Source organism: Pterocles gutturalis, unplaced genomic scaffold (genome assembly GCF_000699245.1).
Source record: "Pterocles gutturalis isolate BGI_N339 unplaced genomic scaffold, ASM69924v1 scaffold42646, whole genome shotgun sequence".
NCBI lineage: Eukaryota > Metazoa > Chordata > Aves > Pterocliformes > Pteroclidae > Pterocles > Pterocles gutturalis.
The window spans coordinates 1-57,814 of NW_010104482.1; the positions used below are offsets into that span (position 1 = coordinate 1).

General features: G+C 41.5%; 2 protein-coding genes across 4 annotated transcripts; both read left to right on the top strand.

Moving 5' to 3' along the window:
- Window positions 1–1,356: 1,356 nt before the first annotated feature.
- Window positions 1,357–44,905, top strand: SPATA13 (spermatogenesis associated 13). 3 transcript variants are annotated; one of them, XM_010087077.1, is made up of 12 exons: window positions 1,357–2,847; window positions 16,111–16,473; window positions 19,309–19,453; window positions 30,428–30,564; window positions 30,977–31,156; window positions 32,170–32,355; window positions 35,122–35,301; window positions 35,913–36,145; window positions 38,458–38,587; window positions 39,126–39,498; window positions 43,427–43,505; window positions 44,731–44,905. In XM_010087077.1, exons 1-12 carry the CDS (start codon window positions 1,381–1,383, stop codon window positions 44,903–44,905), a joined length of 3,648 nt encoding a protein of 1,215 aa, XP_010085379.1. In that variant the 5' UTR covers window positions 1,357–1,380. The 3 variants fall into 3 exon arrangements, with proteins under 3 accessions (XP_010085379.1, XP_010085380.1, XP_010085381.1); XM_010087078.1 differs by lacking the exons at window positions 1,357–2,847; window positions 16,111–16,473; window positions 19,309–19,453 and adding an exon at window positions 28,058–28,112; XM_010087079.1 differs by lacking the exons at window positions 1,357–2,847; window positions 16,111–16,473; window positions 19,309–19,453; window positions 32,170–32,355 and adding an exon at window positions 28,058–28,112.
- Window positions 44,906–55,046: 10,141 nt separating this feature from the next.
- On the top strand, window positions 55,047–57,737 carry LOC104471667 (complement C1q and tumor necrosis factor-related protein 9A-like). The gene is given in 4 exon segments (XM_010087080.1): window positions 55,047–55,212; window positions 55,549–55,611; window positions 56,931–57,340; window positions 57,342–57,737. Coding segments are annotated over 4 exon segments (1,035 nt in total).
- Window positions 57,738–57,814: the final 77 nt, after the last annotated feature.

The window sequence follows — 57,814 nt, forward strand, 5'->3', positions numbered from 1 at the left end:
CACGCCCGGCCCCCTCCGCTTGCCGGGGCCACCCCCTGTCCCTCTGTCCCTCTGCCTCTGTCCTTAAGGGACAGCTATTTTCTCTTCTCGTTTAGGGGGGTGAGGGTGGGGACGGGGGTAGATCCCCTCCCGCCCCCCGGCAGTGGCAGGGGGGGGGAGAACGTGCCGTGACCTTCGTTTAAAGATGGTGCCAGGTTTGAACTGGACATCCCAGGGGTTTCTGGGCGTTGTGAAGCATGGTGGTGCAAGCACCTGCCTGCCTGGCAAAGACCCCCGGCCGGGGCAGGGGAGGCACGGCCGGGTCCCCACTGAGCTTTCCCCAGCACCGGAGCGTGGGTTGGGCTGCTGGATCTCCCAGCTCAGCTCAGGGATTCTCTTACACAGCACATCCCAATGACAGAGACTCTGGTCACTTCCAAATTAAAGTTTTAATTGGACCATCACGACAGCATAGGCTGGCTTCTGGCTCTGTGTACTGGCTAGGGAAAAATACTTTGCTGTGCACTTAGGTTTACCTGTTAGGGGACAGACAAGACAGTCAAGTGTCTTGTGAGAGTGTCGTGCAGCCTTCTGACAGCAGCAAGTGTAGGAAGAATGTGTATGTTTTCCTCTTAATTGCCTACTGATTGAGGATTAGGTGGCACTTGATGGACGTGCTCAGTTTTTTGGATGAAAACAACTCGTGTGTCTTGCAGTTCAGTGCTGAGCACTGTGAGGAGGAAGACTGGATGGATAATGTTGGGGGTTCCTCTAAATGTGTGTGGGGAATATGTTTAGCATTGTAAGGTAGGTGTGGTAGTCATACTGAATGTATTAGGTTATTAAACATTAGAAAAACAAGTACATATTGAAATTATTCTGGTCTCTTGAATTGCTAATGAATGCAATTATACTTTGAAAGAGTTATGAATGTTTTCTCCTCACCACTGCCATGCACCTTTGTTTGGCGAAAAAGAACTACTTCGTTTTGTGCATGCCTTTATTTCCTACACTGGGGCTCAAACTGCTTTTAGTTGGGGACTTTATAAAGAAATTTCTGTAATGGTTGCTTTTGTTTTCCTGATGCAGGCAGTGCAGCCTGAGGAGCTCAGCTCACCCAGTCAATGTGAAAGCAAGACAGACCAAGGTGTAGCAGATGAAGGAGAGGCAGCAAGGTCAGCTGGTGGAGACAGCAGCGTCACTCTGAGCTACCCCAGCCTCCGACTCCATGCATACAGCGTGGAGAGCATGACAACGTTTCCAAATGGCTGTGGAAATGGCACCACCGTTACTTGTATAGTTATGGATAATAAAGATCCCCAAAGCCATAATGGGGGATACAGCACCAGCAACAGTCATGAGGAAGAAATTCAAGAGGACAAACTCAGCCCTTCCAAAATCATGCGCTTTTTCACCACCCCTCGTAAACGGGCTAATTCCAGCTCCGACAGGCCTCGCTCTCTGGTTTTGATGGGCAACTCATCCACGTGGAATGCTTTGTCTTCCATCAGAAAAATGGGATCTTTTAAGAAGTTGAAATCTTCAGTTCTTCAAGGAATTCAGACAAGGGAATGTTCAGACATCTTAAATGAGAACGATATAGGCAAACATGGTTCAAATGGTGCAGTGGTGAGAGTTCACACTAACAGGTATTCCTACTCGGGGCCTTTACATGATTTTCAGAATGCAGTGGATGGTTTAGCTTCTGACTGCTCTGATGCGGAGGAGAGCGATGAGTCTTTCCTGAGGAATACTCACCGCTCACGCAGCATCAGGCGGGCTTATGGTGCTGGCCGCATAAACTTGCTGGACACAGATAAAGGTCAGAGTCATCACAACTGTATGAGGCCAACATCACCTGTCACTGCAGAGACAAAGATCTGTGAAATTTTGGTGAAAGACTCTGAAAACAACAGGATCATTTATCGGAGAAGCAAAAGTTCGGATAATTTGAACTTTCTGAAAAAAAGCTCATTCAAGCGGAAGTCCACTTCAAACCTCACTGACCTCAAGGTTGCAAATGAAAAGCAGATACCACCAAGGACTGTGAGTGTAACTTCTGCTGACTTGGACAAAACCAGTGGGAACCCTGAGAGGAGATCTAAGCGATGGAAGAGCCCTATCAGGGCAAAGGATTTTGACCGAGTTTTGAAACTTGTCAGTAATGTTACAGATGTTGCGTGGAAGAAGGATGTTCCTAAGAGCATGGCTCCTTCTCCCAGCGAGCAGTCCCAGAGAACACGGTCAAACAGCAGACTGCATGATGACTATTCCCGCAGAGTTTCCAGCAGCACAGATCATGACAGAAAGAGATGCACCTCCCCAGTACCTAGTCCAGACTCTTCCTTGCCAGGAACACCTTGCTTGCAAAGCCCTGCAGTTGCTCAGGATAAAGAAGCTGAAGTAAATGTAGCTGTTGCTGAAGACAAAAGCCTCAAGACGTCATCAGATATCCCAGACTCTGATAGTTTATCACCCACACTGAATGACATTAGTCCATTTCCCAATGAAGTGTTTTATTTGGACAGGGATGAACCAAAAGCTACCCAGCAGTTTACGTATGAAGCTGAAAACCCTCATGTTCCAGTCAGGCCAACTACTCCAAAGCCTCAGAGTCCCACTGCAGAGAAGGTCAAGTGCAGTATGAATTTCCAGTGCCCAAACCATCACAGCACCATGTCACTGAGCTCATCGGAGAGCGAGGAGAGAGTTGAGGTACCGGGGCTGAAGCTGGGCAGGAATCCTGTTTGCTTCCAGGACTCAGTGCAAACTGTGTACTATGATGATGGAAATGAAGACAGTGGCATAAGCAGCCACTCTCAGCTGAGCCTCAATTTAGCCGCTGGTGCTGAAGAGAAAAAGGAAGAGGTAAGAAAGAAAGAAAAATCCTTTAGAAGCTGCATATATATCTGTCAGGTTTTGTTTTTATTAATGCAAAGCAATGCAAACAATGCAAAATAACCTGAATACTACTGGCTTGTTATTGCTAAAATATGCTGACAGCAATTATTTCCTTTAATATATTATCTTTGGATGCTAACATCAAATTATGTTTTCTTTGTACATTAGTGTCAAAGAAAGTTTTGGCAACAAAGCTATTTGTGTACGTTTTCAAGGGCAGCTTATTGCACCCTGCAGATACACCACCTTGTCATGTGGTCTTGTCAGATTTTACCAGCCCAAGCAGGGTCTGTCTGTGTTTCCTTCCAAGCTGAAAGGTCTCTGAAAAGTCTGTATGTCTTAAAGTTGTCTTGATTCAGTGTAAAACATTTTGCCTCTGGAAGCCTTGCAGTACGTTGGTAGTACTTGTAGAGCAGTGTGGCGTGAAAGATACAGTATAGAGGTGTAAGCATTCAGTTGTATCTGATGTTTTCACTGTGTAATGATGGCCATGCTGAGGGTAAACTATCTGGGTATTTATTTGCCTGCAAATTTCAAACAGCAGTACTTTACATGCTGGGCTGAGTGTGTTGCTGCTCATGTTTTCGTGAAGACATCAGCATTTCACTGCACCTAATGCATGACTGGGTACTCTTCAGTAGATGGGTAGGTGTGCTGCAGCACCTCTCAGGTAAGGTCACGTAATAACCCTGTGCCCTTACCTAAAGCACTGTGTGAGTGGGCACTGGAGCAGCTGTGATGATTTGGCAGTGTTGGTGAAGAGCTGTCATATGTGTCCTGCACCGGTGTGAGATGGTGTGGCTCACCTCAGCCCCGGCAATGTGCAGTAATGTGGTTTTGAGCTACTCAGGGTGAGACAGCAGAGGAAGGTTTGATATTCATTGGGAAAAATGCACCAGGGCAAAAATCCCTCTGAATCTGTATGGATATGGAAACCATTTACAAAATAAAGCTGACATATCTTTTAAGTCACCTCAGTTTGACTAAAAGTATTTTATACCTCAGGTATGAGACAGACAAAGGCGACTGTTGCAGCTGCACAGACTTCAGCCTTTCATGCAGTAAAGTCTTACAAAGTCTGTGAAGCCGGCTTACTTTTAAAAGCTTGGCATGCTTTTTGCAAAGTAACTGTAAATGGTTGCAGAGCTTATCAATATTGCCCTTCTGCTGGAGAAAAGTGAGTTTGTTTACTGTAGTTCTTGCAGCTACGGTAAGATTGGAAAAATAAACCCAATGTGTGTAACTGTTGGGGCTCTGAGGTTATTCCTCTTCTGGAGTGCCAGAGTTGCCACAGCCATCCATGTTTTCCAAAACTCTCACTTAAAAGGGTATGTGAGGAGCCGCCTTCCCACTGCCAGAAGAGGCAAGAGGATGTCAGTCCGGGAATAATATGGGAGCAGAATTAACGCTACGCACGTACCATCTAGTGGTGATCTGCGATCATGACCCAAGAGAAACTTGGTGTGTCCCTCCCCTTAGTTCCCGACAAACCACTACAGTTTTTAAATGAATGTGTACTTTGGGTGGATAAAAGTTACTGCAGTTTTAATTTTAACACCACATTCTATTATTATCTAGCGTGCAATTTCAGCTTTCTCTTTGTATTATACCATGTTTTAGGTTAATGCTGAGTGCATTCTAGTGCTCCCTTCAGTTGTCCAAAGCATGGAGTGTGCATTGGTGGCAGCTCTGGGTTTGTGTAGAGGGCAGGCGGCCGGTGCAGGATGGAGCCCTGTGGGAAGTGAAGGAAATGGTGGCCAGGGGATGGACTTCTTGGCTGCTGGGGCAGCAGCAAGGGACTGTAGCACCCTCTTTCTGCTCTAAGCACTGCCTGGAGCCCTCTGTCTATGACATACTAACTGTGTCAACCCAAATGATGCAGCTGCATCCAGACCTCTCTTGTGACCCAAAAAAGCAAAGCTTTTGGAGGTGGTAGCTGTGGATTGGAAGCAGGAGCTGTGCAGCACAGGGTTTACTTCTGTCTTACTATGCATGGGGTGTAAACTCTGTGCTCTCTTTTTTCCACGCCTGCTCCTCATCCCATACACAGCCTTAAAGCTGCGGCACTCAAGAGTGATTATGAAACAGGGAGAGTGGTATGGTTTCTCCCGGCCATTTCTTTGGAGGGTTTCATTGCTCATTTCCTCCTTCTTTACAGCATGTTTCCCTCAGTGCGGAGGTAGCTTGGTACCAAAGATACTTATGCCAGATTATTTTTTAATTGGCGTTTATTCAGCCCGCAGGCACTTCTATGAATGCCACATACTCACACAATGAGGTCATTGGGGATTGAACTTTTGACTACAATTCAATTTTAATTCTACCTTACACCTCCGCGTTGCAGAGCTGTACCCACCCAGCAAGTTGTTCCTGTGACAGTCAAGCACTTGGTTCATTCTCAACAATCAGTTGAAATGTAATGCTGAGCCATGCAAATCCCGAATTCTTAAGACTTTGCGTGAACCTTAAATACACTGTGTTGGCAGACAGATCTGCAATGTTTCCATGTTTCATGCATCTTCTTTTCTGTATGGATTTATTTTATCTAAAAGCCAGTATGCATTCCAGTACAGCCACTAAAATATCTGTGGCTTCGAGACGTATTTCAGTACAAAGCTTACGAGGTGCTAAGCAGTCAGGCTCAAATGTTTCAGGCAGGACTGGCTGCCGTAACTAGAAGCAAATCTAGTTTATTCCCTTACCCACTCATCTAGTAGGTTAGTTGGCACATGAAATCTGTGGAACTTTGTCCATCTCTGTATTTTCCCAAATGTGGAAACTAAACATTTCTGCTTTGTGTTTCCCCAGTGCTGCAAAGCTGATTTTCCAGTGTTTGCACAAGGGCATCTACCCATTTACCTGACTGTATGTTTTTGGGGATTTTTTTCCCTATGTCATTCAGTCTTGAGATCCTGTCACTTCTGTCACTTCATTGGTTTTGCCGAAATGCAAGATTTGGACTGGAGCAGGGGGGGTGTTTGGCCTTCTCTGTTGTTGGTCCTGCCAGAGGTTGCTTCCCAGGGAAGAGCTAATTAAGTGCAGCCTGGATCCACACCTCAGCACTTAAGCTAGAGGCGTGAGTCACCAAAGCTCGTCTGTGACAGCCCATGTTTTCCCGGTCTCTGCTTCATGCCACTATCACTTACATTCAATATATTGCTTTTAAATAGCATGGGGAGATGATTAAGTACAGGTTTGTATTTGGGCTGTTTCACATAGTCTTTACTTTCCCAAAGAAAAGCCCCATGTCACTAAATAAAGAAAATTTAAACTCTGCTTTGGACTGGCATATGTCAGCCACTAAGGCTGCCTGAACAAAACACTGTTCTAAATTGTCTGCAAAAAAGACAAATCAAGTTATTTGACATTTCACCTAGTCTTTCACAAGCTCTTAGAGCACATGCTGTTTAAGTTGCCTTGCTGGCATCTGGCTTCACAGTAAACTAGACTTTTTATTATTGAAAAACCTTATCTGCATGACTATAAAGGAAGGTTAAATTACAGTGAAGAGGTAACTCTGCTGTAATTAGGGTTGAGTCACATTATGTTTGCAGACTGTATTTTAAGAGTTCTAAGACCTGTCTGTTGACTCATGTGAAAGTCAGTGATCCAGCTAATCCACATCATGCAGTCCCCAGTGCTCAGCTGTTGACAGGGTTGAGCTGGTCTGTCCCGTACAGGTCTCTGGGCTCTGAATACTGAGCACAGATGGCTTAACTTGGGGAACAGCTTGTGGAGGAGAAGAGGAAGAAGAGCTGTACAGGTGGGAATATGGAGAGGATTTGGCTCTGTCCGCACTGTTCGTCCTTCCTATTTCTTGCTTCAGAAAATGTCCTCACAGTGAAGGACCAAAGGGTGGTGGCTGGACATGGACATGGCCAATACCCACAAGGAGCCTGCAGCAGCCGAAGCTGAGGATGGGCATCCTTGGTACCCACCAGGAGCTCCCAAGTGCTGTGGGGCTGGGCATGAGCATGGCTTCTGGGAGCTAGCTGGTTTCAGCTCTCTGAACTCTTCTTTGTGAACTTATTCACCTCTGGTTCATCTGCATGCAATTTAGAGTGTAGCTTAATCTGTATAACTGAAAATGTGCTAAACTGTGAAGGATGCTTAGGTAAAGTAAATAAGGGGGGGGGGATTTCTTAAACTGAGTTTACTCCTATGGGGCTTGTAATTTGGAGCAAGGGCTGCCACTCCAGTGGCACTCTGGTCCTGCTGTCTACAGGGCCTGGGGACAGAGCAGTGGAGCACTGTAACAGGCTCTCAATGGCATCTCTGACAGCAAGCTGAGGTTTCAATTAGACCGAGTGACATTGGATTTACACTAAACTTTCTGAGCTTCTCTGCCAGGTCAGGATACATTCACACAATGTCTCCACAGTTGTTCAAAGAGCAACTTCCAGGAGCGCTTGCCCAGAGTTAAACCAGAAGCCACTGTGCGTTGCTAGAAACTGCAGAACCAATCACTGCAATGGTGCAGAAGGAACCCTCAAAGGACATTAATATCTTCCTGTCACAGAAAAAACTCTTCCAGCTCTCTGCAGGAGAACTGTCTGCCATTCAGTACAGCCTGTAATAATTTGTTGCTGTATACTCTTCTATGAAGAAGAAAAACAAAGCAGTGGTGACAGTAATCTAAATTACTGATCAGGTTTAATTTTAGACCAAGTAACTCTGCACTGCTGAATAAAATTGGCCATTCCTGAAAACTGTAGGGTAATAACAGGAGTTACTGTCATCCCTGCAAAAGGGTCTGTGGATGCTGAAAGGAGGAGCTCAGATGGGCTCCACTGCAGTTAGCCCCGGGGCAAGCTGCTCCCTTTCCTTACTGCATTTGTGCTCCTCTGCCTTTCCAGAGTGTCTGATGTTTGATTCTACGGTAGCTTTCCTCTGACACCTCAGTAATATCCGGGTGCTGCTCACCCTGGTATCAGGAGTAACAGTACCCCAGAGAGTGGAACAGTACTTCTGGCCATGTAATTTGTTTTTTTATGTTGAGCACAGTGTTGAGTTGTTAGCACTGAAAATCCTTCGTGTCTCGGGGAGGTTGCAATGTCCAAACTGAGCAGAGGCAGCTGCAGAGTTTCGTCTGAGCCATCTGCGTTTCCCCTTTCTGGCACCCGGAGACTGCTGTGCTGCTTGTGGTGCCAGGATGCGGAGTGGGATGCTGTGGCAAGCTGGCAGACCCTCTGGGTGCTGGAGGAGACCATGCACAGCAGCCTCAACTCTTCTACTCCAAGCTCAACCACAGCAGCCTCACCCTTACTCCATGCTCTAGGAAGTGATAGTTTGCAGGCATAGAGTTGCCCAAGGCAGCTCCACCCGGCGCAAGCTGGAGGTTCTGACTGCTGCTGGGTCTGGCCCATGGCTGGGCTTGGGCAGGAACGATGAGGCTTTGCTCTGGAAGGGTTGAGAGGGGGGAGAGCCAGAGGACCTCTGCCTGGAGGAACGCTGAAGAGACACAAAGCCTATGGCTTTTTATGGTTTGCTGTGTTAGCATAAAATTCTACTTTCAACCTGTGGTTATCATCGGGCTTTTGAGGTTCACCAGCAGATATTACAAAAACAGCCTGGAAAAAGTTGTTTGTTTTGCCAAAGAAAAGGAAAATGGATTTTTTTTTTTTTTTTTTTAGATCTGTTACTTGATCTGGGGTGTTCTGAGTCAATTTAGAAATTAGGGATTTATTTAGGGTTACTAATTAATGCCTATACATCTTCTAAAAAGAGGCGGAGGATATGAATACTCCTTTACTACACACTACATGCTTGCTGTTCCAGTTCAGATACTGCAGTAAAGAAGAGACAGCATTAGAGCATCACCCAGCCGTCCCCGAATATCAATCACCGGAAAACTAGTGGAAACAGTTTTCTGGTTTTAGCACGCTTGCATTTTTATATGACTGATAAGATTATTTCTGCAAAGCAAATACATTTCCCTGCAAACTCCCCTATGCCAGTCGGAAATGCGTTAGCTGATTTGGTTTTGGAAATGAGTTAAGAGGAGAGGATGAAGGAAATCCTTGAGGCTGAAGAACAGATTTGAGAGTCGTGAGATCTGCTTGTCATTTCCAGTTCAGCCCTATGCTTCCTCTGTGACTTAAGTGACTTAACTGCTTTGTGTCTGCTCCTTATCTGTGAAATGTGGATATTATAAAGGTGAATTTGCTAATCTTGGTAAGGCATGTTGCTGAGAGGGAAAGCATTATGCTTGTTGGTTATGATAAGCAGCCTTTCAGGGTTCAGGTTAAGTGAAGCAAACCTGCATTAAAAATGCCTTAGAATTATATGGCTAAATTTTGTCTAGGCTTGTCTCTATATAGCCTGATCTTTTAAGGTTTTATAGGTATTTATTAGTTAAAACACCACAATTGCTTTGGTGTCGACAAATCCCAAGAGTAGAATGATATATTTTTTTCCAGTTTCTAAAACTTCCAAAATGAGTGTTTTATCACAGTAGTTTGTGTTGCTAATGAGGATTTATTTTACCATATTACAAGGCACCATAATGTAATTTTCCTTTATTACAGTGCATAGTATTTCCTGCATGCATTCTAGGAGCTCATACTAGTACAGTGCAGTGGTATTCTTTTAGGGGGTCCCCCTTTGAAGCAGTGGTCTGCAAATTTTTAAGCTGTGGTTCCACCCAATTTTTGGAGAGGAGGGAAGAAAAGGCAGATTATCTTGCTATAATGTTTATAACTTCCAAGCAGCTAAAACTTAATGTTAAATTTTAAATATGGATGTATTTATTTGATTTCTTCTGCTTTGCTTTTTTGCATAGGTGTAAATGCATATGTTCTTAAACAGGTTTTTTGCAGTTGTTTCACAGATCTTATTCTCCTGTCTTGCAGACCACTGGCTGAATAGCACTGGTTATTCTATGCTTTTATTTGGGGTCTTCTCAAAGGCTAATGAAAAGAAAAGATGCTAGCGGCAGAGGAGGCAGCGGGATGTAAAGAAAAATAATATAGTGCAAATATTAATTAGAAAGGAACAGATGGAAATTTTCTTCCTGTAAGTGAATTAGACTGGTTTAATAATTCTGGCTAGTTTGTGATAAAAGATACAAACACTGGCTGAATGGATGCTTTTTTCTATGGTAAAAGCAATCCTTTCCATGGTAACTATTGCTGTGATGGTATCACTATTGGAAACTCAGCCTGTTGGATCTACAGGGCATCACTGGGCTCTCTTAACACTTCAGGGTCTTTTTATAAAATCCAGAAAGAAAGCAATAAGTATGTTTTCTCTGAGAGGCTATATTGTATCCACAGTTTTATAATCTCTGTGTCTGTCACAACAGTTTGCAAATAGAAATATTGATCATGTCCATGAAACATAAAACAAGCTTTTGACCTCAGTTAGTAGTGATGATAAATGAACTTAACTTAATGCTCCCCCACTGCTATTTAGCAACAAGAAAAAGTGCAAAGGTTGCTTTTTATCATGTACCTGGATGGAGACACGTTGTCCGGACTTTTACTCTGTTAAGTGAAGGTGATAAAATAATTTATGGCCACTAGGTCATGATCACTTGGTCCTTTCTATTTTTGGTGGCTGATATGAACTGAAAAATAAATTCTAATATTACTACTGAGTTCCTAGCATTTGGCAGTTACGGTGTTATACAGAAATATCAGCTATTTTTAATAGTCACCAATTATGATACTGACATATAGGTGTCATTCCTAGCATAAGAAGTTTGTACGTTTTTATATAGATACCTAAATGGACACAGAAATGTGTACTCGTGATCAAATACAGAGATACCTACATGACATAGCGCAAATAATGTGAGGCTTTTAAGCCTCGTCATTTACAGAAGAACATGACTGATTTTCCATCACAAGTTTGCACAGAGAATATGTAGTAATTCTGTTATGAAACTTCTCAGCCTGCTCAGGTTTTCCTTGTAACTTTTTCTCAGCCAGAATTATCATCTGTTTAATTTATCACACCTTTTAATAAATTACATTTGGAAATTAATATGTATTTCTTGTAAAGACATTATTAGATTTTTATTATGTCCTTTTTCTGGTTTAGAAAAAGGCAGCTGTAGTCAGCAGGGCTGCGTTTCAGCCAGGCAGCTCAAGAATACAGAGCTACTAAAACAAGAAGCATAGCAACTTATTGTGGAGCTAAGGCAGAAGGGGGCCAGGATGCTCTTTCCCATGGAGACCCGCAAGGCTCGGGGTCCTTGTCCAAGAGGCACCTATCTGTGACTTCCCAGCAGATTGCCAGGTAGAGAAGAAACTTTCAGGAGATTCAAGTGTCCCCTTATACTGCCATGCTTGTCTATATGTATAAATTCTGAAGCATTAATTGTACATTTAGAACATAAAAATCAAATTTAAAAAATCCAAACAGGTAATGGTAGGGGTTGAAATGCAGAGTAGTGAGCAGGGAGCCTCAGCAATGTACACAGGCATCAGCACCTTTATAGAGTGGTGATTTTATTTTCATTAGGGAGTTTACTGGCATAAACACATTAACAAAAACTCACCCAGGGATTGTTTTTCCTTTGCCATCATGGTGGCAGGAATATGTCAGTGCTCACAAGCACACCAACAGCAGCAAGCTGACCACCAGCGGGCTGTGTTGTGTCAGACTTATCATTTGGGCTTTGAGAGTGCAGTCAGGTAGAGGATGGTTCATGGTTGGTGTAGCTGTGCCAGCAAAAGTCCTGCCGTGCAATTTCAGGTAATGACAATTTTCTGCCATTTCACTGATGAAAGTTGCATCCATATAAGGAACACTTTATTGGCACTGTACAGAACAGATCTCATGCTCCTTGGGCAGCGGTCCCTCTGAAGACCATTTTGGGTGCTGAGTTTATCAAATATATGCTGTGGTCTGGGTAATAGTCGCAGAACCTGGCTCTCATCTGGCTCTGAGGGCTAAGCTAGCATTTCAGTGGTTAAACACCTATGCTGATGTTGCTTACATTGGTATTAATGAGTAACAGGGAATGCCAGCAGCGGTCATGTGCCATTGAATGCAGCAGGGTTGTACCAGTGCCAGGTCAAGTTGAGTGAGATCATGATCAAGTCCTTGAAGCTGCTGTACCTGGCTTGGGAAATCAGCCTGGGCCCAGGCAGAGGAGAGATTCGGTCTGGCTGGGCTCAGACTCTGTGATGTAGTTGTCTGCCTGGGAGCAGCCTGGGAAAGCTGCTGCCATGGCCTGGTCAGCGTGGGCAGGGGGCCCTGGAGAGGACAACACACCTCAACAGCACACCTGAAAGTGGCACCTGGAGCTCCACCGAGATACCTAAAGATAGCTGACAAGTGCAGTGAGGGGCAGGTATCCAAAACAGCTGTGCACAGCTGGACAGCACCTTGTGGGCCAGCTGCATCTTGCTGGAGCAGGAGACGGGGACCAAACAATGGGTTCCCCACAGCATTGGGGAACATGGCTGTAGTGCCGCCTACATCTACCTGCAATCAGGTTGGGCACCTGATTCCTGCCCGTAGTGCTCTGTAGGCTTGTCTGACAGTCTTGTGTGGGGGCTCAACTCGATTGCCTGAACATAAGCAGCCAGCGCTGCTGGAGGTGCCCGGATTTGTTCCTCCTCATTTCCAGGGCCTACTTCTGGATGGCCCACGCCTCCTGTGTCATACTTGCATGATGTGTGGTATGTGGAGATATTTTAGACCCCTTAGGACATTTGAAATGGCCATGGGTGCCTATGTTGGCAACAAAATTCCACCCCAGATTTCTAAAGGCTACAGTGACAGCTTTAACATCTACCTAACATACAGACACCTCCCTTGCAGACATAAAAAATTAGATGTGGGAATCTGGAGCTGATTCCCACCCTGAAAGTGGCATATTATATAGGAACAACAGCAAATTAAAGTGTAGCCTGGATTGAAGTAAATGTTCATTTTAAATGGTTGTATTTGTAGATATGCTGCTGTTAGAAAAAAGGAAAACGACTGAAATACAACAACTGAACTAATATGCTGTCGTAGGAATTCAGCTGTCCAGATAAAATTAATACATTTGCATTAGCATAAATAAGTAGAGCTATTTGTGTTTGCAGTCTTAGAAGAAACCTAACTGAGGATGCAGCCTAAAAGACAAGATGAATACTCTAATGGTGATCCTGTGCTGTTGCTAGACTAGCAGGTATGAATTGCAGAAAATCCAGGATGGATTCAGCTTAGACCTTAACTTCTCAGAAATCTTGAAATTTTTTACCAGCACTTATAGTGCATGAGTCAGTGCATGACATTTTTATTTTCATTCTGTATGATGTGCCATGTATATCTCTACTCATGTCTGTAGATGTTACCAATAATAATTGTATAACATAAACCTGATTTCACTTATAAAGGTTTAAGAGAAGGTCATCTGAAATCAGTGGTACTGCACCAGTATAAAGCCAGTGAGAGGTGGAACAAAATTGTTTCCTCAGAATTTTTTCATTGATGTCAATGATCACACTTATGCTTAAGTGACTGCAATAGTGGAGCCCATGAGTTGTGTGCTGGACATTTTATTCCTGCTAGCAAGCAGTCACTTGATCAGGTCTTGCCTGAGTAGGTCACTTAGAGAAATGTGAGGTTATCAGTCTGGATTCCTTTGATTTTCGCTATGGGAGGATTATGTTTTCTGTTTTATTAGTATTTATTCTTCAATGCAGTTTATAGATCTAAGCCTAAACGTACACGTCCTTCAGCATTGTTTTTATGGCACAGCAGAGATTACTCTGGCTGTCATTTGGATCACTACTGTAGGTGGAGTGCTGCAGAAGGAGAGCAGTCCTCTCTTTGCAAATATTATTGCTTAAGATAAGGGTGTAAAATGCAGATTAGGAGATGACATGTGACGTGTCATTCCCTCAGTCCAAAAGTACAGGATCATGGGATGAACTTCGCCTGACTGGTTACACAGAGAGTGTGCTCACATTTGTAGCTCTTACGGCCAAGCCTTTGCAAAACAAAACCATCAAATGACTCTCATGAGCTCCTTTCTCAGTCACTGCATATGTGGAGACCCTTTACCTGTGTCTGATTCTGAGGTAAGAACCTTATTTAACCTGTGATTTTGCTGCTCTAACCTTGGAGGGGCTCTGTTTTAGGGACAGCTTCTCTGAAGCTGTGCTGGTGCTCCAGCCAGGGAGTCACTCTCTGCTGAATTGCTTATACTATTAAAACTGGTCCTGAGTTAAAATCTGCAGAGAAGCTGAAGCATGCTTGAGTGACAGGTGTGACACCATAGAAATCAGAATTTATACAATTGCTCTATTTAGAATAAATTTAATACTGTAAGTGAAATTATTGAATATAAAGCAATGTATGACAGGAATCATTTTTCATACTTTAATTGCAGTAATCATGTTAAAATGCCGACTGTTTAATAACTCTGCCTAGTAGCTAGAGTGCTTTCATCCAGTGAAATTTGTCTTAAATTGTCTTTCAAACAGAAAGCAAAATCTGCCCACTGTACTAGGTGACCTTCTAAAAAAGGCTCATCAGAGTTGTACTGGGCTGACTGAAAATGGTAGGTCGAGACAAAGGTGACAGAAGATAAATCCTCTTTCACAGGCATCATTGTGAAAGACTGATTCTGGGCTGCATGTTTGTTTTGAGTATGCAACACCTGAAATGCCTTCATGTGGTCTGAAACAGATGAGCAAAATGTAGCCAGACAAAATGATGCCTCTTCTTTTTAGAATACTTACTAGCTTTGAACATCATCAGAAATGCATTTGGGTAGTCTAAAGATGTCCTAATAAAGAAGTAAGCTGATTTTTTTTACAAAAAAAAGGTCAGAATTAGTTCATAATTTGTATGAGAACTTGGGGCAGGGTTCACTTGTCATTCACTTCATCAGGCATTCATGCAAGCTGCCTCCCAGCCTGGAAACACCCATATTCCTTTTTCTATTTCTTTTCAGTTTTTATAGAGAAGCCAGGAAAAGCCAATGAAATGCTGAGAATTTGGAAATTTGAGGGAAATCGGAATATAAATTTTTACATGCAGTATTTTTTCTTAAAAACTGCAGGGTTTTGCTAGAAAAGTTTACAGCAGTATTACTCCAAATGTATTGAAATCCTTAAAAATGTTCCCTCTAACAAGTATTCAAGTTGAGGTTATTTTCTTTCCAAACTTGTAGTACCAGTGCAATTATGATACCTGTAGGCGTTAACCTCTGTGAGCCAGATGTGCTGTTAAATAGGAGCAACACGCTAATTTTCCAAGCTTCCTCTTTAAAAACATAAATTTTTTCTGTATTTGTGTTATAATGTATCTCTGGTGCTAGTCTGTATGACTGTAACCTCCCTGAGCACATACAAAATGAGCTTTTCCCTTCCAAACTGGATGAGCTCGCTCACCCAACTTGCACATGGGTGCACAATCTCTACATCTGACCCAAGTGAGAGTGTGGGAGTGAGCGGTAGGAGGGAATGCAACTGCTCGTTTTGGTATCGGCTTACAGTTACATGGGATCAGCAAGCAGTCAAACAGCAGCCTTACTGTTTATTTTTGTCACTGAATAGAGGTAAAGCAGAGGAATATCATAGATCATAGAATGGTTTGGGTTGGAAAGGACCTTAAAGATCATCAAGTTCCAACCCCCTGCCATGGGCAGGGACGCCCTCCAATAGACCAGGTTGCTCAAAGCCTCATCCAGCCTGGCCTTGAACACCTCCAGGGATGGGGCATCCACAGCTTCCCTGGGCAACCTGTTCCAGTGCCTCACCACCCTCACAGTGAAAAATTTCTTCCTTATATCTAATCTAAACCTACCCTCTTTCAGTTTCAAATTGTTGCCCCTTGTCCTGTTGCTTCAGGCCTTGGGTAAAAAGTCCAGAAACACAGCGTGCTGGTTGAATCATTTTAGCCAGTGTTAAATATAACATCCTACTTGTGCACAGGAACAGGTCCTGTGAGTGCTAGAGCTGTCTTTCCAAGACATCACTCAGTGAATACGGTGTTTATGATACGACCTGTCTGTACTGCTGAGGTAATAGATGAGTTTTAGTGTAATTAGTTATGTTTGCCTAAGAGGTGCTAATGGTTGGGTGGTGTTAACCTTACTCAGCACAAGTATCACCATGTCTTTCCTTTGCAAAGCTTCTCTCTTCCTGAGTTGTCAGTGGCATTTGTTGTATTTATGGTTAACTCTTTATAGCAATGTTAAGTTGATCTGCCATATGAAAAACTCACAAATGATTGTCAGAAAAATTCTGTGGCTTATTTGACTTGTTCACATTTAAAAAGGTTGTTTCTGAGGAGCACTGGAAGAGGTCTCCATCCCAGGATGAAGAAAAGACAGACACACAAAAGGTCACACCCAGGAGATGGGGCTCTGGAAAAAGATCTCGGCCCAGACCTCTCTCAGACTATGGCCAAATGTCCATCAGAAGTTTCTCTATACCAGAAGATGCGGTTGCAGTGGAGTCTCAGAAGACAGACTGCAGGGATGGAGAAAATCAGCCAGGACTGGCTTTTGTCGGGTCTGTGATCCAAAGCAATACAGTAGGCTACCACAGAGGCCGAAAAAGAAGACCCATCTCTGTAATAGGTGGGGTCAGTTTCTATGGAAGCGGTCCAGCAGAAGAGATAGAAGGTCTGCTGACACAAGTAAGATGTGCTGTCTGCAAACTGCAACAGACCCTTTCACTTCCTTGTATCTATCTTCAGTCTAGAAAATAGAATGGATGCTTCCTTCTCTTCCTTCCCTTTTGTCAGGCTGACATCGTGTACTTACAATTCTGCTTTCCTGGTCACTAATTACTTTGTCTTGTTGTTAAAAGCCAAAACAGCATGGAATAAAACTGATACTGACTTTGGGATAATCTTTTCTGTGTTGTAAATTAACCTTATGTCTTTCTTGGAATGGCTGTTGCATCTTGTATTGGTGTATAAGACCTGATTTTTGTGTAATACAGCTGTGTGTTTAGTCACCTTACAGGGTGTAGGGCCTGAGGAACAGAGGAGGACGAACAATATGATAGTAACACATTCTTTATTGATAATTTTAAATTCTCCAAAAGCAGGCCTGTTCAAAACATGTGGCATTAGCTGTGGTGTTCAAAATCTTAGTACTGGCATAGCAACGATACTTAAAACTAGTAAGGAGGTTGCTTTAGAAACTTGGTAATAAATTAAGGAATTAATGAAATAGAGAAAGGATCTAAGAAAAGTGTGAATATGAAAAAAAACCCACCATGTTTATGTACTGCTAAATTGACCTGATGGAATGTAGGAAGCCTGTAAGAAAACAGCGAGTGGTTCAGTTAGCACTTGTGCAGTACCTATGTACTTATTTATTTGCCATTTCTTTTGGCTTAGGTAAGAGACAGAAATAAAAAACTTCCGAAATATTAAAATAGCTCCTTTTTCCCTGGAGATAGTCCTGAGTGGGTACAATGTGTAGAGTCATGGTAATGGTGGCCCCATCTTGTAGCTGGTTATAGAGCTTCAGGCTCACAGGCTTCTATAATACTGCACTGATCAGGTGTTTTCCACTCTTCAGAAAAACTGGGCAACTCCTACTTAAAGTAATTGTCAAGCTGATGAAGAATCAGAAAAAAAGGAATAGTATTTACGTCCTCAAAAAATGTGCTTCCAGTGGTTATTAATGGAATTTGAATCCTCTTAATATCTTTCTCATGCCACTCAATCTCCTGCTGGGAAGTTCAATGCAGTATCACTCATGGGTACAGTACTCCCTCAACTGAAATTAAATGCTGAAACAATGGCACGATTTTCAGTTAAAAAGAAGTTTTTAACATTAACATTGTTATTATATATTGCACGTTTTTTCTTTCTAATTCCCTGATGAAAAAATGCATCCTGAAGTCTGTACCAGCAAAACCCCAGCTGAAGCAAATTAATGTTTTCCCCAGGCAAAGCCCATAATTTCAAACCCTATATAATTGGGCTATTTTAAAAGTAATCTTATCACTACTTAGCTTGGCGGAAAAAAAGAATAAAGTTATTGTTACAAATTGTAGGCCGTCTTACTCTGATAGGTGGATTTCTAGCGATACTGAGTATCAGCAACCCAAATAATTCTTGCTGTACCGTGGAAGTTGTTTAATACTCTCCAAGCCCTTCATTTACTGCTGAAGACAAATTGATCTCTCTTGAAACCGTGCTCACATCAGTTTATTAATGAAGGAACATGCATCAAGGCAGCCATTTGAGTTTACTCTTTCCATGCTTTGATGCTGCCGTGAGAGCTGGCTGGGGTTAAACGAGCACATTGCTGGATCTCTGCGGTCAAGACCAAACCTAGGGAGCATTCCCAACAGGGGCACATTTTTAACCCAAATGATAGCCTTCCCAGGCCTGCCACTGAGTAACAACAGCACATCCTTGTCTCTCCGGGGAAGGGATAATGAAGCAGGAACATGTGCTAGAGGTATTTTACGTGGGGCTTTCAAAGACTGATGTTCACCTTGCTGAATTTTTTTCTTATAAGCTTTGAAAACCCACAGGGATATTTGAAGAGAGTACTGCTAATTCCTTCTTTGTTGTGTGTTGGTTTGGTCTGTCAGCTTAGGTGTGAGAAAATGTTTTCAAACAACACTAAGTCATTGGTTTCATAATAGAGTGTCAAGAGATAATTAAAAAAAACAACCCTGATCTTTGAGATTACTTGATAGAAGAGCCTATGAACAGTAATGACTGAAAGATAAGAGAAGATGTAAAGACAAGTTTCTCTAAAGTTTGTGTGCTGAGGACTGGCTGTTTAATGTTGAACGTTTATGCAAGGTCATTCAGCCTGGCTAATGTGGAATTGTTCAGGGACTACATAAAATTAGACTCAATTTGCAAATAAAACAGGGGTAGGTTTTCTAATCATAATTAAGCAAATGAATGATGTGACTAAAGAAAATGGCTTCTAGATAAAGTTACGAGTAAACTTAATTTTACTTCTTTTTAATGAGACTCCTGGGATCTTCAGAGCAGAGGATCATTTAGACAATTATTTAAAAAATATGTATATTTTACTTAAAATCAATACATTCATTTGAAGAAAGCAAGTGTCCCAGAGAATGAACACGACTTCCAGCCGTAGCATTTCTGGTCATTCTTTCGCTTTGGTTTTGCCTTCAGATGCGTGTTTACAACACCAGGCAGCATCGTGCAGCCTGTTCTCAAAGCAGTGTAGATCCCAGAGCATTTGGGCACAGAGTATTACAAAATGAAAAATATAGACCATGTCTGATCATAATAGAAGGCTACAGAGTTTTTAATGTAACAGAGAACTATAATGTAATAAAATATTTTCTGCATGCTGGTGGATATGGTATGCAGAGTTTAAGCGAGGTCACTTCAAAGTAGGGGATTTTACTGGCCCTGTAGTTAGCTGGACTATCTGAAGAAACCTTACTTCATACCTGAGTTTTGCTCAGTTGGACTTGCTGGTAGCTTTACTAATACTGGATTTTCCTGTTTTCTCTGTAGCCTGTAACACGGCCACCCGTTCCAGCGCACCAAGTACCCCCTTACAAAGCTGTTTCAGCCAGGTTCCGGCCACTCACCTTTTCACAAAGTACCCCCATCGGCCTGGACCGGGTTGGGCGAAGGCGGCAGATGAGAACATCTAATGGTAAGATGGGCAAGTCTTTTTAACTTTCTAGATCTCAACTTCATACCCCAGCGTTGTCAGGAAGTAGGTTATAGTGTGGAACACAAAAAGGGTGCAAACCAGCTCAGTGACAAAGCAGTACCTGGCTAATTTGCTTTATTTTGTGAGTTTCTCAATAGAAGCTGCTGTATTCATGTAAAACTTGTTTTTTACATCTACTGTTTGACATTGCTATGGTTTATTCTTCTTGCAGTCCTGTATTCACATACTTGCAGGAAGATACTAATAGAATATGAAGGAAGTAAGGTCCAATATGCTTGAGTTCATACCCAAACCATAGCCACACCACACATGTATTTTTAATTTTCTGTTTGCCATGCATTCAGTGTAACTACCTAGATAGGCAAGCCTTAAATAATTAAGCAGCTTGTTTCAGAGAACTATATGCAGTTGCATTTGCTTACTCAGTGGTGAGTGTAGCCCAGCCAGGGTTCGGTTACATGATGGACAGGATCATGGAAAATATTGCCTTTTTGGAAGCATTGCCCTTTATCAGACTCTCTGATGTGCCTGATGTACTTTTTTCTGTAATTGTTTACTATTACCATGCAATGCTATCCTGAGTTAATAGAAAGTAATATCTAGTATTAGTGGAACATTTCCTGGCAAGTGGGACCAGAAAAACCTGGGTTAATACCATTTGTGTTTTTCCAGACCTCTGTGAGCATAATCTGAACAGTTATTCGTGTTTCACTGGCAAGGGTTGGACGTAAAAGCAAAATTTTCACTTTATTTCCTTCACTGTTAATAGTGAACAAAGCACTGTTGGGAACCTTCACTCTGCCTCTCTATGGAGAGGATAACTAAAGGTGTCTGGATCAGGGCTTGCCATGACTGAAGTAGGAAACTTAACAAATAGCATTTTCAATGTTTCTTTATTAAAATGATACATATCTTTACTAGTCAGTAGTTCATTTTTCTGGTTCTAAGATAAGCTTAACTGCAATTATGTCCAAAGTCTGCTCAAAAAAATCCCTCAATTACAAATTAATTTATATAAGAACATATTAAAACTGCATTTTCCAGTCTTCAACAGATCATGACTGTTTTCTTCAGAAGGTGCTCTCCAAAGAAGAGACTTGAGAATTTCTAACCATAGCAGTGAGATACACTATATGTACTATATTAATATTTTCTTTTTAATTTATATTGTAGTAAAATATTGGGAACTACTTTAAAACCTGTGTCTGGAGTGTGTCCTTGCTGTATGTATCTCAGTATACTTAATGATCCAGATTAGATATCAAAGTAAATTAGATATCTAAATGCTCTGACCTTGCTGAGATTATGTTGTATCTCAGTCCCTGGTTCCAGGACTACTCAGAGAATAACGGGTTTGCCATGAACTAGCTTTTTAAAAAAAAGACTCTTTAAGTATCATAGAGCAGGAATTCTTTTTCTATTTTTAGTTATCCTTTCCATTTCGTGTTTGGAAACCACATGAAATAACATTAGTTACCTAGACAACTGCCTGAGAGTAGTATCTTTCCAGGTATTTAGCTTTCGAATAACTGGTCTCGTAAATGTAAGCATCAGGGTGACAAATACACAAAGCAGGATTGCTGCCACTTTTCAAGGCAATGAAGCCAAAGCAATATTGATTATGCTAGATGTGACTTTCATCACTCATTATAATAAAGATAGAAGCTGACCAGGAAAAGCTTCTGAAATCAAAGCCCTGAAGGCAAGTGGGGAGTATCATGGACTTCGCAGTTTGAGAGCAGTTGCAAAGATCCGTTAAGTAGGTCCAGCAGAAAATAATAAAGTGACTAGTGTCACACATTCTAAAAAAACTTAAATTCACAAGGCATTTCCTTGTCTTTGATCATGTGAGAGTTTTTTGTTTGCTCATGTACAGTGAAATTTGATAGCACAAAAGCCCTTTATTATAGAAAGAAATTCTAAACCCAAGCACTGAAAACCAGTGATATCTTATTTTAGTTACTTGCTAAAGCCTAATACATTGCATGTCTACTTTTATAACAATGGGAGATAGAATTAGAGATGTAAATTTTTAGAAAAATAGCTGTTACGAGACAGTAAATCACCGTACAGTAGGAGACAGAATAACAGCCAACACATAAGGGAAACATCCCTTGAGACTTACATTGCTACTCTTGTGCTTAAAGAGTTACAAGTTTTAAATTATATTAAAGAGGTTACCTGTTTATCACAGTACAGCAATTTTTATAAGTATCTTAAAAACTAACTCATCTTTTTTGCATATTGTCGTGTGGGACTTGAATTTGGCTAAATCAATTGTTAAACTCCTATAGATAGACTCAGCACTAATTAGGTGAGGTGGGATTCGGCTCAAGTTTAAGTTACATAAATTTAGTCTAAATATATGTACCTACGTAAGAGTTAAACATTAGAACACCCATTACAGGCGTTGGAGGACTAGGGCGTGTTTCAGCTACCCACCCTGGGGTCCAGTGCTGTGTGGGGTACCTGATCATCTGCCCACAGCTGGCAGATGTGACAGAGGACCTATGGAAGACCTATTCCTTTCTTCAGCGGCACTAAGTATCTATGCTTAAACAACTAATCTGAGACCTTAGCCATTGCAGTCAATGAAGGTTAAGAGGAGAAACTACCTTCGGATGAGGTGGATTGCTCTCTCAGCTGTTTGAATTGTGACTGATACCTGCTAATTTAGATGGTTTGTTCAAATGTGGATTCTGGCATTTAGATTAATACATTTTAATGTTTTTAATTCAAGTAGTATCCTGTCCTGGATGTTTGCCTACAATGTTAAACTACCATCAAGCTTTTCGTAGTTCATCAAGGATGGTAACCAAGTAGGTTTCAGGCTGTGTGAAGCACAGCTCAGGAACTGAGATGCAAACAGACTGGCTGCCTGGGAGATTTTCAGGTTCTCATCCATATCACCAGTCAAATGAAAAACCCCACCCCAAATAGATTATTGGCTATGGAAGTGAACAAACAGAACTTCTTAATCATTCCTTGAGAGAAAACAGTTCCCTGCTTGCCAGCATCTCCTTGCTACTCTGTCCTTGCTCCCCCACCCCAAGAGAGCGAGGATGTAAGTAGGACAATATGCAGGAAATGCAAATTCCCGGGTTACTACACTGAGTATCATATTTGTGATGAGCAGGAGGTGGGTGGAATATGTCAGCTGTGGCAACCAGCTCCATGGCAGTTGCTGTATTCTGCAGCCAGTATGTCTGAAAAGCTCAGGGAGGTAGAAAGACTCATGGACAGGACCTGAAGGGTCATAATGAAATTTAGTACCACAGGCTAAGCAGTTCCAGCATTGCTGGGGACAGAAAAGCTTCTGGACTGGAGGATGATGGCTATGTGATCCTTTCAAGGATGAGTCTCTTAACTGATGGGAAAAGAAAAAACCTACACTGGTGGGTAGTGGGATTGTTAGTCGCATAGATAGCTGGGCTCGATGATACAAACTGCTGGTGCATGAGGTGAAACATCTAGGCAGTCCCAGGGACTCTGGAGGGGAAGTGAGAGCTGTGGGGCAGCTTGGTGCTAGGGAGAGGGTGATGGACAGGAGACAAGTGCTGGAGGCAGAACTGAAGCTGTCAGGTAGAAGCTGAAAAACCAAGAGCCCAATGGTGCTGCCAATACCACGTTCAGTGTCAGACAGAGAGGTCTTTCTACCTCCAGGCACCTTCATGGGGAAAGTTGTATTTAAAAAGAGGGTGATCTAGATTATTTATGAACCTAAGAACATTTGAAATAAAAAGATCCTTTGTTTTCTAAACCAAAACAAAAGCAGACTGCTGACATCCAAATCAAGAGATTATGGAGTGGTTTATAAACAAGGAGTTAGGGAAAAGCTGGCAAGGTGAAATACCACACAGTGTGGGACAGCACGTCTTTTACAGGCGATGTCAATGATCACTGCATCCTCAAGTGAAGGATGGGGCAGAAGCTGACAAAACTCAAGCAAGAAATAGTCTGAAACAGTTGGAAAAATGTTTTTTAAAGAGGATTTAGAAAAACAGGCAACTCTGCCAGTAATAGTGAAAATTTAAAAAGTAAGATGGAGAAATAAATGTATTTTTAAAGAAGCTAGATGGCATATGTCAGAAACTTGATCAAAGGAAGATAACCAGTGGAGCATAACCAGCATATCACCATTGCTCAAGCTGTGTAGGAATAGCAGAAAAGGTTATATGGGTGAAAGAGGGTCTCTAATGTAGTAAAGAAGAACTAAAAGCCAAAAACAAATTGACTGTATCATCAAGTGACACAGGATCCATGAACTGGAATGCTGTGCCTAAACAGGAAAAGGTATAGTGATGGGATTAAATTATGAGATACCTGAGATCACCAGGATGGTGGTAATAAATGTGACAAACCAAGGAAACCAGAGAAGTTTCAAGGGCAGTAAGCACAGTGAAAAAAAAAGAGACTTAAATTGCTGTCATGTGGGTTAAGTGTTGTGTTGGGCACAGTGCTATGTTTGTAGGTGCACCGTAAATTACCCCTCAGTGCAGCTATCAGGAGAACTACAGGAAGGGAAGCAATTCTTGAACCGTTCCTGAGGTGTGTGCAGGATCACACATAAGAGCTACTCCGTAAGGGTGCTATGTGTCTTATCTGACTTCACACGCTTCTAAGCTGAGCTAACTAGGTGACCTTGACTGGAAGAAACACATAATCTAGGGTGCTGATCATTGACAGAATACAGACAGATAATGAATCTTGCCCTCTGTATCCATAATGCAGTCTGGGCCAATATTCTTGTGGGGTGAAGAGAGTGAAAAAAACCAATATAGTAAGTGTTTTAATTTAAAAGAGGGAAAGTAAAGAAAAGTGTTAAGTAACTTATGTAACAAAGGAATTTATAGGAGCAGACAAGGTATTGAATGCTTGCAGATGGCACAAAGTGTTCAAGGACAGCACATTAGATGCTTAGAGCAAATTCATGTCACCTGTCAAAACAGAATTTGGAAACACCAGAAAAGAGTTCTATCATTAAACACAAAGGAAGAAACTATGAGAAGAAAAGAAAAAAAGGCATCCTTCAGATTGTTGAATTGTATCCAAATAGAAAAAAAACCAACAAACTTCTAGCTATTTGGATGTAAAACTATCAGAACATAGAAACAATTCACTAAAGATATAAAAACTACATCATTTTTTTTAAAAAATGTGAGAACCCAGTAGACTGACAGACAGTTTGAAGACCTTGCAACTGACTGAGAAGTAAAACCTGAGCTCAAATTAGATAAGGATCTATCTCAAAATGTCAGTAAAAGTTTTAGAGTAGCTAAATGAATAGCAACGAATTGCCAGAACCAAGACTTATGAAGGGATTTAAGAATGAAATTGCTGAGCTACTACCTCCGCATGGAATTTGTTCCTCAAAATTGCCTCAGGACAAGGAAGAAGGCAGCAATGGGATAACCATTTATAAAGTATCAGGAGGGATCCAGTGAGCAGTAGACCAGCAAGCATGATTGAATCTCCGAAAGGCCTGTGACAAGATCTCTTAGAAATGTCTTTTAATAGAGGCCTAGGATAAGAGGGAAGATCCTTCCATGCTTTATCAAGTGAGTAAGCACTGAGAAATGGGGAAAGAAAAGTGGTTGGTTTTCTTAAGGAGACAGGTCACAACTGGAGTCAGATGTTCAGTGTCTTCACAAGTAATGTGGGAAGGGAGGTACAGAATGAAAATATAATTCTTGTTTGTGGGCTAAATTATTCATGGTAGTAAAAGCACAAGCTGCTTGAACGGAGTTGCAGAAGGACTTCACAATACTGAGACTCAGTGCACTGCACTGGCAGCAGGTGAATTTGGTGTTGATGAAGGCAAGGTAGTGCCCATGGAAGAACATGAGCCTGCTATGCTTGCAGAAGAATGGACTTTGAGCTGGGTATTGCCATTCAGGAAGAGATCTTGCAATCCCAGCAGATAATTAAAGTGTCAGTTCAGTGCATAGTAACAGTCAAAACAGTAAATAAAAGGGCAGGAATTTGTAGTAAGGGAACAGAGAACAAAACAGCTCAATTGTGCCACTGGTGTAGCATGTGGGGGCCATCTCCCCATTCCTTTCCATCTCAAAAGACGTTTTTTACAGGGGATGATACAGAGAAAGGCAAAAGGACAAGAAAACCTACTCAGTGTCTCTGTGTGACGAATGATTAATGCGGCTAGGGCTCTGCAACTTGGAAAAAAGGACAATAGGGGAATAAAAGTGTTGATTGGCATAAGAAAAATGAACATAGTTATTATTTTCAATAATGTAAGAACTAAAGGGCACCAAATGAAATAATCAGATAGCAAGTTCAAAATAAAAGATAGTTTTCACACTTTGTAAAATTAAACTATGATACTAATTGCTACACATGGTATTTCACATCCCAAAAGTTTACATAAATTGAGAAAGTGGTTTGAAAAATTCAGTTCATTAAACACAAAGATATCACTTCTGCCCCAGGAGGGATTTGACTCTTATCTGCAGATAGATGGAATTTAGGGAAGTACATCGGAAAAATGCCATTACATGCCTCATCTATTTTTTATGTTCTTCCTGGGGCATCTGCTACTGGCTGCTGTCAGAGCAGTGGTGGGGAGGGGGCCAGGGTGGAGGGTCCTCCTATGAGGGGTATTTAGAACTGGATTTTCTTGAGGCAGATAAACTAGTTTGTAGTTTTAGTATTTTAGTATGTGCTACCCACAGTCCTTTCAGAGTGCGCTGCGCAGTGGGTAAGCCAGCTCGACATGCATTTGGGCAGGGTCACTGTGGCCTGCCACTACAAAAGGACAGCCTGCACCTCCTCCTGTCTCCAGCTGATCCAGTGAGGAAACCAACCCACCGCCAGCTCATACCATGTGAGGACTTTTGTGGTGGTTCAGTTTGGGGCTGAACAGTTGCTGGACGTACAGAGGAGGCAGAACAGATCCCCTCCCTCCCCGGCAGCACCCCACGGTGGCACTGGCTTAGTCATCGTGCAAGAGCACACGGTCTGTTCCATTGCGCAAAAGTCAAACCAAATGACTGATTTTCAGAGATCATTTTAATGTCTCTTCTAGAAGAATTGTGTGGGGTTTGATCTTGTTTTCCTTTGTCAGGTCAGCCGTTTTTCTCTCTGCAGTTTGACAGGGCAGAGAGCTTATGCTCTGGCTGATGAAAAGCCTTCACTTGCAGGTCCCAGGCTCATCAGCCCTTCAGCGCCACTTCTGTTTGTTGGGTTGGGTTTTTACTGATTTGTGCTGAGAAAAATGTGTGGCTCTGTGTATAAATGTCTTCTAATGTGGAGTAGTTTGGTTTTACTGTGCTATCCAACAAGTCTCCCTGCAGCAAGAAATAACAGGGAGGTTTGGGGATTCAGAAGAGAATTCTATCAGTCTCCTGCGCAGAGCAGCAGCACAGCCTGGATTTTTGTAGGAAGATGGCATTAATATAGCAGGGCGATGTTTGGCTTTCTCTGTCTGAGGCAGCGCTGGGGAAACCATGTGATTTCAGTGGGTGTTGAGAGGTCGCTGTGGGCAGAAATGCCTCCAGGGTTTTGTGAACATGTCCCTGGTGAAGACAGTCCCCAATTAAAGGACAGGCTCAGCTGAGCAGTGCAGCATGCAGGTAGAGAATGAGCCATAGAGATTATGGAGCTTTCCAAACCATAAATGTAGTGCTGTGTACAAGCGCAGATTGCAGCAGGCTTTGCTCTCTGCTGATGGGAGCAGCTCCTGCCTTTGCTTCCAGTGTGTGAATTGATCCGGCTTCACTGCAGAGTGATGCGGATGTAAGGGTGGTAAATGCTGGCCCACGGTGAGTGAATGAGGCTGCGCTCTGGCTGCGTCAGTTCCAGTGAAAGCTGGACTGTTTGGGTGCTTTCCTGCTTCATTCCCTATTTTCTGGAGCAGCTGAATTAAGATTGCAGTTTGCGTGAGAAAATGTCTCCATCCTCCCCTCTTTTCCCCAGAGCAGTCTGCTGCAGTTCTAGCACTTCAGCTGCTTGTGCCCTAAATAGTGATACAGCATTTGCTAGTGAAGCAAGAGAAGTTTTAATAGCCGTGCGAAAAATACCTTCGTTGTTTACTTCTACTGGAATTTTATCCGGTATAGTATAACATAGACCGATACTCCGAACAGTGCTGTAATACAAGGAACTCCCAGCTCCCATCCAAATAGTCTTTCCCTTTGAATTGCAGTCATTTGAATATAGATTAAAATCGCATTAAGCTGCTGTAATGAAAAACAAATGTACTCCTTGGCTTGCTGCGTTCGAGACGTTCAGGCACTTTGGGGGAGCGGTCAGGGCGGCGCAGGCGGCTGTGGGCACAGCGTGGCTGGGGCCAGGCAGCTGGGTTTTTGTTTCTTTTCTGGAACTTCCTCCCTAAGGGCACCCCATGATGTCAGCAAGCAGCGAGCGAGCCGAGTGAGCGCGCCGCAGGCAGTTCCCAGCCGGGCTCGGCCTCGGAGGCACAGCTGGGAGCTGAAGGCAGCGAACAGGCAGTTTCTCTGCACTGTCGGTAGCTCAGAGCCTTTTGTGATCCTCCATCAGCCCTGTAGGACCGACCGTCACCTGTTAAAGGTCAAACCCTTGCCCCCGGGGTTGTGTCTTGACGGCAGCATGGTAGCCAGGGGGAATGTGGCACGATTTTGGAGCCTGGAGAGCCTTCAGATGGGTACGTGTGAGTAGAACATGCTCTCTCTCGCTATTTTTTACAGCGTTTTCAGATTGAACTGATCAACTGTGGCAGTCAGGGGGCCTGATTCTGATCATGCTTATACTTGTCATCTGGAGGAGCCTGCAGCCTGACACTGGTGGTAAAGCTGCTAGGAGATCAGAATCAGTCCCAGGCTATCTATTAAGTTTTTGCATCCCATTGGAGCGATCAGGAACGCGCACCCCTACCTCTGATATTTCTGTCTGTAAACAATAGAGGAATAGATGCAGAATGTGAGCAACTGATTTTTGCTTGAGTCTAACTGGAACAAACCAGCAGGCAGTACTGGTAATACAGTGGAGATGTATAAAGTATCACTGGGATTAATTTTTTTTTTGTGTTTCTTTATAAGCTAAAAATTGATTTAATGAATTATTTATTTGCAGATTTTTTTTTAATAAAGCAGTTTCAGTAAGTTTCACAAGGTGTTTTTCAAAAGTTTATCAGTGCTCGGTTTTATGAATCTTTAGGGAAAAAAATCTTGGTTTTTTTCAATAGGGATCCTGCATCTTCCCTCGTTAGGCAGATTATGCCATTAATGTGAGTGTATATTTGAAATGCTGGGGAGCAGAAGAGAATGGTTGAATAGCCACATTCAGTTACAGCAAGACTATGCCATATTTTTGCACTTTTAAAGGAAAGAAAAATCTAACATGTTTTTCAGTGAATCTGTGCAGTAATCACCTTTGATCTCTCTTGCAAATTAACACCCAAATGACCAAAGATGCTAGTAATGGTATGAGCATCCGTGAGGAGGGGGTTGAAGTGTTTCTCCCTATAAGGTAAATAATGGATAGGTGACAGTGTGCCTGTTAGTTGTGTAGGTGAGTGGAGTAAAGCCAGGAGTCATCTCTTTGCAACTCTCACACATCCCGACCTCGGCAGGCAGGCGGTACCCAGGCTTGAGGCAGGGCAGCGAAGGGGCAGGGCCGGGGCCCAGCTGCTCGTCCTTGCTGCCAGGCAGCGGTGGCAGGTTCAGTAACTCAGCTTAAAGGTCCCTTCTCATGCACTCAGGAGTGAGAGAGATGCTCTGCAGGCTGTGGGGCAACTTCTCTGGGACACAGTAACCATTAAGAAAGCAGTTCAGTGCTAGCAGCCCATTCTGAATTTAATTTTTTTCTTTTTTTGATTGGATTTTTGAGCACTGTATGAGCTTCACACTCTCTAGTTACTCACACCTGGGGCCTGCCATAGGAATAAACTGTTAGGGATATATTAACCGGGACCACAGAGAGCAGACAAGCCCTGCGTCACTGGTCATGAATGCTTCTTGATTGCTAGCTTGTCCCCTGATCTTTTTGAACATTGCAGCTGGCTTTCAAAGGCAAACCTGCTCTGAAAGGGTCTCGCACCCAGCAGTGTGGACATGAGTCAGTCAGTATTACTTCGTCCTGAGATCAGCTCCCAGTCCTCTTCACCTGCCAGTACGGAGGTGATCACCAAAAGGATCTGCCACCCAGTGATGTACCCCAAACGGGTTTTACAGTTTTATACAGTAACTGCAGATTTGTGCGTGCAGCGTGACAGTCACACGATGTTTCTCATGGTTTATACAGCTGTGTAATAAGATGAAGCCCCTCTTAGTTCTGGCCTCTGTTTCTTTACAAATCTGCCTCTTTGGTCAGAAAATGTACAATTGTCAGACGAAGAATTTTTTGTGATTTGGGGCAATCAGGACAAGTTATTGTCAGGCAGTTACACCGTGCTCAGTCCGGACTCCCTGTTCCCTTGGGCCTCCCCGTGGGGGTCTCAGTGGGAGAGGTGCCAGCAGCCGGCTCAGAGCAAGGGCTGCAGCGGGGGCTGCCCACCCCGCTTACGGGTGGGTGGGCACAGAGGTGTGCGGTCCTCTTATCCCTGCAGGGGATGTGACAATGTGATAGCACCCAGCCTGGGACTGACAGCAGCTCCCTCTGACTGCCGGGGGACTGTGGGAGCTCTCTCCTCTGCTGTGTGGGAAGCGGCATGGAGGCCTCCCTGCTGATTCAGGTCATTTGAGATTTACTCTGGGTAAAGAACAAATAAATAATGGTTGTAGTTTTATTTTTCATGCACAAAAGGGAGAATTTCTCCGTTTCATCAGAAAAATTCCAAAGAACAGTAAAAAGTATTTAATGGCGGAAAAGCGGTTTTCCTGAGAGCTCTGCTGTCCGCCGCTTCTCCTGTTGTTATATTTATGACAACAAAGGCAACTTAACAGCGATTCCTCTCACATTGTTTTTTTCGGAGGAATCATAAAAATGATGAAGCAAACAGCTGTTGCACCTTTGTTTTAGTTGCTGCAGATGGTGGGACTGAATCCTCAGCCTTAGTGGATGACAATGGCAGTGAGGAAGACTACAGTTACGAGGAGCTCTGCCAAGCCACTCCCAGGTACCTGCAGCCCGGAGGGGAACAGCTAGCAATTAATGAGGTAACGTCCTGGGCTTTGCACTGCTGTAACGATGGGGGGATGGGGCGGGGTGGGGGGGTACTTCCACAGGTCTGAGGTTTTGTGTTAATAAAAAGAGCAAGGTCAGCAGCCAGCATAGCGAAGAATCCAGCAGCCACGGTGTCCTGTCTCTGGCAGGGCCCGCGAGCAGATGTCAGTAGTACCTCACTGGGAGTGTAACTCGTTAGCCTGTGTAAAGTGCTCTGGAGTAGGACTCTAATAGTTCTCAGTAATAAATATACACATAGACTTTTGGAAATCCAAAATTTTAGTTTTATCCTGTAATAGGACTAATCATGGGCACTATAGTGAGAAATTTTGATCTTCTAGTAATTTATACACAGTTCATTGTTTATCTTTTGTCCTTCACAACCTCATTTTCTTCCCATCTCAGCTGATAAGCGATGGCAGCATTGTCTATGCAGAAGCTCTCTGGGATCATGTGACTATGGATGATCAAGAGCTGGGCTTCAAAGCTGGAGATGTCATTAGAGTTCTAGAAGCTTCCAACAAAGACTGGTGGTGGGGAAGAAATGAGGACAAGGAAGCCTGGTTTCCAGCTAGCTTTGTCAGGGTGAGTAACTCTCTTGCTTTTGCACCATTGTCACGCGAGATTCGTAGCAGAGTGCAACATCAGTGGTCATGGCATTACGTTTAAGTGAAGGGCCTGATCCTCAGCATCTTTGTATCTGAACATCAGTGGTATAACTCCTGATGACTTCACAAGGGAAAAAGTAGTAAAGAATCACACCCCAAGATCCCTTAGCTCCTCTAACACCTTTTATTCTGGTTTCTTCCTTTGTGCGGTCCTTTTGTAACCAAAGGAATTTCTCAAGCAGAGATGAGGGCAGCAGAAAGCTCAACGAGGAGCAATCAGTGTATATGGAGACGATGCAGCAGTTTTCATGAGGGAGTGGTAAAAGCTATGCTGCAGGGATTTCTTAGTAAAGTAGGGCTTAGTTTATCGTCACAACATTGTGTGGTAATCTGGTTCACAATCTCAACTCACCAGTCAGAACTCAGACAGATTAATGACAGCATAACTCTTGAATGGTATAAAATTAAACTGTGTTTCAGGATTAATTTAAAGTACTTTTTGAGAGCCTGTAATGAAGCTTGGGCCACACTGTATAAAGTACTCCACAGAGTGCAATAGATGGTTCTTGCCTTTGCCCTTCCTAGATCTCCAGCCAACATGAGCAATCAGTCAAAAGTCGAAAAAGGAGGTGCTGCTATCCACTTCTGGGGAACTGGGGCAGGGGGGAACTATTTAAAAGTGTTTGAATTGTCTGCTTTTGTAGTTTTCAGTCATGTGCTGGCTTGGCCAAAATAACACATAAACTATTAGTAAGGGTCAGAAATAAGCTTAAGTCTGAAAAATACACGGACAGAAATCTGAACATTTTATTTGAATATGCAGTGGGTGCAATGCAATAAATCCTGTTGTGGAACCCTCTCTAGAAGGTAACAGTGGGAACATTTCTGTAGCAAATCCTCTCTTAACTGTAAGAAGTTTGTAACAGTTTTATCACATTTTGTAAAAGTTTGCTGCTTTACTCTAGTTTGCTTTGTTTGTTCTGGCTGCAGCTGCGAGTTAATCAGGAAGAAGTGCCAGAAAATTGTAGCAGTATTCAGGATGAAGAACAAGATCCAGATATTAGCAAACATCGTCAGAAAATAGCTGAAAACAAGGATCAGATGAGAACTAATGTTATAAAGGAAATTATGAACACAGAACGAGTCTATATCAAGCATCTCAAGGACATCTGTGAGGTACATGCTTTAACCTGAGAGCATTCTGATGACCTAATGTGAATAAACCATCCCATATAATTTGAGAACAGAAGTGGTTTCTCATATTAAAATATTCCAATTACACTTCTGAGGCTGTCAGTCAGACCCTTCTTGTGTCCTCTTACTGCTTTCCTCTCTGCTGACTGCCAGGAGGCACTGCTCCCTTTAAAAAAAAAAAAAAAATCCACTTTTGACATGGAAAAAGTGCTTTGCTTATCTGACTGCTATTTCCATAATAATGCGAGAAGGAAGTCCAGTTTATTTGGAACTTTTTCTCAGTTGGTTTAGATAGAAAACTTTCAGTAACTTTAATAAAATCAGTTACAGTTCAGAGACAAAACTTTCTGAAAGTAACTTGCAAAGAGAACATTGCCTGGGTGAGGTGGTTTTTTGTTTTCTCCAACAAGGAGATTTTTGCTGGATGTTTAGCTATGAATAAATAAGTCTTTAAAGGTGTTTTAGAACTACCTTGCTTGTTTGAACCATAAAATGTGGGGGGTTTTCTGCTTTTTGTTCAAATTTTATTGGAGGCTTGCACTTAGACAGGAAGCTTCTTAATACTTTTCTCTGAAGTTTGCAGCTTCTGACGTGGACTGTGACACATTTGACCTGTATTTGACTTGAATTTGTGGTTAGTAGCTGGAAGGGTGCTAAGCAACCTACAAAAATATTCTTGGTACCCCTAGTTTGCTAGCTCTGTCTCTGTTGTTTGTCACATTGTCATCCTTTAGTCCACCAGTCATCATTAGATTCTTTCACTGACAACAAAGTAGACAAGACAGCAGTGTTTTGTTTTGTTTTTTGGTTTTTTTTATGATCGGGCCTTTTTTGTGCATTTTGAAGAAAGAAGGGAAAACAAAAATACAAAAATTGGTTGCTAATTGGCTAATTTAAAAACATTACATCTAAGTTTTGTCATTTAGATTCACTGTTTAATTAAACCAGTAAGCTTGACTGTGTGCCTAAAAGATCAGGGAGGAATTTGTACACGAAGCTGTGTCGCTACCATGGTTAGCTGAGTTCTAGGATATGACTTTCATATTTTACTGATCTATTAATTCTTAGACTGATATTAAGAATTAATTTTCTCTAATACATATATTCTATACCTCTTTTTTTAAGTCTGACATGCCTCCAAGTTTAGTGCAAGAGAGCAAACACACCTTTTCCAAGTGGAGAAGTGATGCTCCATGTTCAACATGTGGGGTAGAAATGGTCTGCTTTCCTCAGGGTGAATCTGTAGGGTTGTGCAAGCAGGATATAAGGCTGAAAATATATTCAAGACTATAGTCAAGTAAGACTATATTCAAGTAAAAAAGGCTATAAGACTATATTAAAGTAAGAAAAACTACTGCAGATAGTAATCCAAATTTACAAGCTCTGCATTAGAATGAATCACTAGGGCTGGTGCAGTCAGGATTATGATGCTGCAGTATACCTAGAAAAACATTTTACATTCAGGAAGTGTCTGCAGTCCACATTACAAGAGCTGCACAGGAATTAGTGTTCCTTGTTGGAGTTATCCTCGTAACTAATAAATGTGGTAGTTGGCTTGCAGCATGGCCACTGCACAGCTCTCAGAGCAGATGGCTGTGGAAGAGACAGGAATATTCATAACAGCACCAGGAATATTCAAGGTTGCTTGCTGGTAAACCTCACTGGAGCAACTGCAAGGCTTTTTACAGCTGTCTGCTCCCAAAGCTTTGGGGGAGACGTGCCTGAAAGCAGCCAAATGGAGGAGCCTGGCAGATAACCTCTATCACACCAGTTAACCTTCATGCTCATCTGTACCCCAGTACCATAACTGATACGAGAGTATGAGCACAGCAGCTATTCCTGGATATTCAGCCCCTGCACTGTATCCTCCTTGCCACGCTCAGCATCGTGGAGGAGGTACCTGAGGATGTGCTGGTAGCGACTGCTGCGTGTTTCAGCCCTGAGAGGCCCCTGATGGTACCTTTGCTCCTTAGCTCTGTGTACACCAGTGCCATCTAATGTTGGTTACTGACGGCAGAGCAGAATCTGCTTTGAGGATGTTTTAAAACTGGAGGACACAGTTGTGTATCTGCTTAACACTGGCTACGAATAAAGTGAACTGGACCCCTGTGATGTTCTTACAAGTAAAGAGAAGAAAACTGGAAAAGAGATTGTATTTTTATGTGTGGTATTGCTAATACTGTTACCTCCTGACAATACCATATGGATTTTACCAAACAGCAGCATTCTGAGTGCATTATAGTATGTTCTTCATTTTGCTTCTCTGTCTTAGACTGTGCCCTACTTACCTACTGGTTAAGGAACCAGTACTTTAGCCCTAGCAGAAATAGTTTTTATATTAATTGGTTTAGGGTTTCTTCTTATCTGCACAGAGAAAAACTGTTACGACACAGAGAAATTGCTATGACAAACCGCAGCAGTTAAAGTAGTAGCATGCATGGGGCCTTGTATCAGGCTCACCTCCAGCTTGGTGGGTAGTCATAAGGAGGTGTGAATGGGTTTTACACACTCTGCAGGTTTCTGATTCCCTGATTAATTTACAGCACTGTGAGACAGAAGTTGGACTGCAAGAATCAGTGTGTAAACATTTCAGATGCAAGTCTGAAATTGCACGTCTGTGTTTTTGTGTGTGGCTGGGAAACTACTCACCTGCCTGTAGGTAGGTTTTGCCAGCTCAGATGGGCTTGTTCAGGGTAGAACCTGTTTTCACATCTTCAAACTAAAGAGGTTTTTTTACTTCATTTCCAGGGTTATATTCGGCAGTGTCGCAAACATACAGGAATGTTCACTGCAGCTCAGTTAAGCACCATTTTTGGAAATATTGAAGATATTTACAAGTTCCAAAGGAAGTTTCTGAAGGATCTTGAGAAACAATACAACAAAGAGGAACCTCATCTAAGTGAAATAGGGTCATGTTTTCTTCAACATGTATGTTGCAAAGGTTTTTATGACATTAACAAAATGTGATAAGAAAATGCTAAGTTACCTTATTAGGAGGGAATTTTAGTAACAAGTGCTTGTCAAATACTAAACTATGTATAGATAGCATTTAAATGTTTTAAATTTCTCCTCATCTTTAGCAAGCATGTAACTTTGTATACCATTTTAAGTTGCCTTTTCAAAACTGTAATGATCACAGATGAGCTGGAGTATTTGCAGGGATCTCATATTGGTCATGCAAAAACTTCCTAAAGAAAACAAGGAAAGAAGGTGGCGGGGAAGGAGGCGGTGGTTCATGATAGACACTAGCTAAGTCTATAGCTGTCTTCCACAAAGAAAAGTACTTCTTAAAATGGGTTTGATTACACTGACTCAATGGAGGCCTCTATTTCGATGTTCTTACAAAGAAGGTACATAGTTTGACAGTTGCAAAGTAAATTTCTGCATAGTTTCAAGGCTGATCAGCCTGGAAACAATATAGGGAATGGATTAATTAATCTAATTAGATATAATAGATGTTACAAAAGTATCTTTCCTCTTTTATAGACAAATACTTAAGTTAAAGCTCTGACTTTTTTTTTTTTCTTTTTTTGTTATAGCAAGATGGCTTTGCTATTTATTCAGAGTATTGTAACAATCATCCCAGCGCCTGCATTGAACTTTCCAAACTAATGAAACAGGGCAAATACCGTCACTTCTTTGAGGCCTGTCGCTTGCTTCAGCAGATGATTGACATTGCCATTGATGGTTTTCTTCTCACGCCTGTTCAGAAAATCTGCAAATATCCTTTGCAGCTTGCAGAATTGCTCAAATACACCACTCAGGAGCACAGGTGAGAGAATGAAAAAGACCAGTCTTATAATTGTAATAACACATAATAACTCAAGCATTGAAGCTTTTGAGATCAGGAACAAAACTCTCATTGACTACTGTAGACAGCAAGCTGCTTACCAGATGGGCATCTTGGAACCATCACAAATATTAAGCAAAACAGTATCTGAAGTGTAGCACAGGGGACTGACAGGATGCAATACACAATAAAGCATAAGTGAAGGAGGGAGAAGAAAAGGAAAAATGTACTGAAACAGCAGGGAGGGATGTGTAAATCAGAGTGAAAAAAAGCCAACGTGTCAAAGAAATGAAGGAGAAGAAAATCCACAGAAGAAAGGGGGAAGCTGCATAAATGTGGTGGGCACAAGAAAAGGTAAGGAGGGCCTTAAAAAAAAACCCAGTTTGAGCAAGTTTGAAAGTGATTTTTTTTAAGAAATTTATTATCAATAAAAATTGTCTTTGCAGTGAAGTCCGGATATTGATTTTCAGCTGGGGTGACTAAGAATTTAAGTCGCAGGTTATTAGCCTTTCTAGTATAGCCCTGAGCTGATTAACTCTTTGATTAAATTAACATTTTATCTTTAAATGTCTGCATTTTTACCTTGTACAATTACAAGGAAAATGTTCTATTGCGACCCTGTGCTCAGAGTCCAAATGCAGCCCGAGGCAATGCTTCCTAAGCCAAAGTCTGCACTTCTTTAACCTTGAGAAAACTCCTCTTGGAGATGAAGGGATTTTTGCCAGGGGCTGTTGTGTAAAGGATATGAAGTACTGACGTTCAGGTGCAAAATGCCTCCATTCAGTTCTGTGGTTACCTGGGAAGTCCTGCAATAACAATTACTAACGTAAGTATCTGTTGAGCTACTAAACCTGCAGATGAAGTGACAGCAAGGTCATGCCACCTTCCGCCCATAATACCCATTTTTGTCTTCTGTGGCACAGCATCCAGGGATGCCTGCACACAGTCAGGCACCCAGTGTACAGAGGTGCTCACAAACAGCCTTGGTAAAGCTTCAGCCAACTGGTTTTTGTAGTTTTTTGTTTTGTTTTCATAAAAAGTTTGAAGATCAAATATGCACAACCTGCCATGAAGGCCATAGGTTATGCAGCAAGTGAGGAATAACGTACACACCACCAGAGAAAGAAAGAACTGACATAAGGAAGGGAAGGAGTAGCAGCTTGGACTGCTGGACAACCCTGTGGGACATCTCCCTGACATTACTAGGATCCTGTTGTTAATCTCACTTTTTGTATACAGTGTGGCAGAAAAGTTTCCAGAACTATAAATAGAGGAGAGTAACACACAGATTTAGAAGGGAAGCTCATCCATCAGCAACAGCCGATGAAAATAGAAACTGAGACAGAAGCAGATAAAAAAGGACAGTGAGGCTGACCCCTTTGTAGGATTTATTTCTGGCTCGTGCTGTTTTCTGCCTCTGGCTCCCTTTTCTGCAAGAGGCATTCTGATAAAGTAAGGAAGGCAGCTGTTTTGCTGGGACTCTAAGGCAAGAAATAAATCTCTTTCCTTCCCGCTTCTCAGAGACTCCATTTGAGGAAGGTGAAGGAGTGATGGATGCTATACAAAGGGGAACCGCAACCTGCCTACAGGTTGGGGAGATTCATAAGCATGTGGGAAGCTCAGGGAAAGAATTAGGAGAGTAGAGCAATGGAATAAGGACAGGAAGCTTGCATTTGACCTGGAACAGGCAGAGGAAGGTGACAGTGTTGGCTCTCACACACTTGTTCCATGAAAACAGGCCACTTTGTCAGCATTGTCTCCTTCTCTTCAGTGCCCGTGTTCTTGGGTCCCTCACTCACCCTGTTTCAGGTTGCTTTTGGTATTTTTTCTGCCCACATAGTTGGTGTCTCCATTTGCATTCGTTGGGAACAAGAAGGAGAAAATACAGTTGTTAAACATGATTAAAGGAATGTCCTGCCCAGTAAAATCCCACTAAAATATTGCTTAAAACAAAATTCCTTTGGTGAAATGTAGGTTTCACTGAGGCCAATGGGAGTTCTACCATTGCTTTCTATAGAGAGAGTATTTCAGTTCATTAATCTACCTCATCAGCCTCCTTCCACCAGTTTAATAATTTGCTCCTGGACAAAGCCTAGCAGTACGGCAGCGCTGAATTGGACAGACCTACTATGTGAGGTTGAGGATAGCTGAGAATTGGGCTTCTCTTATTTAAGGACCCTGAGCATAGAGATAAATGGGTAATGCGGGCTAATACTTAAAGAGCTATGTCACAGTTTGTGATTACATCATATCCATTGCATAAGTGATCTTTGAAATGTACCTGCATTTCACAGTGATTATAACAACGTAAAAGCTGCATATGAGGCCATGAAGAATGTAGCATGCCTGATCAATGAGCGAAAACGAAGACTAGAAAGCATAGACAAGATTGCACGTTGGCAGGTCTCTATCGTAGACTGGGAGGTAAGTGTCAGCTTGTCCCTTTCCTGAGCAAAGGTACTGTGTACAGTACTTCATGTCCTCTACAGGATACTATGATATGTCTACTTTTCAACTGGTCATTGCTCAGTTAAAAGTCCAGTTGCTTCATTTGCACTGATTCTGTTACTTATTACCTTGTTGCTCAGGAAGAGCATTGTGTATTACATGAACACTAGTCTTCGAGACGACACTGGATTGAGATGACAAAATGAATTTTTTTTTTTTTAAATGCTAGACCTATAGGATCTCCTTTGGATTTTTGGTAGTCCTATCAGAACTTAAACTTGTGTTACTGACTTTAGTGAATTTTCTCCTGATTTATGCAGAAATAAAATAGCGCAGAACCACATTCACTGAGTTTGCCTGTATGAGATTTTCTACATTCTATGACAGTTTAAAATCTAATACTAAAAATCCAAGAAAAACAAATGAACTTAAGACTTGATTATAAAATGAGACTAGTTAGGCACACTTTAAGATCTTAAAATATTATTTACTTAACGCGTATGTATCTTCTTAGGGACCAGATGTGTTAGCTAGAAGCTCAGAACTGATCCACTCAGGAGAACTGACCAAAATATCAAAGCAAGGCAAAAGCCAGCAGAGGACTTTCTTCCTTTTTGACCATCAGCTTGTGTTCTGCAAAAAGGACTTACTGAGAAGGGACATCTTGTATTATAAAGATCGTATTGACATGGATGAGATGGAAATTGTGGATACTGAAGATGGCAGAGACAAAGACTTTAACATTAATGTCAAGAATGCTTTCAAGATAATGAACAGAGCAACAGAAGAGATTCATTTGTTCTGTGCAAAAAAACAGGAGGATAAAAAGAGATGGATGGAGGCATGCGAAAGTGAAAGGAGAAGAGTTCAGGAAGACAAGGAAATGGGTGAGTGGAAGGATTTCCTCTCTAAAAGGTGGTAAAAACAAAGGGGAATGTTCTTGCTTTTACACTTTTGCATGCTTTGTGCAGATGTGCACTCTGCCTTCTGGGACTGGTGTCTCTTTCTTACCCTGCATGAACTTCAGTTGTGCAGGTGAAGCCTATTCATGTGTGTTTGCTCTGTCGTTGTGGGCTAGAGGTTCAGGGCAGTTGGCTATGACATCTGTGTCACAGTGTAACCCATGTGATTCTGCTGCATTACGGAGCAGAATGAGATACGAGATGCGACAAGATGCAATTCCCAAAGACCAATCAGTAATAAAAATCCATCCAAAATCCTACCACTTTTGTGTGAATCATTGGCCCAAAACTTCTGTTCATAAAGGACACTTTACTATAAAGCCAAGCAGCAATAATTGTAGATTTATACTGTCCATGTCATATAATGGCACTTCCTGTGTCCAGCAGAACTGGACAATTGCATGGCATTTTTAGTTACAGAGCCAACAATAGCACCACTGGGCATTTTACAGAGGAATGAAGCCTAACCTTGAGTGAGCAGGGGAAAAGGTAGCAAATCAGCTTTAGACCCACATCCTGTGGGACACTCTTCTGTGTGAATGTACATTTAGGATTGTTATTTAATTTTTTTTTTTTTTTTTGCATAGCTTTATGCTTCCTTTAAGATTGCTGACAAAAGCTCCAGCAAAATTTCAGTGGCAAAACATACACACACAAAGAAGACAGCAACACTAATAAGAAAAATAAAACTCTTTTAAATATTCCTAAAGAAGTAATGAAAATATTAGTGCATCTGTGTGTGTTGACTGTGTGAGAACTTCTATTTATAACACTCTTCAGGCTTGGGCTTTGGATGAGAGCAGGTTAAAATTGGAAGTGCAGTGAAGTGGATGATATAACTCAGAAATTAAAATTTAAACAAGATGCCAAATCTCATATTCCATGTTCATCTAAAAAACCTGGTCAGAAGAACAGGAAGACGGGAATAACCCTTAAATTACAAATTTAAACCTTTTGATCTTAGTGGCTTTCTCTTGTTTGATGCTGTTGTAAATATGACAAAAATAAGGCTTTCTCCATATGTATTGTAGGTAGCCCATAAGCTGAAGAAAATACATTGAACTTTACCAATTCATACTCTAAAACCAGTTTTTAACTCTTCCCCATTGCACCAACTGTTGAAATTAACCCCAGTCATCTTGAGTCTAGAGTAGACAATGAAGCAGCCACAGCTAAACTTTCCTCAAACTTTCTAAACTTTCCAAAACCAGCTCTTCTCTGGTGCTGAACATCAGAGTGACATCATGATCCTGTTGGGCACAACACTGATGGCTTTCACATGTTGCTCTGTGTAGAGCTTGTTCAGACACCTTCTGTTCATGGTGATGGGTGGTGGCTGTCTCTCTTAATTCACCTACACAGAACTCTAAAATAAAGTGAATATTGCAAAAGGGTGAAGATGATCAGAAGGTAATAAAACAATGCAGAGGATCTGATGGTGAGAGTCCAAACAACCCCTCTTACAACAGTTACAGCAAGCCTCCACTCCAGCATACAACGAGAACAGTAGTACAGTCATATGGAAGCACAGTGTGGAAAAAATCACAGCTCCTGCACTTTTGTGAGCAGGACTGAGCAAAAGAAGATAAAATGTGAATATTTTCCATTCTTGTCCTTTCTGAGGAGCATTCTTGAGCTCTTCAAATCTGTATCTACACCTCCTCCTGCAGTGGTTGCTTTACAGAGCACCAGGAGAGTATGTTGAGCGGGCTAAATGCTGTATGTCAGGATGCTTCTGAGGCTCACACTAGGGCTTTCCCTCAGCAGCAGCAGGTCTGTCTTGTGAAGGCAGTGGGGTGTTACCATTCCTTCTAAGTGACACTGCTGCAGAAATCCCCAAGCATGAGGAAACTGCAAAGGTGTAGCAGCTGCAGCCCTAAATGTCATTATTTATTCTACTAGGACCTCATGTAAGTCAACATGCGATATTCAAAAGGATAACCATTCAACAATGGTGGCAGTGGCAGTGATAATGATAAGATCTGTCATAACAGCACTAACCCTTATTTAGGGCTGAGTCACAAATTCCCATGGTGCTGAGCACAAGGATTGCAAGGCAGGGTCTGTTGTGCTTGCGGCCTTTTAGGCACTGTGCAATATAGTGAAGAAAATTCAGTGTAACAAGAAACTATATTTTTGATGTAGGCACATGCAGTCTTTTCTGCCCATGTAACATCCACCCTTCTGGAAACTTCCTTTTCAAATGTCGCAGCTCATTATTGCGATCTACCTGTTCTGGCACAGATACCATGTACCAGAGGAGAGATAGCTGAGTTGTAATAGCTAAAGTCCATCTGGTCTTGTGAGTCACAGTGGCTTGGATGTTTTCTCCATTACCCAGAAGATTACTTATTTTCTAAAATGTCTTTTTTTTTTTTTTTTTTTTTTTTGGCATAATTGAACATTTCCTTTAGCCAAAACCAGTGGAAAGGGGCCAGTATTCTCAACCTCAGGTTTAAATTTATCTTGTTGATTTTGTAAGCTGTCTTGCTGGACTTCACACAAAGCCTCTAATCTAACCACTCAGAGAATAAATACATACCCTTCCAATCCAAAACTGCAAAGGGCATTTTTACTTCTATTTTCAAAGACACTTTGGTGTAAGTCACTGTCTCCCAAACCATATCTAGCTTTTCTTAGCTTTTATGAATATATGAGAAGGAAAGGCCACAGTCAGAAGATCCTTCTCCATACCACTAATAGTAACCCTAAGAAAGTGGTCTGATCTCTGTTGATGAAATTGCTTTCATTTTTTTTATCTGTTTCCTTGTTTCTATAAAGGAAGAAAACCCTGCAGTATAAAATAAAACTTCTGCTACCCCAAAATTATGGCTAACTGCTCTTGGATTGTAAGTTAATAGCCTGATTTGTAATAACTTCTTTGTAAGTTCAGGCTAAAGAAGTAAAGGGAATTTTGAAAGTATAGAGAAGTGCGGGAAGATGCAAAAGGGAACCAAACCAGATGCTTCATTCTGAATGTGAATCACAGCTTCTGCATTCTTTATGTGCATATGAGTGAGATGAGTGACAGCATGTGCACCCTGTGCAAATGTCATATATCCATGTATCTCAACTGTCTTGTACACAGGGAGAGGAAACTGGAGTGCCTGTCCGTGGGCTCCAGATGACACCAGTCACTGGCATCACCTTTCATAGCAGATGTCTGGCATCTCTGGATTCAGCACAGATAGGTCATACACCTATCACATCAGAGTAAACAGCATAGGGTTGACCACATACTGTAGCATCATGCAAGCTATACAAATATGCAAACAAGTACATGAGAAACCAGAGTGAGGGATCCAGGCCCCTCCAACCACATCACAGCCTGCTTCTGTGTCTGGCAGATTATGTGATACTGTCTCTTCCGAGGGGAGGGAAAGATACCGAGATTTGTACTAACTACTGCAATACCAGTGACTTCAGTTTGTTACTCCAAGTTAGCTCAGAGTGAGTGAAAAAAGAAACAGATTCTGCATTTGTGATCTGTTACTTGGTGGCTTGTAGCTTTCAGAAGTATTAATTTACACTTTTTTTTTATTATTCTCTGGTTATCTGGACTTATATATAAAAATAACTTTTTGTGTGGTTAGTTCCCCAGTGATTGCCATTTGCAGGAACTGGAAGGCAGCTTTTCCCAGTAATATACAGGCAAATTAATGTTCCTATTGTTACCCCAGTGAAAAACTAAATTTATATGACAAAGTAAAGCATACCTCTAAAAACTTAAGGTATATTACTATTAAGATTCACATAAAATTAAGATATAGCTTAATATTGGTTTTAATTTAACATAATCAAGTATTAGATACAGTGTTTTTATACCAGTGCCCTAATTTACACTTTGACATAGGAATGGAAATCTCAGAAAACCAGAAGAAACAAGCCATGCAGAATGCCCATAAGTCAAGGCATGGAAAAATTAAAGGTGAGTGTTTAGAATTGCTTTACATTTCTCCTGTGTTCCAGTGTTCTTTATGTTAGGAAATAGCACAATCTGGCTATTGTTGAGTTTTTGAATATTTTAAAAATTTTCAATGGTTTACATGAAGTTCAAATAATTTCCATTAACCTGTATTTTAGTATTAAATTCTAATACCTATGTAAACTGTATTCTAAATCAGCTCCCTAGTCTCCTTCAGACAGGCAAGTCGGTATTCTCTTTATTAGAGAAGAAACTCAAGAGGTAAGGCAAGTGGTTTATTTAAGAATGTAAGAAAGTGTGTGCAGAGATTAAATTATAAATTAGGGTTACTGATCCCTTCCTTTGCTTTTACTCAAACATCTTGTTCTTCTTTAGCAATTCTGTGCTTTATTTAAAATATCCTAAAGTTCTTTTGCAAGCCCTGTGTTGCTGTATTTATGATGACACACTCAAAATGGCTTCCTTCTGTCCTAGACCAGAAGGAAGGATGGACTAGAAATGTGTTTCCCTGGAAACAGCTTTTTTATTCCTTTTCTCTCTCAGAAAATGTATTGTGATTCTGTCTTTTTCCATCTTAAAGTCAAACTTGGGTAAGTCTCTGGTGTATTGAGAGAATAAATTGATCAAGTGGGACCAGATTAAGTCTGAATTTAGGAGTGAAGGAGTTGATGTTAGGTAGTCCTCTGTTCCCTGGGATTAGTATTATTAAAGCACTTTCTTTTTATCAATCACTAAATGCCTATAAAACTTGTCTGGATTTTCAGGGGAGTGACTGAAAATTGTGATCAGGAGATTCTGTTCAGAATGCATGAGTGTCAAAGTCTGAGAACATTAGCCTTGAAAAATATTTTCTGAATTGAAATTAGTACCTACTGTGTTAAGTCATTCCTTTGAAATACCAGAATTTGCTTGTGCAAACAATATAGCCAGGTTATGTGAAACTGACATTTATTGTTGGTAATTCTGTAATGTTATTTTTACTGGTATTATTTGAAGATAATAATACCAGTAAATTGGCTTAAGAAGATTAAGCCAAATCAATGCAGCAATTAAAAAGTCTTAACATCAGAAAAGGGAACCTTTAGTAGTGCTTCCATTCAAGACCATGGCAAAATTCATACTGGCTTTATTGACAATTGAATTTTTCCCATGGTCCTGCGCTTAAAATTTTCCCTGTTGCTCAGCTAGCTGACTCATACGCTTTCTTAAACTGTTCCTTTTGCAGGTGTGAGCTATAACGGGTGTCCTGTGCCTCCTCCACACCAAAGCCTGCATCCTATTCATCAGCGCCACATCACTGTGCCTACCAGCATCCCGCAGCAGCAGGTCTTTGCCCTGGCAGAACCCAAGCGGAAGCCATCCCTCTTCTGGCATACCTTCAACAAGCTTACTCCCTTTAAAAAGTGAGAGGCCAAGGACCTGGGAAGGACATTGGTACATAGGGAGACTTACTCCAGAAAAGGACCTTGGAGACATGATTAAGCTTATTTGAGGTCAGTGAATCTCCAGTTTCGGAGGGAAAACCATGGGCTCTCTTGAGCCAGAAATACAACCTTTGTCTAGAAGAATAATGAAGTTCCTCGGGACTGCACTGAAGTCAATGTTGGCAAGTGTCAGCAGCGCTGATGAAGAGCAGTCTCGCTTCTGACAAAGACAGCTTGCTGTTAATCTGAGGCAGCAGTATTTGATCTCTGTTTCTTAGTTATGTTGAAGTAGTGATAGAATCGTGCAGGTCATTGTAACATTTCATTTTTCTTAACCTTATACTGATGGCCAAATTTAGGATAGGGAGGAATTTCTCCTTAGTGGTGGATCAGCAAGGAATCTTAGGAGAGTTTTGTGCTTCCTTTTGGAGCACTGAGAAGAGACCACCCATTAAAATCAGGTGGAGACATCCCATGGGATTAACCAGCTGTTGCAGAACTTAGCGAATTCTAATGCTTCCTGTCTTTTTTCTATTAAATTGCCAAGTGGCAGGGGAACGTCCCACAAGGCCTTACCATATTCCAGATTGGAACAGGGAAATTTTATTCTGTCATATAGAAACATGAAGAGAGTGTAAAATGGACTATAAAGATACGTGCATTTATTGCACACAAGTGTAAACAAGAGGAGCCCAGGGCATCTCGGATTGATTACTTTCAGTGACAGCAATATCCTGCATGCATGTATGCTCTTCAGTGTAGAGCTTTTATGTCCCTTTTTGCATACTTCTTTGCCTGGGAGATGCTTCTTTATATTTCTAATATGCTTTTTTCTCTGTGTAAAAAGTATTTTTTTTATTTTCTAACAGAGATAATGTGAATGTACAAAGTCAGAGTTGAGACAATACGTGCTGACTGCTGGCTGTGTTACATAGTTCTCACACTTTGTATTCATATAGATTGGCTTAGAAAATGGATAAATGGTAATGTAAATAATACTGAAGTGGTCTGGATCCATGCATCTTATACACAGTCAATTGACAATGGGTTTTGGCCAATTATTTCTTCACAAACTAAAAAAATCCTTACTGGAAGGGACAGAGAAATTGTGTGGACTGGAGGTGGATTTTTGTTTCTGTCATCAGTCAGTACTGGAAGGGGAAGAACCTGACTCAATTAAGGCCACCTCTGGCCAGCATATGTAGTACGTGATTGGCATTGCTACGATTTGCCTATGACATGAAGTTGATTTGGGAGAATAACTTTTAAAAAGCCACCAGGAGGAAACAGGATCTTGATATTTGCAGCACTGATCAGCTCTCGTTAAGGATGGCAAGACTACTGGTAATAAGGAAGGAAAGAAAGACTCCACATGTTTCAGAACTGATTTGCTGTGAATGTCTTCACAGTACTTTATCCTATGCTGCTGATTAGGGGCATTATCCGATGATAAGGATAGATCAAAGGGTATTCTTTGACAATGGACACAATCAGCTTTGTTGTGAATCTGTATTATATGAAGAACAAACAAGGGGCTAGAGGCCAGGCATCTTAACAATGTACAAAAGCCTTATTTTAAACATGTATTTGTTCCTACTACCATTGTTAGTTCTATATTTTTATTGTCAGTGTTGTGAAGCCCAATAGTTGATAGATTTTGTGATTTGACAACTTTGTGGCAACTTCTCCAAATCCTCCCAGGTTTGTGGTTTTGATTTTAAATGACATCTTTTGAGAACTGCACATTTCAAATGCCTTGTGTATATAGCTTAGCAATAATGCAAAGTCTGGTGATGCTCGGCTGAATTGTTCACTGCGTAGTGAACTTCATTACTTGTGCTTTCCCATAGTGATGGAAGATGACCTGAAACAGTTAAGAACTAGAAATATGCACTGACACTTTCAATGATCCAGTTTAAAGAAAATGCATGGGAAAGTTAGTGAAAAAAGCAGTCTGGGTTGTATTTTTCTTTTGATGTCTAGAACAAGCCATTTCTGTTCAGATTTTTTTAATTCTAAATGCTCAATTTAAACACAAGGAGCAGACTTCCAAATGCAGGCATGGATGCATGCCCTTCCCCTTAAAGAAGTAACACTTTTGTGTTTCATACATACCCAGTTTGTGGGTACATACCATATTCAGACCTGCAAACCAAAGTGATGCACGTGCTGTGGAAGTGGAGATGATGTTTTTCATAATCACATTTTGAAAGACTTGTTCTAGATGTAAAAAAAAAAATGTCTGAAGTTGGATTGCAGTGCTCAGAAACTTTCCCAGATGGGCCTGAAGACATTAGGAGATCCACACTTGCTTACATATGTGTCTTTGCTAAAACCTACTTCCTGCCAGTGCTCAGTTCTGTGGAGTGCTGAAAAAAGGAGGTTTGGGGATGTATCTTCTGACATGTCAGTGCCCATGAATGCTCTTCCCACGTAGTAGTGCTGGTGCCTTAGCCCTAAAAATGAACTGAAATGTTTGCGTGTGGTTTTGGATACAGCAGATTTTTTTTTCAAGAAGTGAATTTCAGAGAGACCAAAAAGCAAATGTTTCATGGTGCAGATTACTCAGGACAGTTTTACATATAATACCTGACATACAGACATGGTTGTTTTATAATATTCTCCTTCTTTGCAATCTGACCTTGCAACAGGTTAAGATAAAACATAATAAGCCAGGCCAATTTATACTACACCATAATATTTTTTACAAAATTATAGTTAAATTAAAACACACAATTACATTGTCCAACAATTAAGACAAATACTTACTTGGGGTTCAGCCTGACGTTAGAGTCTGTGGGAAAAAGAGTTGCAACTAAAATGTAAAAGTTTGTATTCTAGCAACTCTTGCCCCAATCCTCCTTCTGATGACAAAACTTATATATAATCAGAAAGGTGTGATGGCAACATCTGTTGTTTTCCTCTCACTTTTGCACACTTTAAGTTGCCATAAAAAGGTCTAGGGCAACTACTGAACTATTGTGCCTCGTTTAGATAAAGCACAGCCAGAGCCTTCCTGATGGCCTGCTGAGCAGATAACCTCAGACTTCATGCATGAGATGCAGTAAAATACAATTGTCCTCAAATGTGTTCCCACCGAGTTAGGAAAATGCCAAACCATAATTGCATCTGACTCAGAGCATTTGATGTATAAAATAATAGGATTGTTTTACAAGTGGCTCTTGCCATGCTAAATTTCACATTGAGTTTTAGTGGTTGGTGTAATAACAGAGTTCAAAGACAGACTACTCAACTGTTCCACATTTTCGTTGTCTTTTGAAAATAATTATAACAAGAGTTTTGGAGCCAAAGGTCCTTAGCCATAACTAACACAGTACCTTTCTTTGACTGCCTTTCTGCTCTTTTTTTTTGTATATGTGCAGAATTTGTATGTAGGAGATGCCTTCTGAACGATCTCTAATTTAAAACTATTCATTGTAAATATTAGTGATGAATTGCATATATATTTTATTTTGACAAGTGTTTTGTAACATTTTATCTTATGTACATTGCTTTGTGCATCTTACCATCTGTGTGCTGTTACATGTTGTAAATGAAGTATCCTGGCCACAGAGCAGATGAATTGGCTGTTGACGGCTGAAGTACAATGTATAGGACTGCAGCTTGATGTGTATTTGTTCTGCAGTAATTGCATTACTCTTGGAACATTGTTTGTCAAATGAATCTCTTTTCTGGAAATAAGTACAAACTTACATTCCCATTATTTTTCTTTTATTGTACATGTTTGAATGAAATAATGTACAAAGCTGAAGTTCCTCAGCTGTGTCTTATAAAACTTTATTGTGCAGTTTTAAAATGGTTGTGTTTTTTTTCAATTGTCTGCAAAATAGCCTCTGTGATGCAAAAATGTGTCAACTGTCATATTTTATTATTTTAAAGCAAAAAAGTCACACCCTCCTGTGTTGGTTTTCCAATAACAGCTACAGTACTTCCCAGCACATTTTAACAACTACTAAAACTGATTCTGGGATTTGAAGTCTTCATCGTTTGGGCAAAACCTGTCCTTGTTACTGTTCCAGCCATATGCATCTGTGATCAGTGTGCTTTACCTTGTCCTGGCGGACAGCTCCCACAGCACCCGTTGGAAGTGAATGCAAATGCGGCTTCTGTGTTAATAAAGCTCCTGCTAAGAGAGGATGGTGACTTAAGTACTGTAGTTTAGGTAACGAGGATTAATTTTTCTTTTTTCTTTGGAACAAAAGCAAAACCTTTTGGAAGGGTTCACCCAAAAGGCGTGTTCCCTAAATGTGTGAACAGGCTTACCTGCCTGCTTGTTAGAGCAATGGGCAATGCTGCTGGAGATTCAGCTTTCTGCTCTGATTCAGGGAAGTTTTTAATTTCTTGTTATTCTGACACAGCAGACGACCACATCTGAAAGGCGTGTGTGGGTCCTTCCTGCTCAAGGTTGCATCAAAAATTATGTTTTGCTGAGGCACATTAGCTTTAACAAAAAATGTAATGTGCTTTGATGAAATCTTCTAATGAAAAATGCTTTGGCAAGATCAAATGCTGGCAGAATAGTTGGGTTTAACAGTTCTTTCCCCCTTCTTCCAGCGTTCAAGCTCTTACCTCTATTTCTTGGTTCACCTCAAAACTGAGAGTTTCCTAGGCCTCCCAAGTGCTGCTGCTCCAGTGGGATGTGTGCTGAGTGCTCCAGTATCAAAGCAAAAGGCACAGTCTGAGCACTTAGTGAGGTAGATTGGATGACAGAAAAACATACCTTGAGCAAACACTGGAGTAGGACATTGTGATCAATAGGATTTCTAAGGAGCCTGCAATTCATCTGGCCCTGGTGAGCTCATTTATGCGTTTTGTTTTCTGCATTGGCAGTCAGGCTTTAGCCTGTAGATCGTCCCATACCATCAGCTTTGAAGTTCTTGTAGAGCTGATCTATTAGGTGGAGCTTTTAGTTTGATGCAGAAATAGCACTGCTTGTCTGGTTTGGTTTGGTTTTTTTTTTAGAGGCTACACAATGATCTCCGCTTGGTAACAGACAAGGATTCAGGCCTTTTTATGTTACAGTACCAAAGAAGAAATGAGAAGGTCCACAATGAAAAACTGCACATCATGTAGCCTGTAAGGCAACCGCACAAATATTTAGTATGTTTCTGAATATTTCTCAAAATTCAGTTACTATAACTAGCAAGAGAACATGTAATTGTGAGAATATGTCAAAACTGTATAAACTGTCAGCACAACATGGTTTTTTTTATTCTTAGGTCTGTGTTTAGTTCACTGCAGTCAGAACTGACTTCTGGTTGTCCAGGTGAGTGTCTAGGGCTGAGAACTCACATACTGCTACTATTAGGTATTTAGGCTCTGGTTTGAAAAAAATTTATGTGTGTGATTGTATACATATATATTTACACACACCCCAACTCCCAAACCCCCTTTATAGACTCCATATGGCATCCCCAGATGATGTCTCTACTGGCACCCACCACAGGTTGCACCAGACAAGTGATCCACACCCATCACACCCTGCCCCTCTTTATGTTACATCTTATATTTCTGTTGTACATCTTGGCGGGACACACACACGCATATATAACACCTGGACAAGGTTTTACCTGAGTCATTTTAATTTTTTAAGCATTCAGAGTGGGACACCAGCAATGACAGACCAGCCACTGCACAGACAAGCAAAGGTTGGAAGGTGGTCACGTCACTGGAGTCTGGTGTCAGCAAAGTTCAGAAGGGCAAATCTGCAAGGGCAGAGGTTGGCAGAGCAAGGAGTACCACTGCCCTTCAAGGGCTGGGTTTCACTCAGAAGAGAAACACAGATCATGTAGGATTTATTGACTGTTTCTCTTAGCGATTCTTGGAAAGCTGAAACTGCTTCAGGGGGACGGAGGAGCTCCAGGTGCTCCTGAGGGACTTTGCTGGCAGAACCAGGCACGTGCCAAATTCCTCCTTGTTTCAGGCACATAGGAAATAAGAAGGCGGAAGGCTCAATATATACACTGAAGTGAACTGTAGGTAGGTGGATTCACTAGGCACAGTTAACCTTGGCCTCTACTTATCAGCCTACCCCAGACTTTGAAGATACTGACTCATGAAGGACTGAAAAAGTGTCTAGAAGATGCTCTGCTAATAAGGTTGGGTATATCTTCTTTTAGTAACCATCCATCTCATGGTCATTACTGCCATATTCAGCTCCTAACATATTCAGCACAGCAATCAATCTAAAAAATACCTGCATCTCCTACCATTCAGATGCAACATTTTTAAAGAGCAAATGATGAACTTTTGCGACTGTGTCATTATTTCCAAGGCATTGTTCTATGATGACACAAGGCACACTAGAAGGCAGCTGACAGTGCTGGTTGTCTTTAAGGCCATTCCTACAGCAATTTTTCTTGGTTCTCTGCTAAAAAAGCATCAAACTGGACTAACTGCAGAGTCCATCAAGGTAGATGTAACTAATGAGTTACGTCATTCTCACCTCAGGACTGGGATAGACAGGCTGTGACAGTTGTCACTGTAAAATTCAGAGCCTCTTTCGGGTCAGCGTAAGGACTCTGCCACCCCAGGAGGCCTTGCTGCTGCCAGTGCCATGTCCCCCGGAGCCCCTGCTGCCCCTGGTGCTGTCCCCCTCGAGCCACCGGCTCTCCCAGCACCCTGCAGCCAGGAAGGTTCGTCAATAAATCCAGGTTTTCTGCATGGTAGGACAGATCACTGAGGGCACAGCACTAAGCTGGAAGGTTCGGCCATTTTTTAATGACTCAAACTCTTGAAGCGTGAGAGGAGGCTGCAGCTAAGCAACCTTAGAAAATTTCAGATGGTGCCTAATGGGTAAAGAGAAAAGGATTATTTGTCCTGGCTCTCATTTCTTCTTCTCAATTAGCACAGCAGGGAGGCTAATTTGGCTACAGAAGTTCATTCAAGTAGAGCAGCTAATTGATGCACATTGTCCTTCCTTTTCCTCAGAGCTTGGTAGATACCATGTCCCGGATACAAACCCCAGCACCGTAACGCTTGCAATATTTTCTTATTACCACAGGGTGGTGGTGAAGACCTTAGTGGAAAATTATTCATTGCTCAGCTGTGCTGAGGATACATTGTTTGACACGCTGACCACACATGTCATATCTTTGCAGTGTGGGAATCCCCTCAGACACAGTGTTTTCAGTCACTTGCACCAAGAGGGGTGAATTAAGGCCACTTCCTACAACACATTAACTCCAGTTACTATTGGGTTTATCCTTCACTGTTCGCAATCAACTTTTAAGGAGTTGCTGCTACGCTCAGTTGCTTTACTTCCACTAGTCCTTAGACAGCAGCAGTGTCAGTAGTTTCAAGAAAACACAGTTAAATATCATGTTATGGCTTCTTGAAATTTAGTTACCAATATATAATTTAGTAGCACAATAGCTTTGACTGATGATTGAATGGCTAGATGGGGAGCCTGATAATTACACATCAAAAGCTCTCTTTGTCATTCATTTTATTTATTTTAATTCACCCTCATTACTTCTTTTCCATAATCACCTAATATTTGCAAGGCCACCTTCACAGCATTGTTATTTTAAATTTCCATAGTCCTTTTGTCCCTAAATCCATTGTAAATTGCTTGATACAGAAACTAACTTTATTACATGATTTTGCAGCACAATAATGGTATGAGACATCTCTTCCATCCTACAGACCAACCAAGCTGTCAAAGGCTAACATTTGTGTAATGACTTTGTATAATGGAACAGGCAAATCAAAGCCTTATTACTCCATTTTATAATGGTTTGCCGAAACTCTCATCCACAATTTTCTTTCATGTAATAGTGGTAAGAGCCAAAGTACAGAGCACTTCAGCTTAATATTGGAATAAATAGGAAGATTCTAGTTTAAACCTCTGTTTTAATTATTGAACAGCTCTCAAAATTAAACCACTGACCTTTGAGAATTTAGTGACCAAACAACTGCTTGTCCTCAAGGCACATATTTGAAGCGTGCGTTCCTTTACACAAAGCTTTCATACTCTGCTTAGAGATGCCCAAGAACGCTGCAAGTACAAAGTGAATGAGGTAAGACCAAAGATCCTATATATGTGATGATGGTGGTGATAATGATGATGATGATATTGATGTTGTCAGCTTGTGGAGAGGAGTGCATGCATGGGGACCAAACTGGTTATTCCTTAGGCAAGAAACACTCCCTTAGATAACTGGGAATGGGGTTTTCTGTCAGTGGACAAGGATTGCCAGACTTCTTTGTGGGGTGCGTCATATCCTAACAGCATCATACAGAGCACTTCTTCCTTTCGCATTCCTCTGGAGTTCTTTGATTAAGGCAGCAAATGTTTATATAGCTCAGAAGTAGCAAATGTTTAATCTATTTTAAATTTTCTTTAGTGCCAACCAGCAGCAGCAGACAAAGTGGGATTTTGCTGGTGGGTGATCAAACATCTCTCTGTAGACCATTGTCAAAGGCACCATAAATCATATTTCAAATAATTGTTGCAAAATGGGTAACTTTTCTGAAGACAGAATAAAAAGATTAAGGCCTGTGTCCCAAAATTAAGGTCTTCATCTATAAAGTAAGTTAAAATAATATTTAGATTGAATATTGCTAACAGGCTGTCATTATTCTTACTGAGAACATAGTAGTCTCTCTCTACATGGTATTTGTGTGCATTGTTTCATAAGACTGAGAAATGGTGGTGAACAGATTAAACAGAAGACATCATTTTTTGTAGTCAATGCTGGTTAATATTTCAAAAGGAATACTGATCTTAGTATTAAGTTGTCATTAACGAAAGAACCAATTCAAAAGCTAATTATGTAAATTTACTCATTTTAACTATCACTTTTACCTGTATACATACCTAACCTATACAGCCCAAGCTTCTGTGCCTTAGACTTTTATGAATATCACTTCCAAATAAAGTGGGCATTAATTTTGTTGCTATTTGATTTTTGTTCCTCAGTCTAATCTCTTCCCATTAATTGCTCTTACACTCACTTAAATAATTTGTGTCCAGAATTAAGTATTAATGTATTTCTGTGGGCTTATATTAAAAGATATTATGTAGTAGGGACATTCCATTGAAAAGATAAATATAAGCTGGACGTTAAGTAGCATAGTTACATGAAGGGGGACAGACTAAAAACTTGTTTTTGCCAAAAAACTCTCTTACTCGATCCCTCACATCTTTGCCCTCATCTCACCCTGCTTCAGCTCTGACCCTCTCTGAGGTCATTCAACTTATTAACCCAGTAGATGACTAACTCCAATGAAAAAAAAGTTAAAAAGATGATTGCTTTGTGATGAATTAGGGGGTTGAATTGCCCTAGGTCACCTCCTGTGGCATCAGAGCCAGATCCTGGGAGATGAGAGGTACAACCATACAGTCATGAGTAGGTGCAGGGAGAAATGTGGATGGAGAAGTTGGCATTAAGACCTCTGCTTCTTCTTGGTTATGATTTGACTGTCCCAGTTACAATGTTTTTCCCTTAAGAAGCTGTTAGATAGATACTGGGTTATTAATGGCCAACAATGATGAAAGGTTTGAGCTCAGAGAGAAGAAGGGTTTCCTTACAGACTCCAAATGTATAAGGTGCCATTTGGTAGAAAGACTTTGAAATAGGAAAGAGGAAGCTGGAAGATGTGGACAGGCTTTTGCATGGCTCTGAAAGGCAGCAATGGCCATGAAATGGCCCCTCTTTGGTCACTGTTCTGGCTAGAGGAGTTTACAAAGAGATTTCTGAACAAGAATGCCTGTATGTTATGTAACCAAGAGTCACTTATTTCCACAAGTCATACTGTGTAAGGAAATATGAAACAGAACTTGATGCGCCAAATCACAAGGAATTAAGAAATATTTTAAACTGTATAAAGCTGAGTTAATGTTTCAAATGTATAATGACACTATGGCTGATGTTCCCATTAAATTATTGTTTGAAATAGCACTCAATAGTCTCCAGGACTGTACTGAATGCTACATAGAGACCTATAAATAAAACAAACCAAAACAATAGACATGGTGAAAACCAATTTTGTTTTTTTCCTCCCTCCCCCACCCTGCATCCCCTTCTAAGGAAGACTTAGGCAGATGTACTTTTGCTTTCTTAAATCTTTCAGACAAAATCATATAACCTATCTAAAGAATGAAAACCTGGATTATAGTGCTGGCTATTGTAGTCAGCACAGCAGAAACACAAAAACAGGACATCTGTACCCAAGGGTATCCTGGCATCCCTGGCAATCCTGGGCACAATGGCATCCCTGGTCGTGATGGACGTGATGGTTCAAAAGGCGACAAGGGAGATACAGGTACTATGTTCAGAATAAATTATTTCATGTATCAAATGCAATGCCGTTAGCTCCCAAAGTTGTCTGTAGTCACTCTGCATTAACGGGATTATTCTGCCTAGCCTTCAGAGAACATCTCAGACATTTGTCATTTACTTGTTTGAAGAAGGAAATATAAAGAAAGACCTAATAATGAAAGCAAGATAGCTAATACTATGGAGACATCAGGCCCATGGGATAAAAACAAAAGCAGAAAGACTATTTATTCTGGGAATATTTTCATGTCTATCTGAAAATATAAAAAGTTTTCTGGTAATTAATTATTTAATGAAAATCTGATCTTCTCTTCTGTACTAGGTGAAGCAGGGCTTCCTGGCAGTCCAGGAAAAGATGGTGCAAATGGAGAGAAAGGTGAACGAGGTCAGAAAAGAAGCATTTCAATTTATTATTTGTCTATCAACTGCTGCCCTTGTGTTTGTGAGCATTGGACCTGCTACACATTCTAGCTGTAGCAAAACTACCACAAAGGTTAAAAAACCTTTTTCCAGAAGTAGTAGAGGCTGCACACATATGCTGACAATACAAGAGGAATTTGCCACCTCCAATCATTTTGCTGCCTCTGATTCCCTAAAGCTTGTTCCCTCAGCCTGTTATCCTACCTTTCCCATCTCTGATCCTTTTGTCAGCTGCTGAGGAAGACATTGCATCTGCAGCTACCTCAGGAAAGCGAGGCTCCTGTAGCTATGTAGCAACTTCAGGGAAAAGGACTTTCAAAGAAATTGTAGAAGACACAAGTTATACACCTAAAATACAGGTAGATCCTATATACTTCAACTGTTTAGCCAACCTGTGCATATACAGCATGTCTCCTGTGTCTGACGGATGTACATGTGCAGAGTGACTTGTGCACAAAAGCGGGGAGTCAGCCATTGTGCACACGGCATCACATGATTCTACACAAATTCAGTAACTCTGAGATGCTGGACTTGTGCATCCTTACAGTAATAGTACACAGACAATGTATATATCCAACAGCATGGAAGCCTGCCAAAGACAGTGTCCAGGTTCTCCAGAATTCTGAAGCTGGCCCTGAGAAATAACGTGCCCTTCACATCATGAGACCTTCCCCTTCAAACCCTTGAGCAGCAATCAGCAGATTTTTCACAGGCTTTGAGCTTTAGTTCAAGTGTGGATGAAGGATAAACTGAGCATGTGGTAGCAAGCAACAAGGAGAAAAAAACCTTTAGCTGCACTACAGTAGCAATCTAGGTAACTCAAGCAAAGCCCCATCACGTAGAAATTGTAGAAACAAATCCGGTAAGTTTTGGGTGTTGTCCAAGTAGAACCTTCCTCTGATTAAATTGTGAACCATGTCCTCCACTTTGTATACCAAAGGTTGAAAACAAGTGTCTGAACAGATACTGCTTGTGCTTCAGATGATCTGAGCTGCCAGTGCTACCTGTCAGCCTGTAGACAAATCACAAAATCACACTTTTTTTCTTTGAGCTTATTCTTGCTGCTCTCAGCCAGGGCAGCCAATTTCTAATTCACTAGCAGATTCTTCTGATGTTATGCTAATCCTGCACTTAAATGTATGAGATACTGTGTGTACAGCAAGCACAGCATGTACAGTGGTGACACACACCAGTCTTTGTGCTGGAACTCATGTTGTGCCTCACTAATCCAGTGGAAGGTCACAAGAAAGTGCATTTTTTCTTTTCCATTTTTTTTCCATTTAGGAGCCAATGGGACTGTTGAAGAGAAGGGGAACAAAGGAGATAAAGGAGAAAGAGGACGACCTGGGAAACTGGGACCAAAAGGAATAATAGGGTCAGTGGGTTACAAAGGTCAGAAGGGAGAGCTGGGACTGCAAGGACAAAAGGGGTTAAAAGGAGACATTGGGCCCATAGGTCCAAAAGGAACAAAGGGTGAAATTGGCCATCCTGGAAAAGCTGGTTTCCCAGGGCCAATTGGCCCAACTGGTAATCCAGGTCCTAAAGGTAATACTGGAGATATGGGGCCACAGGGTAATCCAGGAGTTCAGGGAGAAAGAGGCTTGAAAGGAGAGAGAGGAGATAAGGGGAACGTAGGTGCTCCTGCAGTCCTGCCAAGGAGTGCTTTCAGTGTGGGCCTTACAATTGCCACCAAATTTCCCCCCCCCGAATCGCCCTATCAAGTTTGACAAGGTGCTGTATAATGGTCTAAATGACTACAACCCAGCTACTGGCAAATTCACCTGCAAATACCCTGGTGTTTACTATTTCACCTACCACATCACTGTCTACTCAAGGAATGTCAGAGTAGCTCTAGTTAAAAACGGCATCAAGATGCTGCACACGGTGGACAGGTACCAGAGCGGAGAGGACCAGGCGTCAGGAGCTGCCATCCTCGAGCTACAGGGAGGAGATGAGGTGTGGCTGCAGGCTCACCAAGGAGAGACTTTCAATGGGCTGTTTGCAGATGCTGATGATGATACCACCTTCACCGGGTTTCTCCTGTTCAGCACCTCTGACCCGCTGGAGTTGCTGCCATTGCCCGCCGCATAACTCCGTGTGATCCGTGGATGCTGTGTGTCTCAGTTCTTCAGTCATATTGTGTACAGAATCATAGAATGGCCTGGGTT

What these genes read in the sequence shown, in the direction of transcription:
- SPATA13 (XM_010087077.1), top strand. Translation starts at nt 1,381, where the DNA reads ATGCGCTTTTTCACCACCCCTCGTAAACGGGCTAATTCCAGCTCCGAC. An exon ending in TCTCTATCGTAGACTGGGAG is followed by an intron (nt 38,588 to 39,125) that starts GTAAGTGTCAGC and finishes GTATCTTCTTAG; the next exon opens with GGACCAGATGTGTTAGCTAG. An exon ending in CATGGAAAAATTAAAGGTGA is followed by an intron (nt 43,506 to 44,730) that starts GTGTTTAGAATT and finishes TGCAGGTGTGAG; the next exon opens with CTATAACGGGTGTCCTGTGC.